This window comes from Lolium perenne, chromosome 6, assembly GCF_019359855.2.
Source record: "Lolium perenne isolate Kyuss_39 chromosome 6, Kyuss_2.0, whole genome shotgun sequence".
NCBI classification, from domain to species: Eukaryota; Viridiplantae; Streptophyta; class Magnoliopsida; order Poales; family Poaceae; genus Lolium; species Lolium perenne.
Window position 1 is genome coordinate 214,436,687 of NC_067249.2, and position 72,089 is coordinate 214,508,775.

A 72,089-nucleotide genomic window follows, 5' to 3' on the forward strand; every position below is an offset into this window, starting at 1 on the left:
GGTTTCGCGACGGAGGCTTTAAGTAGGCGGAAGGGCAAGTCAGGAGGGGGCACGAGGGCCCCACACCACAGGTCGGCGCGGCCAAGGCCTGGGCCGCGCCGCCCTATGGTTTGGCTGCCCCGTGGCCCCACTTCGTTGACTCTTCGGTCTTCTGGAAGCTTCGTGGCAAAATAGGACCCTGGGCGTTGATTTCGTCCAATTCCGAGAATATTTCGTTACTAGGATTTCTGAAACCAAAAACAGCAGAAAACAAGAATCGGCACTTCGGCATCTTGTTAATAGGTTAGTTCCAGAAAATGCACGAATATGACATAAAGTGTGCATAAAACATGTAGATATCATCAATAATGTGGCATGGAACATAAGAAATTATCGATATGTCGGAGACGTATCACGGCCCTATGGTGTGGGGCCCCTGGCTCTCCTCCGACTCTCCTTCGGTGTTCTGGAGCCTTCCGGGAAAAATAGGAGGTTTGGCGTTGATTTTGTCCAATTCCGAGAATATTGCCCGAACAGCTTTTCTGGAACCAAAAACAGCAGAAAACAGTAACTGGCCTTTCGGCATCTCGTCAATAGGTTAGTTCCGGAAAACGCATAAGAATGACATAAAGTGTGAACAAAACATGTCGGTATTTCATACGTCTCCGACGTATCGATAATTTCTTATGTTCCATGCCACATTATTGATGTTATCTACATGTTTTATGCACACTTTATGTCATATTCGTGCATTTTCTGGAACTAACCTATTAACAAGATGCCGAAGTGCCGATTGCTGTTTCTATGCTGTTTTTGGTTTCGTAAATCCTAGTAACGAAATATTCTCGGAATTGGACGAAATCAACGCCCAGGGTCCTATTTTGCCACGAAGCTTCCAGAAGTCCGAAGAGGAGACGAAGAGGGGCCACGAGGGGGCCACACCCTAGGGCGGCGCGGCCCCCCCTTGGCCGCGCGGCCCTGTGGTGTGGGGCCCTCGTGCCGCCTCCTGACCTGCCCTTCCGCCTACTTAAAGCCTCCGTCGCGAAACCCCAGCATCGAGAGCCACGATACGGAAAACCTTGCGAGACGCCGCCGCCGCCGATCCCATCTCGGGGGATCCAGGAGATCGCCTCCGGCACCCTGCCGGAGAGGGGAATCATCTCCCGGAGGACTCTACGCCGCCATGGTCGCCTCCGGAGTGATGTGTGAGTAGTCTACCCCTAGACTATGGGTCCATAGCAGTAGCTAGATGGTTGTCTTCTCCCCATTGTGCTATCATTGTCGGATCTTGTGAGCTGCCTAACATGATCAAGATCATCTATCTGTAATTATATATGTTGCGTTTGTTGGGATCCGATGAATAGAGAATACTTGTTATGTTGATTATCAAAGTTATGTCTATGTGTTGTTTATGATCTTGCATGCTCTCCGTTACTAGTAGATGCTCTGGCCAAGTAGATGCTTGTAACTCCAAGAGGGAGTATTTATGCTCGATAGTGGGTTCATGCCTCGCATTGACACCGGGACAAAGGATGAAAAGTTCTAAGGTTGTGTTGTGCTGTTGCCACTAGGGATAAAACATTGATGCTATGTCTAAGGATGTAGTTGTTGATTACATTACGCACCATACTTAATGCAATTGTCTATTGCTTTGCAACTTAATACTGGAGGGGTTCGGATGATAACACGAAGGTGGACTTTTTAGGCATAGATGCGCTTGGATGGCGGTCTATGTACTTTGTCGTAATGCCCAATTAAATCTCACTATACTCATCATAATATGTATGTGCATGGTCATGCCCTCTTTATTTGTCAATTGCCCAACTGTAATTTGTTCACCCAACATGCTTTTATCTTATGGGAGAGACACCTCTAGTGAACTGTGGACCCCGGTCCAATTCTCTTTACTGAAATACAATCTACTGCAATACCTGTTCTGCTGTTTTCTGCAAACAATCATCTTCCACACAATACGGTTAATCCTTTGTTACAGCAAGCCGGTGAGATTGACAACCTCACTGTTTCGTTGGGGCAAAGTACTTTGGTTGTGTTGTGCAGGTTCCACGTTGGCGCCGGAATCTCTGGTGTTGCGCCGCACTACATCCCGCCGCCATCAACCTTCAACGTGCTTCTTGGCTCCTCCTGGTTCGATAAACCTTGGTTTCTTTCTGAGGGAAAACTTGCTGCTGTGCGCATCATACCTTCCTCTTGGGGTTCCCAACGAACGTGTGAGTTACACGCCATCAAGCTCTTTTTCTGGCGCCGTTGCCGGGGAGATCAAGACACGCTGCAAGGGGAGTCTCCACTTCTCAATCTCTTTACTTTGTTTTTGTCTTGCTTAGTTTTATTTACTACTTTGTTTGCTGCACTAAATCAAAATACAAAAAAAATTAGTTGCTAGTTTTACTTTATTTGCTATCTTGTTTGCTATATCAAAAACACAAAAAAAAATAGTTACTTGTTTTACTTTACTTAATATCATGCATGTTTTTATTTCACTAGTTAAGCATAATGGAAAACAACAAAAATATGAGAGATCTTTATGAACTTTATCTTGAATTAGGACATGATGTGTTTGAAGAGAGAATTAAAAAACCCATGGAACTTTATATGCATGCTAATGGGAATGTTATTATTATGAATGCCACCATTGTTGCTAATGCTATGGAAAATTCTAAGCTTGGGGAAGCTGGCTTTGATGAGCATGATCTTTTTAGTCCCCCAATCATTGAGGAGAAAATTTTCTATTATGATTACAATATGCCTCCTATATATGATGATAGCCACTTTGTTGAATTTGCTCCCACTACAACTAATAAAATTGATTATGCTTATGTGGAGAGTAATAATTTTATGCATGAGACTCATGATAAGAATGCTTTATGTGATAGTTATATTGTTGAGTTTGCTCATAATGCTACTGAAAGTTATTATGAGAGAGGAAAATATGGTTGTAGAAATTTTCATGTTACTAAAACACCTCTCTATGTGCTGAAATTTTTGAAGCTACACTTGTTTTATCTTTCTACGCTTGTTGCATTATGCTTCTTGAACTTGTTTATTTACAAGATTCCTCTTCATAGGAAGCATGTTAGACTTAAATGTGTTTTGAATTTGCCTCTTGAAGCTCTCTTTTGCTTCAAATACTATTTCTTGCGAGTGCATCATCAAAACTGCTGAGCCCATCTTAATGGCTACAAAGAAAGAACTTCTTTGGAGATAACCCATGTGTTATTTTACTACAGTACTTTGTTTTTATTTTGTGTCTTGGAAGTTGTTTACTACTGTATCAACCTCTCCTTATCTTAGTTTAGTGTTTTATTGTGCCAAGTAAAGTCTTTGATAGAAAAGTAAGTACTAGATTTGGATTACTGCGCAGAAACAGATTTCTTTGCTGTCACGAATCTGGGTCTACCTCCCTGTAGGTAGCTCAGAAAATTAAGCCAATTTACGTGCATGATCCTCAGATATGTACGCAACTTTCATTCAATTTGAGCATTTTCATTTGAGCAAGTCTGGTGCCTCGATAAAATTCGTCAATACGAACTGTTCTGTTTTTGACAGATTCTGCCTTTTATTTCGCATTGCCTCTTTTGCTATGTTGGATGAATTTCTTTGATCCACTAATGTCCAGTAGCTTTATGCAATGTCCAGAAGTGTTAAGAATGATTGTGTCACCTCTGAATATGTTAATTTTTAATGTCGCTAACCCTCTAATGAGTTGTTCTAAGTTTGGTGTGGAGGAAGTTTTCAAGGATCAAGAGAGGAGTATGATGCAACATGATCAAGGAGAGTGAAAGCTCTAAGCTTGGGGATGCCCCGGTGGTTCACCCCTGCATATATCAAGAAGACTCAAGCGTCTAAGCTTGGGGATGCCCAAGGCATCCCCTTCTACATCGACAACATTATCAGGTTCCTCCCCTGAAACTATATTTTTATTCCATCACATCTTATGTGCTTTGCTTGGAGCGTCGGTTTGTTTTTGTTTTTGTTTTGTTTGAATAAAATGGATCCTAGCATTCACTTTATGGGAGAGAGACACGCTCCGCTGTAGCATATGGACAAGTATGTCCTTAGTTTTTACTCATAATATTCATGGCGAAGTTTCTCCTTCGTTAAATTGTTATATGGTTGGAATTGGAAAATGATACATGTAGTAATTGCTATTAATGTCTTGGGTAATGTGATACTTGGCAATTGTTGTGCTCATGTTTAAGCTCTTGCATCATATGCTTTGCACCCATTAATGAAGAAATACATAGAGCATGCTAAAATTTGGTTTGCATATTTGGTCTCTCTAAGGTCTAGATAATTTCTAGTATTGAGTTTGAACAACAAGGAAGACGGTGTAGAGTCTTATAATGTTTACAATATGTCTTTTATGTGAGTTTTGCTGCACCGGTTCATCCTTGTGTTTGTTTCAAATAAACCTTGCTAGCCTAAACCTTGTATCGAGAGGGAATACTTCTCATGCATCCAAAATACTTGAGCCAACCACTATGCCATTTGTGTCCACCATATCTACCTACTACATGGTATTTCTCCGCCATTCCAAAGTAAATTGCTTGAGTGCTACCTTTAAAATTCCATTCTTCACCTTTGCAATATATAGCTCATGTGACAGATAGCTTAAAAACTATTGTGGTATTGAATATGTACTTATGCACTTTATCTCTTATTAAGTTGCTTGTTGTGCGATAACCATGTTCACTGGGGACGCCACCAACTACTCTTTGTTGAATTTCATGTGAGTTGCTATGCATGTTCGTCTTGTCTGAAGTAAGAGCGATCTACCACCTTATGGTTAAGCATGCATATTGTTAGAGAAGAACATTGGGCCGCTAACTAAAGCCATGATCCATGGTGGAAGTTTCAGTTTTGGACAAATATCCTCAATCTCATATGAGAAAATTATTAATTGTTGTTACATGCTTATGCATAAAAGAGGAGTCCATTATCTGTTGTCTATGTTGTCCCGGTATGGATGTCTAAGTTGAGAATAATCAATAGCGAGAAATCCAATGCGAGCTTTCTCCTTAGACCTTTGTACAGGCGGCATAGAGGTACCCCTTTGTGACACTTGGTTAAAACATGTGCATTGTGATGATCCGGTAGTCCAAGCTAATTAGGACAAGGTGCGGGCACTATTAGTACACTATGCATGAGGCTTGCAACTTGTAAGATATAATTTACATGATACATATGCTTTATTACTACCGTTGACAAAATTGTTTCATGTTTTCAAAATCAAAGCTCTAGCACAAATATAGCAATCGATGCTTTTCCTCTATGAGGACCATTCTTTTACTTTCAATGTTGAGTCAGTTCACCTATTTCTCTCTACCTCAAGAAGCAAACACTTGTGTGAACTGTGCATTGATTCCTACATATTTGCTTATTGCACTTATTATATTACTCTATGTTGACAATATCCATGAGATATACATGTTATAAGTTGAAAGCAACCGCTGAAACTTAATCTTCCTTTGTGTTGCTTCAATGCTTTTACTATAATTTATTGCTTTATGAGTTAACTCTTATGCAAGACTTATTGATGCTTGTCTTGAAGTGCTATTCATGAAAAGTCTTTGCTTTATGATTCACTTGTTTACTCATGTCATATACATTGTTTTGATCGCTGCATTCACTACATATGCTTTACAAATAGTATGATCAAAGTTATGATGGCATGTCACTCCAGAAATTATCTGTGTTATCGTTTTACCTGCTCGGGACGAGCAGAACTAAGCTTGGGGATGCTGATAAGTCTCCGACGTATCGATAATTTCTTATGTTCCATGCCACATTATTGATGTTATCTACATGTTTTATGCACACTTTATGTCATATTCGTGCATTTTCTGGAACTAACCTATTAACAAGATGCCGAAGTGCCGATTCTTTGTTTTCATTGTTTTTGGTTTCAGAAATCCTAGTAACGAAATATTCTCGGAATTGGACGAAATCAACGCCCAGGGTCCTATTTTGCCACGAAGCTTCCAGAAGTCCGAAGAGGAGACGAAGAGGGGCCACGAGGGGGCCACACCCTAGGGCGGCGCGGCCCCCCCTTGGCCGCGCGGCCCTGTGGTGTGGGGCCCTCGTGCCGCCTCCTGACCTGCCCTTCCGCCTACTTAAAGCCTCCGTCGCGAAACCCCCGCACCGAGAGCCACGATACGGAAAACCTTACCGAGACGCCGCCGCCGCCGATCCCATCTCGGGGATCCAGAGATCGCCTCCGGCACCCTGCCGGAGAGGGGAATCATCTCCCGGAGGACTCTACGCCGCCATGGTCGCCTCCGGAGTGATGTGTGAGTAGTCTACCCCTGGACTATGGGTCCATAGCAGTAGCTAGATGGTTGTCTTCTCCCCATTGTGCTATCATTGTCGGATCTTATGAGTTGCCTAACATGATCAAGATCATCTATCTGTAATTCTATATGTTGCGTTTGTTGGGATCCGATGAATAGAGAATACTTGTTATGTTGATTATCAAAGTTATGTCTATGTGTTGTTTATGATCTTGCATGCTCTCCGTTACTAGTAGATGCTCTGGCCAAGTAGATGCTTGTAACTCCAAGAGGGAGTATTTATGCTCGATAGTGGGTTCATGCTCGCATTGACACCGGGACAAAGGACAGAAAGTTCTAAGGTTGTGTTGTGATGTTGCCACTAGGGATAAAACATTGGTGCTATGTCTAAGGATGTAGTTGTTGATTACATTACGCACCATACTTAATGCAATTGTCTGTTGCTTTGCAACTTAATACTGGAGGGGGTTCGGATGATAACCTGAAGGTGGACTTTTTAGGCATAGATGCAGTTGGATGGCGGTCTATGTACTTTGTCGTAATGCCCAATTAAATCTCACTATACTCATCATAATATGTATGTGCATGGTCATGCCCTCTTTATTTGTCAATTGCCCAACTGTAATTTGTTCACCCAACATGCTTTTATCTTATGGGAGAGACACCTCTAGTGAACTGTGGACCCCGGTCCAATTCTCTTTACTGAAATACAATCTACTGCAATACCTGTTCTACTGTTTTCTGCAAACAATCATCTTCCACACAATACGGTTAATCCTTTGTTATAGCAAGCCGGTGAGATTGACAACCTCACTGTTTCGTTGGGGCAAAGTACTTTGGTTGTGTTGTGCAGGTTCCACGTTGGCGCCGGAATCTCTGGTGTTGCGCCGCACTACATCCCGCTGCCATCAACCTTCAACGTGCTTCTTGGCTCCTCCTGGTTCGATAAACCTTGGTTTCTTTCTGAGGGAAAACTTGCTGCTGTGCGCATCATACCTTCCTCTTGGGGTTCCCAACGAACGTGTGAGTTACACGCCATCAGTATTGTCATAAAACAAGCATGGAACATCAGAAATTATAGATACGTTGGAGACGTATCAGAGGACGAGGAGGAGGACGAGGAGAAGGACGAAGGGGCCAAGGAGCAGGCCGAGGAAGAGGCCGAGGAAAAGGAGGAGGAGGAGGACGAGGAGGATGACGAAGAGGCTCAGGACACTGACGAGGAGGAGGACCCAACTTCCTCCGACGAGGAGGTGACGAACCGGAAGCGTCGCCGCCCCGACGATGAGGCGGGGCCATCTAGGAAGAAGAAGAAGTAGTTTAAGTTTGTTTTCAAGTTTTTATATGTAATTTTTATGTTCATTCGAATTATATTCGAAATATATATAATCTATCTATGTTGCACCACTTGAGAGTTCAAAGCTTTCGTTCGACGAGGGTATTGCCGTAGATCGGGAAGACGAGGGTATTGCCGTAGATCGGGAAGACGAGGGTATTGCCGTACAAACCCAGGCCATTGTCGCCGACAAGTTGGGGCCACGCGCGCTTTCGTTTCGTCCGGACTCCCCGAGCGCTCCCCGGGGGGCCGGGGATGGCGTGGGATCGCCGGATGGATTTAGGCCCAAATCCGGACGAAAACGAGGAACCGGGGGCGCGACTGGGCCGAATTACGTCGTCCGGATGGAAAAAACGCTCGCCGGGGGCCTGTTCGGGGGGACGAGTGGAGATGCTCTTATGAATCTTAATGGTGAAAACACACATACATAACACTGACGCTAAAATGCCATAAGGCAAATGATTCGAATTACACTTATTTGTGGAACCGCCATTTAGGTCATGTTAGAAAGGAGCGCATGAAGGAACTCCATGCAAATGGATTTTTGGAGTCATTTGATTTTTGAATCATTTGGCACTTGCAAATCTTTTCTAAAGAGAATGACTAAAATACCGTTCATAGGCCAAGAGTTGAACGGACAACTAACTTAGTGGAAACATACATGATGATGTATGAGGTTCACTGGACATAGTTGTGTGCGGGAGATTCTTCTACTTCATGAAAACTTCCAACAATGAATTGAGTATATATGTGGATATATTCGATAAGGAAGAAGTTTGAAACATTTGAATGGATTCAAATAAATTTCAGCATGAAGTGGAAATCATCGTAATAGAAAAGTCAAATTTCTATAATTGGATCATGGGGGAAATATTTGAATTACGAGTTTTAGCGAACATCTAAGAGAGTTATGAAATTATTCTACAACTCACGTTTCTTGGAGTATCATAATGATGATGGAGTATCCGAGAGATGTATCCAAACCTTGTTGGATCAATGATGAGATAAAATATTGATGCCATTATATTTTTGTGGATTATGCTTTAGAGACTACCGCTTTTACACTGAATAGAGCATCATCATGATCCGTTGAAATGACACCATACGAGTTATGGCATGGGTATAAACCCTAATAGTCCTTTCTTTAAAATTTTGGTCTAAGAGTTTACAACCAAAAGATGATTGTCTTTGTTGGTTATCCCAAAGAATTGATAGGGAATTCGTTCCACTATGAAGTAAAAGACAAAAGTGTTTGTTAATGTTACTTAGAAATTGCTTTCTAGCAAAGTATTTGAGTGGGAAGACAATAGAACTTGATAAGGTTTATGAACCTGAGCATAATGATCAGAGTAGCGTAGCATCGGAAATTGGTTCCGGAAGCGGCCACGACGATCATGGCTTCCATGACTACAAAGTGTTTTAGCCATGGAGATTGAAGTACTTATTGAACCTTGTAGGTATGGTTTACTTTGTGATCAAATAAATGATTTGTGGACAAAGGATTGATTTTGAACAATGATAAACCAACTACAAACAAAGAAGTTATGATGGGCCCTGACTCCGTTAAAATGGCTATGCGCCATGAAATCCAAGATAGATGAATACTTTTTGAAAGTAAATGGATCTATGAAATTGATGGACTTGGATGTAATATTCTTGAATAAGCTCGACTTGTCGAAAAGTTGTTTACGACAAAGTTCAAAGAGTTGATTACGATAAGATTAGATCTTCCGTAGCAATGCTTATAGTCTATATGGATTATTCTAGTAATCACTACATATTTCTTTTATGAGATATGCTAGTAGGATGGCAAAATACATTACTTAACTGAAGTGTATATTAAAGGTGTATACAAGATACAACCAAGAGTTTTGCTAGTCCGTGGAATACTAAATAGGTATACAAACTTCAATTAGATGAAGTGAGTATCACGGAGTTGGAATCTTCACCGGATGAAATAGTCAAAGAGTTTTTGATTTCATCAGAAACGATGAAGATGCTTGCATTTGCAAGAAATTAAGTGGGAGCACTGAGACATATTTATAACACTTCATGTTGATTACATATAGTTGGTTATAAATAATGTAATTATATACTTGATTAAAAGGTTTCATTGAGAATTAATTTCAATGAAAGAATATGGACTGAAACATATTTAGTGTCAATATCTATGAAGATAGATTGAAACACATAATAAGTTTAAGTCAAAGTACATAGAAAGGATATTGAAGTAGTTCAATATAGAAATATTAAGAAAATGTTCTTGTCATATGAAGTTTTTAACAAGACTTGAGTGTATCTGACACTCAATGAGTAAAAACACATGAGTGATTTTAGATCACAAATTAATATGTACACAATCAGATGTCCTGTGCTCTAAAATGTTAGGAGCATATACCAGAATGATTCATGTGATGATCATTGGACAAACAGTAAGAATATCCCTGTGTGCTTTAGAAGAACCAAGGATACATATATAGTTTTATATGAGGCAATGACAAACAAATCGCTGTAAGGTGTTGCACCGATATTGGTTTGGTCACATATAAAAAATAAATTTCAATCTCAATTAGGCTAAGTGTTATTTAAAAGGTAGCACAATGCTAGATTTAGAAGAGTTCTAAAATATTGTGACGGATTCTACAAAAGTAGGCAGAGTATGTCATTGTTTTGACAATGATTGAGGATGTTAAGTCAAGAAGTTCTTTGTGAACTTGGTGTAGTTCCGATAGTGTCAGAACTTTGAAGCTATATTGTGTATGACAATATTAGTGACATATTTCAGACCGCGGAATTAAGGTTCCACCAGAAGACCAAACATATTTGATGCCGACTCATTTGGAAAATGAGTGATGCGTTGAGACGCAAATGAATTGCAAAATACATACGTTTCTGAGCATGTCAGATCTGTTGACTAAAACTTCTCCCGTGAGCAAAACATGATAAAGCACAGGAAGGCCAAGGTGTTATATCTTTACATATGTAAACTAGATTATTGACTCTAGTGCAAGTGGGAGACTGTTGGAGATATGCCCAAGAGGCAATAATAAAATGGTTATTATAATATATCTTTGTGTTTATGATAATGTTTATATACCATGCTATAATTGTATTAACTGAAACATTGATGCATGTGTGTTATGTAAACAACAAGGAGTCCCTGGTAAGCCTCTTGTATAACTAGCTTGTTGATTAATAGATGATCATGGTTTCGTGATCATGAACATTGGATGTTATTAATAACAAGGTTATGTCATTATGTGAATGATGTAATGGACACACCCAATTAAGCGTAGCATAAGATCACATCATTAAGTTATTTGCTATAAGCTTTTCGATACATAGTTACATAGTCCTTTCGACCATGAGATCATGTAAATCACTTATACCGGAAAGGTACTTTGATTACATCAAACGCCACTGCGTAAATGGGTGGTTATAAAGGTGGGATTAAGTATCCGGAAAGTATGAGTTGAGGCATATGGATCAACAATGGGATTTGTCCATCCCGATGACGGATAGATATACTGTGGGCCCTCTCGGTGGAATGTCGTCTAATTAGCTTGCAAGCATATGAATGGTTCATAATGAGACCACATACCACGGTACGAGAAAAGAGTACTTGTCAGGAGACGAGGTTGAACAAGGTATAGAGATACCGATGATCAAACCTCGGACAAGTAAAATATCGCGTGACAAAGGGAATTGGTATCGTATGTGAATGGTTCATTCGATCACTAAGTCATCGTTGAATATGTGGGAGCCATTATGGATCTCCAGATCCCGCTATTGGTTATTGGTTGGAGAGAGGTCTCAACCATGTCTACATAGTTCGCGAACCGTAGGGTGACACACTTAAGGTTTGATGTCGTTTAAGTAGATATAGAATAAGGAATGAAGTTCGAAGTTTTGTTCGGAGTCTCGGATGGGATCCAGGACATCACGAGGAGGTCCGGAATGGTCCGGAGAATAAGATTCATATATAGGAAGTCATATTCCAAGTTTGGAAATGATCCGGTGCATTTATGGCAGGTTCTAGAAGGTTCTAGAAAAGTCTGGAAGAAATCACCATGGAAAGTGGAGTCCCGGAGGGACTCCACCTTGCATGGCCAGCCAACCCTAAAGGGGAGGAGTCCAAGGTGGACTCCCCAAGGGTGGCCGGCCAACCCCCCAAGGAAGGGGTGGGAGTCCCACCTTGAGTGGGATTCCCCCCTTGGGTAGGTTTTGTCCCTATGGAAGGTTTTGGTTTCGGGTCTTATTCGAAGATTTGGATACCAACACTTGGGGATTTCCACCTATATAATGAGGAGGAGAGGGAGGGGGCTGCCCACTCTTGGCCGCACCACCTAGGGCTGCCCATGGCCGGCGCCCTAGCCACCCCCTCTCCCCAAACCCTAGCCTCTCCTCCTCCACATAATACTCACGCAGCGCATAGGCGAAGCCCTGCCGGAGTTCTCCACCACCACCGCCACCACGCTGTCGTGCTGTCGGGATATCGAGGAGGATCTACTACTTCCGATGCCCGCTGGAACGGGGAGAAGTACGTCGTCTTCATCAACACCGAACGTGTGACCGAGTACGGAGGTGCTGCCCGATTGTGGCACTGTCAAGATCTTCTACGCGCTTTTGAAAGCGGCAAGTGATCATCTATCGCAGCAACGAGAGCCTCCTCTTGTAGGCTTTGGAAATCTTCAAGGGTTAGTCTCGTTCATCCCCTCGTTGCTCCCATCTTCTAGATTGCATCTTGGCTTGAATTGTGTTCTCGCGGTAGGAAATTTTTTGTTTTCTATGCTACGAGTCCCATCAGTGGGCCCCTCGGGCGTCCCCCGACTCTGCCCCTTCTCCTATATATTCCTTCCATCGCGAAAACCCTATTACCGAGAGCCACGATACGAGAAAAGTTCCAGAGACGCCGCCGCCATCAAACCCCATCTCGGGGGGTTCAGAAGATCGCCTCCGGCACCTTGCCGAAGAGGGGAATCATCACCGGAGGGCTCTACATCACCATGCCCGCCTCTGGACTGATGCGTGAGTAGTTCATCCTTGGACTATGGGTCCATAGCAGTAGCTAGATGGTTGTCTTCTCCTCTTGTGTTATCATGTTTAGATCTTGTGAGCTGCCTATCATGATCAGGATCATCTATTTGTAATGCTACATGTTGTGTTTGTTGGGATCCGATGAATATGGAATACTATGTCAAGTTGATTATTGATCTATCATATATGTGTTATTTATGTTCTTGCATGCTCTCCGTTGCTAGTAGAGGCTCTGGCCAAGTTGATACTTGTGACTCCAAGAGGGAGTATTTATGCTCGATAGTGGGTTCATGTCTCCATTGAATCTGGGGGAGTGACAGCAACCCCTAAGGTTGTGGATGTGCTGTTGCCACTAGGGATAAAACATCAATGCTTTGTCTAAGGATATTTGTATTGTTTACATTACGCACAGTATTTTAATGCAACTGTCTGTTGTTTGCAACTTAATACTAGAAGGGGTGCTGTCGTTGCCTAATCGACGGTACCTCGGAGGAGGGATCCTCACGAGGGGGAGAAGAAGTAGGGGCCATAGGGCGGAGTGCACACGGGACGGTGGTACGCGAGTTACCCAGCTTCGGAACACCTGCACGATGACAGGGCCTACTGCTGCTTGTCTGGAATTATCTGGGCGCTTTCGCGTTGTTACAATGAGTTGTGGTTGTGCCTCTAGGGCTCCCAGGATCCGGCTTATAAAGGCGCACGGATCTAGGATTTACATGGAGAGTCCTAGCCGGATCACAGATTGCCTAGCTACGGTACAATATCTTGCCGTGCACGTCACGGATCCGCCTTCCATACACGTCGTCCTGGATCCGGGTCCCTCATGGGCCTCCATGGATCCGGGTTACTCCTACGTCGGTACGGATCCGGCTTACTGATCCTGGGCCGGACTTCTTCCTTCATGATCAACAAGAATCGGGCCGCCCGATGGGCCACATGCCTCATCACCGTCTCAGGCCACCCGGGCTTGCCGGATCTAGGCACTGTCGATGGTACACCCATGAAGTATACCCACAACAGTAGCCCCCAGAGTTCTCCGAGTTTCACCTGCAGTTTCCGCCATGCTTGTACCTTTAGTTTCCGGCATCGCTGGCAACGCGGAGAAACTTGAAGAACTCCAACTTCGCATTTTCTTCTTTTTCCAACTTACAGCCGGAAAATGCTCTCATCCTGCGGGACTTCATCCATCGACGTTCCAAAGAACATTTCCGGGTTATTCCCTGCTCGCGAACGAGAGCCAACTTATCTTCACGCAATTACCCGGAATCTTAAAAGACTCAAACGGTTCCGCCAATTCTGGCGCCATTTTCGCGCGATTTGCGCGGTAACTTATCTCTAGCCATTTTTACTGTTAGGGTTTGGGACACGTGTCACGCATCCAACGGCGCGACGCTTGCGTTCCGACCACAGGATGCGGAACACGAATCTTATCCCTTCAGCCTATAAATATCCGCCGTCGAGTCCCCTTACCCCCATTCACCCCCCTATTCACCTCTCTGCCGAGCGCCGCCCGTGAGTTCTTCCTCCACCGCGCCGGAACCTGCCGGAAAAGTCGCCGGAGCATCACCGGAGCGAGCCCACCTCCGCTGTGTTCTTCGTGTTCTTAACTCCGGCGAGCCACCGCGCGGAGAACTCGTCGCCGGCAGCTCCGACCACCGCACGCGCCATTACGGTAAGTCCTCGAGCTTCACCTTCGCGCCGCAGTTGGTAGGGATGAACCTGGGGAAGATGACGTTGGATCCGGCTAAATTACATTTTCCGCCAAACTCTTTTTCTTCAGATGTCTTCAACGACTCCGCCTCCGAGCTCGGAACCAATCATGGCGACGCCAATCTCCTCCGCCCCTCCTCCCTTCGCTCCAGTCAGGCTGGATCCTTCAAAGGATTCCGGCAAGGAAGCTGAGGGGACCTCTGCTCACCCGGAGAAAACCTCCGGGGCGGGTCAGACGGAGCAGCAGGCGGAAGAGGCTGCCAAGAAATCAAAAGCTCGGAAGCGCGACTCCGAAGCTAAGGGAAAGTGGTGGCCCTGCACCACCACCGAGATGGAATTGAAGAACCTCGAGGCGGAGGGCTTCCTGCAACCCGGAAGCTGGAGGTCAGTTCCAAATGAACCAGCTCCGGCTCCAAGGGACGACGAGATGGTGCTGACGAAGGCACTGGTGGAGCGCGGATTTTCATTTCCGCCTTTGGACTTCTTTCGGGAGATTCTGAAGACGTATGGACTCCAACCCCACAACATATCTCCGAATAGCGTGCTCGCCATCAGCAACCACGTCGCTCTCTGCGAAGGCCACCTCCGGGTTACTCCAGAGCTCCCCCTCTTCCAATACTATTTTTCTGTCAAGAAGGAGAAGATCCACCAGACTTCCGAATTGGCGACTTGCGGTTCCGTCACCTTCATAATCCGCCCGGGCCGCGTCTACCCCCCCACCGACCGCCACGAATCCGCGAGGTACTGGTCCGAGGGTTTCTTCTATTTGAAGGACGTCTCCGACCCCGCGAGCGACAGGAAGCTGCCGCCTTTCAAGAACTGCCCTGCCACGGAGCTTCCATCATGGACGCACTGCCCCCACTTCTCCGACTCACCACAGCTGACCCGCGCTGTCAGGCGGATCTGCAAGCTCACGGAGGAGGGGCTGACGGGGAAGGACTTAACCCTTTCCTGGTTCACGAAGCGGATCCAGCCGCTGCAACACGGGGATCGCCGATGTTTGAATACACAGGGCGCGACGATCCAATGCGCGCCACCAAGGACAATCTCTCCGCCGACGCCATCGACAAAAGGATCCGGGTCCTCATCAAAATCCCACGTGAACTCCACGTTCACGTATGCAACAAAGACATCCACACGGAGGGATCCGGAACCGCGGTACGTCGTCTTGACTTTGGTTTATTGTTTTTCTTCAAACTTTTCTGTCTAAGTGTTAACTTTGCATTTAGCTCGAGGCGCTTGAGGAAAGCGAACTCGGAACTCTCCTCCGAGTCCCATCCACTGGCAACGCGGATCCGAAAGCCGCATCAGAGGCGGAAGCTCCTGAAGCTCCACGTCCTGCGAAGAGGAAGAAGCCAGCCCCTTCCAGCCCTTATGCGAAACGCCCTCGCGAGACGCTCAGCATTGCGGCTACCCGGAAAGCTGAGGCGGAAAAGAAATGCCTCTCGCTGATTAATACCAGCAACAAAGGGCAGCCTGCCATCCAGCACTTCTTCAAGCCTTCCGGGTAAGCGTCTACTTCCGAGACCCAAGTTCTGGTTTAACGCTAAAACTCGTACTTATGCTTTTATGTCATTTCTGAAGCTCCGGAAACCAGCCCCCCAAGGCCCCAAGGGTCCCGAAGAAGAAGGCCAAGCCATCTCCGGCTTCCATTCCAATTACTCCTGAGGTGGAAGTTCCGCCCAAGGCTTCATCTGCCAGCAAGCCGGATCCAAAAGACATCATCGACCTTGATGACCTTCCTGAAGATCCTGCCCACCATGGTGACTCCGCCCAGGGGACCTCCTCACCCATTCCTCCGCCAGATCAGCCAAGCTCCGCTTTCGCGGGGCCTACTGGAGAAGAACAAGAGCAAAAAGTTAAGCTCCTCCAAGTTACCAACGCGACTCGAGTCAACCTCGAACCAACTCCGTCCCTCCAAAAGCTTACCCTTGCACAACGTCACGCGGAAGTTTCCGCGATGCTGAACAAGGTGTGGGGAAAACCGGACGAGGAGGTGCGTGAACTCGCCGAACTGGAGGAGAACCTGAAGGATTTTTTCGCCAAGCACAAGGAAGTGCGCCAGGTAATACTAGCCCCCAAGCATTGGGTGATATAGTTCCGTGCAACGTGTATTATCCGATGCTTTCCCAGAATGTACTTTAGACGGAATTTTAAAATTTTTTATACCTACTGAATTCCTCGCTAGCCCCCAGGATTTTTAAATATCCGGCTAACTCCCTGCTGCTTCACAGACCACACGGAAATTGCACGAAGATCTGCGCATTCACGTGCTAGAGCAGATCACGGAGATCGAGGGGCTGCGCCAGAACGCGGAAAACAGCCAAAAGGCTATCCAGCTGCTTGAGACCCGCCTTAAAGGTACGAGATCCGGGTCTTCACTTTTTGTACTGTCATAGTTCAGGATGCATAATGTGTGCAACTTTCTGCCTTCAGAAGAATCTGCCAAGCACTCCTCGTTTGATGAGCTTTCCGCCAAAGTCAAGGTGCTTGAGGCGGAGAACGAGTCCCTCAAAGCCTTCATCCAAGAATCCTCAAGCAAGGAGACTGAGGCGAGGAAAGAGCTCTCCGGGAAGCATGCCCGCGACCTGGCGGAGCTGAATGAAAAACTGGAGAGAAGCCAGGGCCGCGTGATTTCCACAATTGCCAAGAACAAAGTTCTGGAAGCGGAGGCGGAAGCCATTGACAAACTTATCTTCCGTAAGCATTTTTCCGTATCGTTGCTCCGACTAACTTGTATGAGTCCTCTCTAGCGGAACTGAATCTCTTTCTTCCACAGCAAGCCTTGGCTTTGAATGGTCAAAAGAGTCAAACCTTACGAGGACGGAGGCATACGATGAAGCGCGGATATCAATTGACGCATTATTTGAAGCCTGTCGCGGAATCGCCACAGCCTCGTCTCGAAGAAGGCCAAAACCACGCTCATCGATACGATGACCAAACTTATGAAGTCGGTGCCGGATTTCATCAAGGACTCGGCAGGAGTCTTCAGCACGCGGAGTCGCCTCCCTAATCCTGGCCACCTGCAAGGCTCACTTCCCCTCGCTCAACCTGGCGAATGTTGCACGCGGAGCCCCCAAGGGTTCCGATATGGATGCCCTCCTCGCGGAAACCGAAGGCTATGAACAGCTGTTTGTCAGGCGAGTGGATCACTCGTTCTGGTATAACAAGCACGATCTGCCCGAAGGATTTTCCGATGCAGAGGAAGAAGCGGGTGAGCCGGAGTATTACGGGGAAGGATCCGGGTCAAGCGGCGAGCATTCCGGAGGAAACTCTGGCGACGACTCCGAAGCCGGATCTGGTGACAGCGACGACGGCTCCTCCTACCAGCAATCAGAAGAGGAGGACTCCGAGTAGAGTTCCTGTTTTAAACAATGAAACAAGTTGCATCATTTTGGCCCCAGAGTGGGTTTGTAATAAGACTTAAATTATTAAGTAGCTAGGAACGAAACGATTATGCATGGGGCGGAAACACTTATCCTGCTATCCGTTAATGTTATGTGCATGTTTCGTTTTATGTCGGAAAGCAAGTGCTGATTTCATTGTTTTCCGGCTTGCCCGCTTGACCTTCCGCGAGCCGGAAGACCTTAGCCGGAAACGCTCGCCAGCGGCGACGAAGCCCAATGGCAATCCGTCAATAACCGCGGAAACAAGCCCCCAGGCGTAGGTGCCGGAAATCGCTACTAGGAATCCACGAGTTCGCAATGCACAACAACTTAATCGAGAAAACTTAAGCTTACGTCCTGAAGGACGATTTTTGAAAATCACAACTTTTGTACACGCCTAGGCGGAAAAATCCAGCTCTGCGGTTTTAGTCAGAAAACATACACGATCTAAAATGAACAAGTAAAGGAGGTAAAAGACTCAAAGGGTGAACCATAAGCTTTATTTCATTGATCATGTATAAGTATTACAGAGTTTATAACTCGGAAAATATATGCTAAGTGTAGAAAGGACGTAGCTGTGCGATGTTCCAAGGGCGATCTGTTTCATCGTAAATGTCATCCGGATCCTCACGCTTGCGTTTCCGGTGCCGATTAGCAGTCTATCCCTCAGCTCGCGGAAATCAACAAGGTAGTACGACCCGTTATGGAGCACTTTGCTAACGACGAAGGGTCCTTCCCATGGAGTTTGCAGCTTATGGTCTTTCACCTGTCGAAGGCGGAGGACCAGGTCTCCTGCCATGAAGGAGCGATTCCGAACTCGACGACTGTGATAGCGTTGGAGCTTCTGCTGGTAGATGGCGGAGCGCTGATCAGCTAGGTTCCGAGCTTCCTCAATCAGGTCCACAGATAGCTGTCTGGCCTCATCAGCTGTTTCTTCATTGTAGGCGGAAACTCGCGGTGAATCGTGGATGATGTCGGAGGGTAGCACGGCTTCGGATCCGTATACCAGGAAAAAAGGGGTAAACCCTGTTGATCTGTTAGGGGTAGTTCGTAAACTCCACAAAACAGCTTCCAGCTCGTCAGCCCAAGCTCCATTTGCTCGTCGCAGTTGGTTCTTCAAGGCACGGCTTAATTCCTGATAATATTAGACCGTTAGCCCTTTCAACCTGACCGTTAGATTGTGGATGAGCCACAGATGCAAGGTCCAGTCGAATCCCCATTGTGTCACAATAATCCCTCAACTCTCCTTGGGCGAAGTTTGTGCCATTATCTGTGATTATGCTGTGCGGGATGCCGAATCTCATCACGAGGCTGCAGACGAATTTTAGTGCCGTAGCACCATCGGCTTTTCTCACTGGCTTAGCCTCGATCCATTTGCTGAACTTGTCAACAGCGACCAGGAGGTATTCAAAACCGCCAGGAGATGATCTCTTTAACTTACCAACCATATCGAGCCCCTGCACCGCAAATGGCCAGGTGATAGGTATGGTCTTTAGCTCTTGGGCTGGAGCGTTTGGTTGAGTAGCGTAATACCGACAACCTCGGCAGTCTTGACTATTTTATCGGCGTCTTCTTTAGTCAGAAGCCAATAGAAACCTAACCGAAAAGCTTTTGCAACGAGTGATCTGGGGCGGCATGATGCCCGCAATCCCCTGCGTGGATCTCTCGAGGATTTCAATGCCATCTTGATTAGAGACGCATTTAAGAAATACCCCCGTCGCACTTCGTTTATAGAGCTGTCCATCAACTATTGTGTAGGTTCTCGCTCGTCGACGATCTGTCGTGCGAGGACCTCGTCCTCCGGCAACTTCGATCGATGAGGTAGTCCAGAAAGGCTGTGTCCAAGCCGGAATGATAGCCATCACTTCCCTAGCCGGAGACACCGCCACCTCTCGGGTTTTCCGGTTAGCGCCCTTTACCGAGGGTATCCGGAGATGCTCCAGGAAAATGCCAGGCGGAATTTGCCTCCTGCCGGATCCGAGCTTGGATAGCATGTCCGCCGCTGTGTTATCGTCTCTCCTGACGTACTTGACTTCGTATCCGAGGAAGCACTTGGCGATCTCATCAACTTCGTCTCTGTAGGCCACCATGACGGAGTTTCTGGCGTTCCAGGTTCCGGCTACTTGTTGTGCCACCAGGTCGGAATCTCCACAGCATATGATGTGCTTGATCCCAATTTCCTTAGCGATGCGCAGGCCGTGTAGTAGAGCCTCATATTCCGCCATGTTGTTAGTAGCTTCGAAGTGAATCTGCAGAACATACTGCAATTCTTCTCCGGTAGGGGACTTCAGGGTGACTCCGGCTCCTGAGCCTTGATGCTGCTTGGATCCATCGAAGTGCATGACCCATGTCTCTGGTTCCGGCTCCAGACTTGCATCCGGAGCTTCGTCCAATCTGCGACGAAATCTGCCAAGACTTGGGATTTTACCGCGATCCGGGCTTGTAAGCGATGTCGAAGGCGGATAATTCGATGCCCCATTTAGCCGTACGTCCTGTTGCGTCAGCGTTGTTGAGAATTGTTGACAGCGGAGCCTTGCTCACGATCACATCGGATGCTCTTGGAAGTAGTGTCTCAGCTTCCGGCTGCCTAGGAATACTCCATAGGCTAGCTTCTGAAAGTGAGGGTATCTTTGCTTTGACTCCGTCAGCACCTCGCTAATATAGTAGACAGGTCTTTGGACGTCATATTCATGACCTTCTTCCTTTCGCTCCACCACGATGACGAGGCTGATGACTTTGTTGGTAGCTGCCAGATAAAGGAGCATTGGCTCTGACTCTGCTGGAGCTGCCAAGATAGGTGGGGAGGTAAGTATTTCCTTCAACCCTCGAAGAGCTGCGTCACCGCATCGTCCTGCATAAATTTGTCTGCTTTCTTCAGCAGCTTGTACAGAGGTAGTGCCTTCTCGCCAAGACGGCTAACAAACCTATCGATTGCTGCAACACAACCAGCTAGTCGTTGCACATCTTTGAGACAAGTTGGCCTTTTGATGCACAAGATTGCCTTGATCTTTTCCGGGTTAACTTCAATGCCTCTGTGAGAGACTATGAAGCCAAGGAGTTTTCCTGGCACGCCAAAGACGCACTTCAGCGGATTCAACATCATCTTGTACCTGCGGAGGTTGTCGAAGGTTTCGTGAGGTCGCTGATCAAGTCGGATCCTTTCCGGTCATGACCGCGATGTCGTCGACGTAAGCGTGCACGTTCCGGCCAATTTGGTCCTTCAGCACCGCCGCATCGTACGTTGGTAAGTAGCACCTGCATTTTCAAACCAAAGGGCATAGTAACATAGCGGTAAGTACCGAACGGGGTAATGAATGAAGTCGCCTTTTGGTCGGATTCCTTCATCCGGATCTCGATGATACCCGGAATACGCATCAAGAAAACACGAAGTTCCGCCCCGCCGTCGAATCAATGACTTGGTCAATGCGCGGCAAGGGGAACGGATCCTTCGGGCAATGTTTGTTCAAGCCAGAGTAATCGATGCACATTCTTAGTATTTCAGTGTTCTTTTTGGGTACAAGGACGGGATTCGCGACCCAATCGGTGTGGATAACTTCTATTACAAAACCTGCTTCTAGTAACTTTGCTAGTTCCATTCCTATGGCGCGGCGCTTCTTATCTCCAAAGCGTCGCATAGCTTGCGTCACGGGTTTGGCCCCGGATTTATGTTGAGGTAGTGCTCGGCGAGTTCCCTAGGTACTCCGGACATGTCGAAGGTTGCCATGCGAAGATATCCATGTTAGCGCGGAGGAACTCGACGAGCGCGCTTTCCTATTTGGGGTCCATGTTGGCTCCGATCGAAACCTGCTTGGAAGAGTCACCTGGGATGAGGTCATGCTTCTTGGTTTCTATCGCGGGCTTGAAGGAGGTTTTACGCTCGGAGATCTGCTTCTTGGTGGTCTCGCATCTCAGTCGGATCCACCGCGGCTCTGTAGCCTTTCAGCTCTTCTCCGGATATCACAGACTCTGCGAAGGCGGCTTCGCCTAACTCGCACTCATGAGCCTTTTTGTAGTCTCCGGATACGGTAATCATACCTTTAGGACCCGGAATCTTGAGCTTGTTGTAGATGTAGCACGCTCTTGCGTGGAACTTGTGGTAGGTGGGCTGCCGAAGATGACGTGGTAGGAGCTCTTGAAAGGCACAACTTCAAACGTGATCTTCTCTTCGCGGAAATTATGAACATCGCCAAAGGCCACGGGAAGTGTGATGCCGCCGAGGGAGTTCGCCTTCTTACCCGGAACCACACCATGAAACTCAGTGGTGCTGTGTTTGAGCTGTTCCTTGGTGAGGTTCATCCGCTCTAGAGTCTCCAGGTACATGATGTTCAAGCTGGCTCCGCCATCCATGAGGCACTTGGAGAAGTCATACCCGTCTATGCGGGGACTTACAACCAAGGCGTAGCATTCCTTTGGCACGATTGCGGGGTGATCCTTCCGATCAAATGTGCACGGGATTTCGACCACACGACGTCTTTGCGGCACCAGAACTATGGCGTTCGGGATCCGGGTAGCTGACTTGGAGGCGCGTCTTGTTGGGGTTCCGAGGAAAGTGTGGTAAGCCCCCACGCTCTTTTTGTCGAATGGATTGGATTTACCTGCGGCTCCTGCCTTAGGATCCGGCGAGTTATCATCCTCATCCATCGCCTCGGAACTATCGTCCTCTTTGTCCTTGTTCTTGCCCTTGCCACCTTTGCCGCGTGGGCGGTGCTTCCGGGCGCGCTTGTACCCTGCCTCCGGGTCGTTCTTTAGATCATTGACCCATTTGCGATTGCGGTTGGTGTGAGTGGACTTCCCCGTAGCCGGATCCGGATGGGCCGGGCGGGGCATGTCTCTGTATTCCTCATAGGTTTGCGGGGCGCGGGATCCGCCGGTGTGACCTCGGAGGTATGTCGCCGACCCTGCCGGCTCCGCCTCCGCGTCCGCGTCCTCTGCCGCCTCCCTGAACCTCCGCGTTGAAACGCCATGGCGATCATCTCGGATCCGCCACTCTTCTGGTCATCGTGGTTCTTGCGCTTATGGCTGCTGTTGCTACCGTTGTCACGGTTCTTCTTTCTTGATGCAAGGGGATTGCTGTGGCTGCGAGATCACCGCCTGCGTCGTCATCGGCGGCAGTGTGATCGCTGGCGATGGTGATCATGTCGTCCAACGTCAGTTGATTTGCATTGACCATGCAAGTTAGCTTGTGCCGTAGCAATCCTCCTCGCTGCAAGCCCCCAATGAAGGCGTGCATTGCTGTGCGGTTGTCGACGTTCTCGCACTCGTTTCGCATGCCAACCATCGGGTGAGGAAATTCCTCGATGTTTCGCCCTTCTTACGGATGCATGCACAGTAGGTCGCTTGTTGTGGCAGGCCTCTTGTAGGTGCCCCTGAAGTGTTTCTCGAAAGCGTTCTTCAGGTCGAACCAGCAAAAGATGGAATTCTTCTCGAGGTCGCTTAGCCGGATCCGGGCTGGACCTACAAGGTACAATCAAGCATGCGGCAGGCGATGTTAGGGGTTCCTCCGTGAAGGTTACAAAGATTGTAGTAATCCTCAATCCAGGTATCCGGCCTTTCGGTGCCATCATAATGCTTCAGATTTCCGGGTAGCTTGAGGTTCATCCTTGGCTTTGGTTCCTCTCGAATCATCCCGCCAAAGCACTTCGGACCAATGTAGTCGGTTACGTACTCGTTAAGGCGATCCCGCGCGTCGCGCGAGCCATGGCGAGGAGACTTTGAGCGAGAGCGAGATCTCCGGCCATTGCCTCCGCCTCCACCTCCGCCGCCACCGCTAGGTGGTGGTGAGGAGACCTGCGAGGTGGGCGGTCGACTTCTTGCTTCCGCCATCCGAATCTCCTCGGCCTTCCTAGTGCTGGCTCCGGCTCCTGTGGCTGCCTTCGCCCTGGCGTTGGCTGCCCTGGTGGTTCCGGTGCGGTTCCGGGTCATGGCTCCGGCGAGGCTCTGGGTCATGGCTCCGACGAGGTTCTGGATCGCGGTTCCGGCGAGGTTCTGGACCACGGTCCTCATTCCGACTCCTTCGGGCTCGGGCTCATGAACATTGTTCTGGTTCCGGCGAGCGCTCCTCGTTTGTTTCTTGGCGGACGTTGTCGCGGATAACAATCCCACCATGCCCTCGGGGGCCTGGTGTTTCCGGCTGGACTACGGCGGCGAGGGGGTCGCGGGTAACCGTTGGGCGGAGGAGAGGGGTTGCGGTATTTGTCTCGTCCGTAGTACATTGCATCCTTTCCCTTTCTTGGATCGACGGTGGCGTCTTTGATGGTACGGGGATCGGATTTGGGTGTTCCCTGGCTTTCCTTCTTCTCGCGCTCCGAGGATCCGGTGTGTGATTCATCGTCGGGATGCCGATCAGCGCGGGCGTCCTTACGTGCGGTAGATACACGCTATCCAGTTGGATTCCAACCTGCGCGAAGTATCCGCCTTGCTTTGCTGCCGCATTCTTTGAAGCGACAAGTGTGCGGAGATAGTTGATATCAACCTCTTCGTCCTTCTTCTTCAGCAATTCCGCAGCTTTTTGCATGTTGTCCTTTGGGGTTTCCAGTGGTGGTGCTCATGCGGGCGTGTTGAAGGGTATCCTGCGAGGCGGAATTGCTTCTCTAACAATTCGATCGGCCTCCGCCTCGCGCATAGATCATCTTTACCTCCCACTCAGCCCTCATGCTCTTGACCTGCTCGAGTGTGGCAGCAATCTCGCGGTCCCGTCTGTCGGTTTTCCGCCCAGCCGCATGATCTGCCCTCCCTACCTTTAACGCAGCTTCGGTATCGGCGAGCTTCTTGGCTGTGGCCGCATTTCCTTTCTGGTGATCTCTAGAGCCTCCAGATCTGCGGCGTCGCCCGGGGTTATAGGTGTGTTAAGAACTGCTCGCGCGGCCACCTCTTCTGCTGACAGGATTTCCTCCGAGGAAGAATCCCTTTGGGGTCGCACCCGAGACATTGGAGATCTTTGTTGGGATGGTTGGGGGTCAGATTGGCTGGCTTGGTCTCCAGATCCGGTTGTCCCAGTGGCCGCTACCGTTGCGAGAACCTGCTTGGGCTGGGCGGAGTCGACTTCGGGCTGATCATCGTATCCGTATTCCCTTATCTTGCGAACGAAGTCATCGGACTCCATGGAGGGGTATCTCCGGAAATTGGGCTCAGAATTTCCCAAACTCGACTCTTCAACCGGAGCTTCGCTTTCTCCGACAAGCTCAACCTGATCCGGATCCGCGTTGTGTTCCGGTGCTTCTACCTGCTCAGGACCAGCTCCGTCTTCTTGAGGGGCGGTTCCGGCGGTATGGGCCAAGAAGTGTACGAAGTGGCACCTCTGCTTTTCTAACACCTGGGAGACCCTGGCGGATCTGCATTGGTCTTCCTCCTTTGTTTCCTGCTCAGGGGCGGATTGGGTGGGCTTTGAAATTTCCAGATCCAAGGCGGAATCTTCCTTGGGAAGCTCTTGCGTCTCAGATCGGATCTTTGCGACAGCGTCCAGCTCTGCGGCGGTCGCGTCTGCGTTACTTACCAGTGGGTTTCCGTCGGAATCGACGGTTTCCCCGATGAAGATGTGTATGCCGCCAATTGGGACGATGGAGAGCTTGACGGGGTTTGTCCTAGCCGGAATCCAGCACTCATCCGGAGGGACGATCGGCAGATTCCCGGCGTAAAGGACGCGCCCCACAGCGATGGTGTCGTCGTAGCTTCCCATGGCGGAACCCTCCCGGTTCCGGCCTCCAGACGCCACAGGCCCCACGGTGGGCGCCAACTGTCGTTGCCTAATCGACGGTACCTCGGAGGAGGGATCCTCACGAGGGGGAGAAGAAGTAGGGGCCATAGGGCGGAGTGCACACGGGACGGTGGTACGCGAGTTACCCAGCTTCGGAACACCTGCACGATGACAGGGCCTACTGCTGCTTGTCTGGAATTATCTGGGCGCTTTCGCGTTGTTACAATGAGTTGTGGTTGTGCCTCTAGGGCTCCCAGGATCCGGCTTATAAAGGCGCACGGATCTAGGATTTACATGGAGAGTCCTAGCCGGATCACAGATTGCCTAGCTACGGTACAATATCTTGCCGTGCACGTCACGGATCCGCCTTCCATACACGTCGTCCTAGATCCGGGTCCCTCATGGGCCTCCATGGATCCGGGTTACTCCTACGTCGGTAAGGATCCGGCTTACTGATCCTGGGCCGGACTTCTTCCTTCATGATCAACGACAATCGCCGCCCGATGGGCCACATGCCTCATCACCGTCTGTGGGCCACCCGGGCTTGCCGGATCTAGGCACTGTCGATGGTACACCCATGAAGTATACCCACAACAGGTGCGGATGCTAACCCGAAGGTGGACTTTTTAGGCATAGATGCATGCTGGATGGCGGTCTATGTTCTTTGTCGTAATGCCCTAAGTAAATCTCATAGTAGTCATCATGATATGTATATGCATCTCCATTTGTCAATTGCCCAACTGTAATTTGTTCACCCAACATGATATTTATCTTATTGGAGAGACACCACTAGTGAACTATGGACCCCGGTCCATTCTTTACATCTGAAATACAACCTACTGCAATCACTGTTCTCTGTTGTTCTTTGCAAGCAAACATCATTCTCCACACCATACGTTTAATCCTTTGTTTTCAGCAAGACGGTGAGATTGACAACCTCACTGTTAAGTTGGGGCAAAGTAGTTTGATTGTGTTGTGCAGGTTCCATGTTGGCGCCGGAATCACTGGTGTTGCGCCGCACTACACTCCTTCACCAACAACCTTCACGTGGCCTTCATCTCCTACTGGTTTGATAAACCTTGGTTTTTTACTGAGGGAAAACTTGTTGATGTACTCATCATACCTTCCTCTTGGGGTTCCCAACGGACGTGTGCTTTACCGTCACAAGGAGCTGCCTCACACGCCTGCATCAACTATCTTCGACAGGCCCATTGGGGATGCCTATATCACTCGCGGAGCTGGTTGTGCCCGTCTCATTGGAAAAAATGGAGAGATCGTTGGCGCTAGGTAGGACGTCGTCGTGTTGTGGCCTAGTATAACGCAACACCAGGGGAGTGGCCTAGTTAAACATAACCCTCTTTGTTCTGTTGGTCTACACACATCCACCCAACAAACCAAATGATATTTATTTCACATTTTGTTTTTCTGCCAAAGTAATCTAGCTCGAAAGAAAAAAAATATTTTTACAAACACTTTAGGCACTCTAAAAAATATGATAAAGCTTGTAACATTACTTAAATATGTCTCATCCAGAAATGCCCGAAATACACACAAGTGAACAAAAAAATGGAGGGTCAGAGGTGTAGCGTCGTCCTCGTGGAGCTGCTTGTGGCTGTCTCATTGGAAAAATGGAGAGACGCGGTCGCTAGGTAGGACGATGGCGTGTTGTCGCCTAGTATAGCGAGATGAGGGGGGGGGGGGGGGGGGGGGTGATGGCGAGCGTCGACGGGTAGCTGATGATGCGGCGGCTTAGAGGTGGTGTGGTAGTGGCGTAGCAGCTAGGAGCTGCGCGACGGACGACACAACGCTCGGGCATGGCGGTTGTTCTGCTGTGCTACGGTGGCGTGTGTGGGCCGCTAGCCACTGTGGCGGTTGGGAGGCGCTGAGACAGATGGGGATTTGGGGCTAGGTCGAGCCGGTGGACGAAACATGAGTTGGGGCAGAGGTTTTTATTGGGCTGCCATGTTACCATCTAAGAATAATGGGTTTTGGAATACGTTGGGTTTATTGGGCAGATCGGGTATCCTAGGCTGTTTCCCGAATTTCCTGAAAAATAATTTGGGTTTTGGCAATTGACACCCGATATTACACCCGAATATTTGGGTTTCAGGTAATTCAGGTTCGGGTTTCGGGTTTTATGCCCACCATGACTTTCCACGACCCAAATATGTTCTACCTTATCCTCATAATCCTTCCGATCACTATTAGCAAGTTTCTTATAATGCATAGAAACCCCAAGATATTAAAAAGGAATTTTTTTACACGTAAAGGTTCTAGTATAATCTTCTTGTTTTTCTATTGCGTCACCAAAATAGTTAATCTCACTTTTATAAAAATTAACCGCTCAAAGATGTACGTAATAAACTTAAGGTTCCTAGCTCCATCTAGATCATCTTATAAGTTCCAACAAAATGGTAGTATCATACCAGAAAATAGGTACCACTATCTAGCAGATCACTAGCCAAATCTTGCAAAAGCCCATTATCTTGCTCTGTCTGAACCAGAACAGATAAGACATCAAGATAAGACATCAGCTGCAATATTAAACTAAGAGTGAATCCCACATTTTACCCTATAATTGTACATTTGTGACACATGTTATCCCATTTAGCGAAACTTTTAAAAAATATCACATTTAGGACACCATAAATACAATTTTTTTTTTCTAAGTTTAGCATTTTCCTTGTTTTTGTTAGACAGGACAGGCATGTTTCGTTGATGTGGCGTGGCAAATTTTGTAAAAATCGGAGAGCTTCGTCGACGTTTATGTCTAGACTCCTCTTGTCCATTTTTTCCATTCCTCGTCCTAGTACATATACTTTTGAATGCCGGTTATCGTCTCACACCTTGCCAAATGCATACGCACCAGAAAACAAGGATCCAAATATTGTAGAATGTGTAATCTTGACAATTTTGTAGTCAATGGGGCAATTAGTGTCAGAAATGCATAAATAGGAGGTAAAAAGCAGAATTCACTCTTAAACTAAAGAGGAGAAAAGGGGTTTACCTTGTTGCAACCCCTTTTTTTGTTTGAAAGTAGGGGCCTAGCATATCATTCACCGTAATACAGAAATTACCCCCCCTACTACAACTTTAGTTCAATCAATAAACTCCTCTCGGAAACCATTCATTCCCAGAATCGAAAACATAACATTTCAATTTATTTTTGTCATAGGATTTGTCAAAATCTATTTTTGAAAAGAATAAGTACTATATTAAAAGGCAACTGACTTCATTTTTCTCATAATTTTGAGGCTTGGTCGGAATTAACGTGGAGCTTACACGTCATCTTTAAATTTCTGCTAGACTTTTTGTGTGTGCACTTACGGTGCTCTCTAGAAATTTTTAGAGGTACTTTGGGTCTATGCGGTGCCGTTTCGTGTGCGTTTGATCCTTTTCTTTATGTGTGTGTAGCAGCTTTAGGGTCTGGCACCGCTTTGACTGGGTGTAGAAAATTCTGTTGCTCTCTCCCATCCTCCATGGACATCTCATTCTCCACCTGCGTGAGCCCTCTCAATCTCCGCCACCGCGTAATCCCGGATAATTAGAGAGGGCGCCGCCTTGCGCACGTCCAATACATGGCCTGGGCGGTTGCTAGATGTGGACGCGAAGGCGTCGGAGTGGCGCTGGTGCTTGCGGAGGAGGCGCGCGGACGAGGTTACCTTCCGGCGGCAACGTCATGGCGGACGGAATCGTTACCAGAGGCGGCGGTGGTATTCTTCTAAGCCGCTTGTGCTCTCGCTCCCCCCTCCCCCGCGCTCCTTGGGCGCAAGCCCTAGCCTCCTCTACGTCAGTTCTTGCGGCCATTGCCCCGGGCATCGCGGTTCGACCTGAGGAGCAGTGAATCCAGGCTGCGATTGGCAAAGAGTACCGGGACGGAGGTGCTCGAGGAGTAGGACGGCGAGCGATGCCCCGCGCGCGCTAGAGTCCAGCCGCATCGTCCGAGCCCAGCCACGCTCGCGGGGACAATCACGCGATGGAGGTGTGTTTGTATTTCTGTTTGGTTGATTAGATTTTTGTTTGTTTTGTTCTTACATAAAAATGAGAACTTCAGTTTTGTTAATGTGAAATCGCTTACTGCAGAATTTTTCCGAATGGGCGATAAGATGATTTCAGTTGCATCTTGCTGTACCAAATCTGTGTGGTCTGGTCTTCAAGTAGAGGTCTCCTGGAGAGTGGCAATAGAGTACGTTCTTATGATCTTATCTTATGTTTTCTATGTTTCTTTTCAAGCGATCTGTATCAGAGTAGCTATAGTATTGATATGTTGTTTCTTCTGTGAAATTTTGTAGGACCGTGGCCTCTCATGGTTTCGTTTCTCTTCACCATGCCCGCCATATTCTTCCGCACTTGGTTGATTCCACCTCCTGTGTCTAACTCGAGGTGACCAGCTCTGTCCTATCACACTGATGCTCCGCCGGCGTGTAGAGCTGGCCGGCTCGGCCGCGCTCTGCATTTGTGCCTCATCTGGTCGATTTCGCCTCTCGCGCAGCTGTTAGATTAATTGGTTTGGTTCAGTGGTTGCCTCTGCCCTGCGGCTGTTGCCGCACTTCATCTGGACGGTCCAATGTCTGTTCGTCGTTCTTGCCGCCTTGACAATCATTTTCTTTGCATCGGGTTGCTTCCTTGCCCGTCCTTTTCTTTGCATCAGGTTGCTTCCTTGCCTGTCGTTTGCATCAGGTTGAACCATTGAGGTGTTTTTTGGCAGCCCACTCTGTTTTGATTGTCGACATCACTGTCTGTTAATGCTCCGCATCAGCCAGCAGGTACTGCTTTCAGTTTATAAACAATTACTTATCATGTTTTTGTAACATAATGATGGTAAACACTAAACAATACGTTGGAAATTCTTGATCGACACTTTGCCTGCTGATTATAAAAATAACATTCCTAATATTAATGGAAAAGGCCGATTAGAAAATTACAATAAGATAATACAGGCTTTAACAAAATCAGGACAGTTGTTTCTATGCAAAATTCAATCCCTTTCCCAATTAATTATTTACTTTTATTTTCCCCGTAGCAGTTTTAATATGTGCATGCAATTTCAGTGTGCAGATAGTTTGTATGTTTTTTATCCACCAATGTGTCAAGTTGTTAAGGAAACCTTCCTCTGGTTTTCTGTAGATTCTTTTAAATGAAAATGCTGACTCTATTGACATACAAACATGTACATTAGATCAAACATGAACACATTTAATTCCTTTCCTAATATACAAATATGCAAAAAAGATCAACAGGAGGTGCAGTAGATGTTCTTTTATTCAGTTAGTTTTTTTTTAAAATAAGGAATTGAGAGAAATGGGTTTTTGCAGATGGTCCATTTGTTTCAGTTTGTGAGTTGTTCCTACATTGTGTAACCGAGATTCATGGCTCACAATTTATATATGAAAGAAGCATCCATGTGATATGAATGCCATACAAGGTCATGTGTGTCATGACTCAAATGACAAAATAACAGGTGTACTGAACAACTTTAGGCCGCAACTGTGGTTTTTTCCCAGTACATCATAGAGGTGCCCTTGCAAGAGTAAAAGAAAATTCTACTGGCTTTTCCCATGTCCCTTGGTTAGCTATAAGAAACAAATTTTGATTTATACTTCCTAAATTGAACATATGTACTATTTTCTCCAATTACTTTTGGCCCAATTCTACCATACCCAAGGAAAGCATGTTGTCATTTTCAGTGAGAAGCTAATTTAACTACTGTTAAGTGTCTTATAATGCTAAAGGAACACATAATGCCTCAGAATCTGATCTCCTAGCATTTGTTCAACTTGTGTTGTTATTTTTATTGTTTACCTGAGCTAACCATGTTCCACAAAAATGCATTAGTAAAGTTAAAAAAGTGCACCTGCCTACACTAAATTTCTTAGAGAACTGTGTTCTCTCAAGTGTTCTAAGGCGAGCAACACATGCATTAAAGATGAACCATTTGGACTGCAACTAAACATGTTTCTATGGTTCAGCCCATTCATTTTTCTTCTTGATTGATTTTCTTAGTTAACTAATTTGTACAGTTTCGAGGTGTTACAACACGTCAGGAAATGCTGATGTCGGTGCCTAATGCCTCGGCATAGAATTTGGCATTTCCTAGCTTATTTTAGCCGTTTCATTTTTTTGGATTTTTTGTAAGATGTTTACTACTCTTGCTTTAACAGTATGCAATCAGTATCAATCCAATGGCATGTGAGCTATCATTTTGTTCTTTATGGTTCTTTGTGCTTGACAATATGTACTTTCTGATAAAGTAATAATAATGCAAGTGAATTGATGCATTAATAATAATGCAAGTGAATTGATGCATTTTTGAGCATTTGCAGTTTGGCCATTTATATTTTCATGAAGAAACATTCATTATTTTTAGTGCATATTTTGTTGCCGTTTTTCCCCACCAAGGGATGTGTGGAAATAATATTGTTTCCACATGGAGGAATCATTTCGTAATCTTGAGGTATTGTTCTTAACTGGACTTTATATTTGCTAAGCCTTCTGCTCAGATTATTTGCATTTCCACTATGTTGGATTTAATCTGTGTCTTCCAATACGCGCCTTTCTATACTAAAAAATCATACTTGCGAACAAGTGAAAAGTGCAAACATGGGGATTTCATCGATCAAGGATGTGTCGGGCCCAAGCTACCAGTGCAAAGCCCTTTTGCTCATTGCATGCATCTAGGAATAAAAGGATCAAGAAACACATCAAAATTTATATGAGTTGGACTTCACTTTGCTGGCCGTGAGGTATTCCTACACAAATCCAAACATTTGATTTACTTGATCTCATTTACCAATGAGTTCATAACGCTGCCTCAACTTATTTACTCCTCTCTCTACATAAATTGCTTGAATTATCAGAAACAATGGGTGGCCCATCCTTTGCCTGCAAATACACTGTAATCCAGATTTGATGGACCACAACTTCGTCCATGTTATCCTCTGATTTATATCACTATAATTTCAGGTTTGACAACATTATCATAGAAAAATTAAAGCAAATAATTTCTGCACCACAAAGATAATGCAAGATATTGATTTACCGAAGCTTATGTTTCCCCCAGTCCACACGATTCAGATCTAGCATTAACCAATATAGTCAAGGTATTTTCATTTTCATATGTTTATGCTTAATGATCAGCACCCATTAAAAAATAAAATTCGTTTTCATATGTTTATGCTTAATGATCAGCACCCATTAAAAAATAAAATTCTACTGCTATTCTACAACTCTTTGCTAGCAAGCTCAATTGTGAAAGTCAGGCTGCTAAATTTCATCCGAGACATGGAATACCTCCCAAGGATATTCGCCGGAATAGAGGAGGTGAAGCAGAGAAAAGGTAGGCAAGAAAGAAGGATAATTTAGTAGATAATTATCCCCAACTAAATTTGGTCATCCTCAAGCAAGCTAGGTAAATCTATGTCCAAGGGCACAAATAATTGATTCTCTGAACTAAAATCGACACTTATTTTTTTCTGGTGTCATGATTTTATTTCAAAAAGGGGAAACATAAAATTAGAAGGGGAAAGAAAAGAACCTCAAATTTATGCTATATGGATGAAGCTAAGAACTCATGTAGCTACCGTTGTTCTCTATAGTAACATTTTCCTTACATATGTGTTGAAGAATGAATAGTTCAGAAATGAAGTAGAACATACTATTTTGAGATCAACCAAGAGGAAGTTGTAGCTTTAGTTTCAGCTATAGTAGTGGGGGTGTATGATCTGAGCTTATTACATGCTAATTAACAATTTTTCTTCCATACTAATATCTGAAAATATAATAAGCGTGCTCTGAATTTAGAACTGATGTGGTGCTCCTGTATAGTGAAATGCTTGCATATATGGTGTTGGTTTTGGTGTTTTGAATCTGGGCTTTGTAGGTTCAGTCGTCCCCGTGGCAGTTGTGGTCGACGGACCACGATGAAGGCGACAACGTCTTCCCGGCCGCGGTGAATGGGCATGGTTTTGTCCTCCTTGGTGCCTGTCATAAGTCGAGTTCTCTATCCTGGCGACGAGGAGGGGCGCCCGAGCTGCGGATGGCCAGGAGCAGTGTGTTGCTAGATAGTTCCGTTATGTATAGCCAGAGGACCACGAAAGATACATAAGATTGCACACTAGAAGGTATAATCACCCCTTCTATATTTATTACTTATGCTAATTTATTCAGTAGAGATTTTGACCAGATATAAAGTACCTGCCAGCAACATACTATGCTAATGTGTAATTAAATTTGCAGAGCTTGCATTGGCATTGTAGAAAACGATTCTTTGGTCTTTGACTATATAGTAGATTCAACGCTGAAACAGAGCTTGCATTGACATTGTAGAAGACGATTCTTTGGTCTTTGACTATATAGTAGATTCAACGCTGAAAGTGACCATCTTCAGGTACAATGGATGCGAGTAGATCCAGGACCATCGTGCTTAGAGATCAACGTGAAATAATCTTTTGTTCATCGGTATAGCAATATCATGCTAGGACTTACGTTCCATATATATGGTAGTTCTTTTGTGATTACCAATTGATCATCCATTGCAGTACGATGATCAATATGCAGTACCAATTATTTTTATGAGACTAATTTTCTGTGTCTCTCTTATGCTCGCTCATTTACTTGATCCTCAAGATCAACCTTTTATGTACATAATTTGAGTGTACGTTGTATCAGATTTCATTACCAACCATCTTAAAACCCAATGTTTAAACCAGAGAATCTTCGTTACTTCTATGGATTCAAGTGTGGTTTTAAAATTATTACAACCATCGTATTAAACAGTTGGCGCGGCGTGCCGCCGCGCCCATCTATGCTAGTGTAAATTAGGACTAAACGTGTAGTCATAAGCTCTACAATGTGTAACCCAATCGTATTGGATACATGATCAAATGCATTTTCATGTTAAATCTATATAGTGTTAAAGTACCGATAGTTTTTCTGTAAAGATGTTAAACTTTAGATTTGTTTGATTTTACAAAAAATGTGCAGCATCATCCTGTTTTGAGGAACCCATACAACTTCCATACATCCGTCATCTACCATTTTTCTGATCCAAACCGTAGTATCATTACCCACCTCGTATCCCATCAACAGAGATTATATAGGACAGTGAGCCAAGAACGGCGAGTAAAATACGAGTGAATTCGTGCTGGTTTTTTTGTTGTTGAGAAAGTGCATTCATGTTGGAGGAAGAACGCAAAATATTTGTTTTTCTTCCAATGAGGTGGCTGAGTAGACAGAGACAGCCCTGACTCGAACGCGAGCAAACATGGCAGCAGGAGCCCGTCGGAGCCGCTGACACCCATCCGGCAAGCACGGAGGGCCCGAGAAGCGCGGCCCATTTTCCAGTCCTGGCGAGACAACCAGACCTCCACGTGAGTAACCCTTTCACTTCCCGAAACGCACGTGTGGGACCCAGCGCGAAGCAAACCCCACCCGGCAGCGAGTCGCGGTCGTGGCGCCTCGGTGGCCGTTGCCATCGCCCGCCCCGCCTTGCACGGCCCGTCGACACCCGAACTCCCACCCACCCGCCCGATCGCCACGCGGGGCCCACCGGCGCCGGATCGGCACGTCAGTGGCACATCAGCCGATCGCGCGCGTACGGCCCGGAGTGGCCGCTCGTTCCACCCACCGCGTCCACGCCAGCCTCCCGAGGAAACCGCTACGGCCACCCGGGACGAGCCAAGAGAGGGCCCACCGCGCAGCGAGTGGGTTTCTCCCTGGTGCACGCCCAACAGGTGGCGCCGGGGTCGGGGCTCGCTCGCGCGGCCGCCCGCCCGCTGGCTGCTGCACAGAGGATCGGGGGAATGTCGGAAATGCCCTTTGCCTCTTTCCTCTCGCGACGACCCCCAGCCCGCATCCATCTCTTCTTCATCTCGCCGCCTGTGACGTGCTCCATATAACCATCTCTCTCCTCCAAATCTCTCCCCCAAATCCGCCATTTCTTTTCCTCCACCACCACCACCCCCCACCGCAGATCGACCCCGCCCGCCCGTGCGGCACCCCGTTCCCGGCCCGACCCCCCCAAATTCCCGATCAAATCTACGCGGCCGGCGACCGGAAGCCCGATTCGATCGAATTCGCGCCCCGATCTGCGGCCCCCTCGGAATCGGAATCGGCCGCGCGCGGGGTCGAATTCGGGCGATCCCGCGAGGGCGCGCGCGCGCGCATGGGGGCGGATCCGCGGCACCGGACCTAGGGTTACCCGACGGCGATCTGGTGATGGTGCAGCGCGGCGCGCGGACTCGGATCGGCGGCGCCTGGGAGGATGCGCGGCTATGCATGACGGCTGCGGCGACCGCCGGCCTTGCGTCCCGCACATGTGGCCAGCCACTCGCGTAGAGGCAGCAGCTCCACCACCGCCGCCCAAGGGACCAGCAGCCTCTCCCCGCGCCTCCCTTCCCCCGCTGCGGACGGCTTCTTATCCGCCCGCGCCCACGACTCCCCCGCCTGCACCGGCCGCACAGAAGCAGGAGGAGGGACTACTCTCTCCCCGCCCCGCCTCGGCCGACTTCTTCCTAAAGGTGCCTACTGGTGGAAAACCACTCTGGGATTTGCTAAGCTCCATGTGTTATTATACAACAAAATGGAATACGATGGATTCATAAATGGCTATCAATTTTTTTTTTGCTTCCAAAACTTTATCCATCTATATAGAGTAACTAGGCTTCCCTGCCTGATTTGAGAGGTTGGAGATTAGAGTGGTAGTCTGCCATCCTTGAAATGTTTCTGCCCGAGTAAGCACATATATGTACGGGGTTGGTTATGCGCTGTCGCTTTATTGCTTAATACTGCAACGTGGTTCCCTTGTCATTGGATGGAAATCCTACATCATTGCGGACGGAAATTCTGGAACGCCACACGGAAGCCGTGTGCGAGGATGCGGCCTTGTCGCGTGCGTGTTTAGAATTATTCGGATCATCATATCGTTTGTCTATTGGATAGACTGATGCTATGCTATGCTATTCAAACTGAAGGCGGTGTTTCTGCAAGCGTCGGTATCCGTTGGTAGTTCTAGACCACCTACACGTGGCGCACCTCATGTTTTCTTGTTTTGCACTTCATTGAGATAACGAATTTTGCCAGCTGTTCTATATCCTTGCAGCGCGACAACCGTAACCGGTTCTGCTGCAACCTGATTTTCAATGTGTACATGTTTTGACACAAATGGGATGTTAACATAAGGAACATGCCTCATTTGGAATTTGCTTGCACGGATACGTTGTTGCACGAACATTTGCTTGCACGGCACATTTGGATAATCCACTACTTCCTTTTAGCTGTTTATCACAAACAGAATTTTCTCCATTTCTGATTGCAGTTATACTGAACTGTGTCTCTAGATTTAGTTTTTTGTTCTCCTAGGGTGAAGCTTTTTTTTCCCTTCTTCACCGTTGTTTGTGTGGCAATATGATTATGTTTTGCTTCTTAAACACTTACTAAAATTACGTATCTATTTCCAGGACGGACGCGAATTCAGAGTCGGAGATTGTGCGCTTTTTCAGGCTGTTGATGTTCCTCCTTTCATTGGGTTGATACGTTGGATTGAGAAAAAGGAAGAAGGCTTTCCCAAGTTACGTGTAAGTTGGCTCTATAGATCTGCTGACGTCAAGCTTAACAAGGCAATCCAGCTCAACGCCGCACCGAACGAGATCTTCTATTCTTTCCACCAGGACGAGACGTCTGCCGTGTCTCTGCTACATCCTTGCAAAGTTGCCTTTTTGCGGAAAGGCGTCGAGCTGCCAGCTGGAATATCCTCATTTGTGTGTCGGCGTGTGTATGATATCGACAACAAGTGTTTGTGGTGGCTTACTGACAAGGATTATATTAATGTAAGTTTTACATTTTCTTTCCGTATTTTTCCGTGTCATATTCTTTTCTTATGTCTCGACTTACAATCAGGAACGGCAGGAAGAAGTAAATCGACTTCTGCATAGAACAAGGTTAGAAATGCACGCTGCAGTCCAGTCAGGTGGACGTTCACCGAAGCGGCTAAACAGTCCATCGTCTGCCCAGCAGAAATCTGGTTCAGATGATGCACAGAATTGTGGTTTATCTAAAGGAAAGAAGAGGGAGAGAGTCGAGCAAGGAATTGATCCAGCTGTGCGAGACCGTGATCGTCCCCTTAAGGTTGAAGACGGTGAACTGGGAAACCTCAAAGTAGACAATATGAAGCATACAGTCGCGAAGTTTATGACAAAGTTTACGAATAAAGGTGGACTTTGTCATGATGAAGCAGTTGAGAAGCTTATTCAGTTAATGCAACTTGATCGAACTGAACGGAAGATAGACCTTGGTGGTCGAGTACTGCTTGCACATATTATCACAGCTACAGAAAGTCCTGATTGCCTCAGGAGATTTGTGCAACTAAGGGGCCTTCCTGTTTTGAATGAGTGGCTTCAAGAGACTCACAAAGGCAAGTCTGGTGAAGGCGGTAGTCCTAAAGAAACTGATAAGCGTGTTGAAGAATTTCTGATGGCACTGCTCCGTGCTCTCGCAAAATTGCCTATCAATCTGAACGCCTTGCAGAGTTGCAGTATTGGGAAATCTGTCAATCATCTGCGTAGCCATAGAAATGTGGAGATACAGAAGAAGGCGAAGTGTCTTGTTGAAAACTGGAAAAAGCGTGTTGATGCTGAAATGAAGTCAAATGAGGCGAAACCTGTAGTATCTGGTCAAGCTGTTTCCTGGTCAGGGAAAGGTGGTGCTGCAGAAATTACTAATGGTGGAAACAGACGAAGCGGCCTGAGCGAGACCAGTCCTAAAAACTCAGCATCTCATCATTCTTCAAAGGTTTTGACTGCTAAACATGGTACCTCCGATGCTGTTACAAAATCGAGTCCTCTCACATCTGGCTCTTTAAAGTCGCAACACCCACAACCCTGCAAATCAAATGGCGGTTCTGAGTTGCCAACAGTGAAAGAGGAGAAAAGCAGCAGTTCAAGCCAATCGCTGAATAACAGTCACTCATGTTCCAGTGATCTTGCAAAAACATTTGGTTCTCCATGGAAGGAGGACGCAAGAAGTTCTACTGCTGCATCTGGCAATGCTAGTAAAACTTCTGGGAGCTCTTCACGTGTCCATCGAAGGGCAAACAGTGCCCGTCTTGGTTCTGGGGTAAAGAAAGAAGCTACCGTGGGAAGATCTACTTCGCTTGATCGGTCCTCGTTCCAGGAAAAATCATCACAACCTGGAATGGCGTCTGAGAAAGTAGGTGATACACCTCCTGATAATGGTAATAGCCATAGATTGGTAGTTCGCTTTCCGAATCCAAGTCGTAGTCCTGCTAGAAGTGTGAGTGGTGGCTCATTTGAGGACCCATCTGTCACTGGTAGTAGATCCTCATCTCCTGTGCTTGCTGATAAGCATGAACAGAATGGTCGGCGGGTGAAAATGAAGACTGAAAATTGTCAGCCTCAGTTAGCTTGTGATGCTAATGCCGATTCTTGGCATAACAATGAGATTAAAGGGGTCGCAGGTTCGGAGGAAGATGATAAATCAGCAGTCCTTACATTGGAGAGCAACAGGACAACTGAGGAAGCTGGTAAGGATGCGTCTGCATTACGAGCTGCAAGTTCATTGCAAGTGAATGAGAAAGGTGTCTGCTCAAGTGAAACCAGGGGAAACTCATTCAACCCTATGAATGCTTTAATTGAAATAAAATACTCTGAAGCTCCTCCTTTGCAAACTGGAGATGATACTGCGATGAATCTTCTTGCCAGTGTGGCTGGAGAAATATCTAAATCTGAATTAGTTTCTCCATCGGCTTCACTGAGAAATACATCTACAAAAGAAGTAGGATGTGAAGGAGATAGCATTGAGAAGTTAAAAGTAGAATGTGACACAGTCCTGTCTCAGCGTGAAGGAACATCACTTGTTCAGAAAGTCATTGTGGAGAAGCAAGTGACATCTGATGCTTGTTTGGGTGGAAAGGATAAACTGAACCGGAGGGCCCACTTATCATTGCAAGACGACAATAAATGTACGACATCTTCTGGTCCGCCACCTAAAAATGGTGCAAACTGTAATGTTGCTGAATCGTCAGCAAAGACTGAAAACCAAGAAGAGGAGTGCACAAACAAGTGTTCTTCTGTACCCGGGGTTGATTCACAAGGTGATGGTGATCAAAACTTAAATATATCCAAGTCTTCTTTTATTGAGATATGTACAGAATCTAATATTCATTCGTCTGCAGGTGAAGATCACACTGCATGTGCCAGCCGTGGGACAGTTGAAAACAGCCCTGATTTTGTCGGTGCTACTTCAGGTGGCCAATCTAATTCAGTTGTTTCTAACCGGAAGTCAGAATTGCTCCCTCCTGAGGAGTTGCAATTATGTGCCCTTGATAAACAGGTTCATGCCTTGTCGAAGTCAACTGATCAAAAGCCACTTGCCGGTGGACTAGATCAGCCGGAAGCCACCGATACATGTGGTAAATTGGGTTTGAAATCTGCAGTATGTCCAGTGGCTGTTTCTCCGAAACAAGGTGAAGGGAGTATTAGCACAGTGGTCAAAGGGGACAAAAAGGAGCAGCCTTCTTCCACTTCAGCTGATGTTAACAAGTTAGCTGGATTCCGAGTTGATGTGGCTAATGGGATCAAAGACTCGAAGGATAGTTCCAGTGAATCGAGTAGCCATGTAGAACTCCAAGCTGTCACATCTCAGGATATTGGGCACATTCCAAAGAAGCTGAGTGATGATGTGGGTCGAAAAGAGGACCTTGTCTCATCAGATGAGGGTTCTTCTATAGCTGCCAAGGCTAAGTCAAATGGTACCGCTAAGCTTGATTTTGATTTGAATGAACTGGGGGATGAAGGGAATCACTCTGAGCCAGCTACCTCTCCTGCTACATGTTCTTCTGCGATTCATTTGCCTGGTCTTTCTCCATTTGTACCACCTGTTTTAAGTGGTCTGCCTGCCCCAATAACAGTAGCTGCTCCAGCCAAAGGACCTTTTGTCCCTCCTGAGAACCTATTAAGAGTGAAGCCTGAGGCTGGGTGGAAAGGTTCAGCAGCTACAAGTGCATTTCGTCCTGCGGAACCACGGAAGGCGTTGGGGACGTTTCTCACTGCACCTGGTATTGTCCCATCTGGTGCTGCGGGTAAGCAGCCTCGCCCAGCATTTGACATTGATCTAAATGTAGCAGATGACCAGATTCTCGAGGAAGACATCTCACAGAGTTCTGCTCAGACAACTGGCTCTGAATCTGGCAACACTAGAAGTCGTGATGGTCCTGTACGAAGTGCTGGCATTGAGCTTGACTTGAATAGGGCTGATGAAGTTGGAGAGAATAGTCAATTTATGCCGAACTCTTCACACAGAGTCGAGGTCACATTGTTGCCAGCAAGACCGTTTGCAGGAGTTATACCGAGGAATGATATAAATAGCTCAAGGAACTTCTTTGATCTCAATAACGGGCCTAGCCTTGATGAAGCTAGTACAGAGCCTGCACAGAGGAGCCAATCATCTAAAGGTGCTAGCAGCATACCATTCCTACCTCAAGCTGCTGGCCTCAGAATGAATGGTACTGAAATCAATAACATGTCACCATGGTTTCCTTCTGCCAATCCATATGCTCCTGTAGCTATGCAATCGTTTTTGCCAGCTAGGGGAGAACTGCCTTACCCAATAGAAACAGCACCTGGAACCCAGAGAATCATTGCTTCTGCGGTAGACAGTAGCCAGTTAGGAAGTGATTCCTCCAGGGCTCCAGTTATTTCCACACCACCGACCATGGTGCTACACCCTCCTGCATATCAATATGCAGGATTTCCATTCCCTTCCAGCGTTCACCTTCCGACAACGGGATTTCCAATTGGGTCAACACCGTATCCCAGTTCCGTGCCTGCTGGAGTGCCATACTTCCCAACCATGGCCCCCTCACTCGTTGGGTCAACAGGTGCATTACCTGCCCAAAGCGTGAGGCAGTATGCGATGAGCCGTCATGAAGGCAGCAGCAGCGATGGACATGACAATAATTGGAAATGGAGAAGACAAGGGTTTGATCTCAATTCTGGCCCTGGGGCTATAGATTTAGAAGGGAAAGATGAGCGAGTACCTTTATCGGTTAGACAAAATTTGATCACACCGCCACAAGCTTTTGTGGATGATCAATCTAGAATGTACCAAATGCCTGGTGTAGGAATAAAGAGGAAAGAACCCGAAGGCAGCTGGGATGCTGAAAGGTCATCATCATACAAGCAATTGTCATGGCAGTAAAGAAACTTAAGTATAATATCCCGCAGCGACTTCAGTGTCTGGTAAGCTTTGCTTGTACTGCAATTCTGTCTTAAGACCCTACTGGGCTTGTTTTCCTGGTGAACTAACTGAAGTCTTTGTTGCTTTTATTTGCAGAGGCAACTGCATGTGGATAAGGGCTCCCACATGGATTCATGTCCGTGATGACATGAGAACGGTGGGAGGATTGAAAACTTCGCTGTAATTGCTGTAAATGTTAACCAACCATATTGATACTTTCCTGGGAACAGTTTTTCCTCAGCTTCAGCAGTTGCTTTGCTAGAGTTTTGTACCTGCCAGGCTTGCTTCTATTTTGCCCAGGAGGGAGGTGTAGGTAATGGTCCTTGGCATCTTCAAACGCCTGAAGCCGCTGTAATTAGTTTCGGTTGCTTTTTCTTTTCTTCTTTTCTTTTGAAGTCCCTTATGATAAACTGTGTTGACATTGCCGAGCACATCTGCAGCTTAACATATGACTTAGTTATGACTTTGTACTCTGCGGGAAGTGTGACATGAGTAGATCAGGGATTAATAATTTGCTGTTGACTAACCTTTTATCTTCATTTCGGCCTCCATGTCCATGTGCTTTCGGTTGATCAAATCTGTGGTAATTTGATCCATTCTGGAGGTTATCTGCACTGCGCTGTTTACAGGGTTGGGCATCTGTTGTAAATTTGCAGCAACTATTGTCTTGCATCAGGACTACTGAGTTGTTGATCTGTGTTGGTTGTAAATGTTGTTGATGCTGATGAAACGATGGTGACAGCTGCTAGTTGATCCTGGTGAGTTCCATTTTGAGCCCATGCTGGTGAGTTGCATTTCCATTTTGGCATTTGCGCAGTGTCTGACACGAGGCCAGCAAAGTTACCCGGTGATGAAAGCAAGGCATGGAGAGGCTGGGAGCCTCGGTCAATTCTTTCGAAGGGATCCTTTTCCTCGTTCGAGAGTCTCCGCCCTTCTTCCACTCCGTCCCGAAGACTAACTAAGACCAATTGAGTCACGTTTTCATGTTCTAATTGAATACTTTCCATTTATGATATGATTAAAGGAGAAGATTGTTCTTTTACCAAACATATGCGGATCAAATAACGTCTTATAATAAGAAGAAATATTTCTCGGTATCAATCCCCTTGCCCCTCATTCTTTTTTAATCGTCGAGATTGGGAAAGTCCATAAAATTTAGGAACATTAGAGTCTTCATTAAAATATACTTCGTTTATGTAGTATCGTTGCGATTTTTTTTACAATAAACTCTTGCTTTGCCTAATGGAAACACCGCTTGAAAGACTTGGAACTCCTCTTTTATAAGTTGCAATATAGAACTAATTTTTTTTTCTAATTAGTTTCTCCCTAAAATTACATTTTTTCAATCAAAATAAAATGGAAAAAATTTATAGAATGAAAGTCTTTATGCTCTTATTAATAGGATTTACTAACCTTAAACCAATTATTTTAATATGAACTAAATCCTTTTGATTTTCTTCCATTCCATAAAATAAAATGTAAGATCTCTGATCTATAGAAATAAAAGATAAAGAAAAAGGGAGAAATTGGATTTCTAACCCATATCTCTCTCATTCCTTTCTTACAAACAAAATAGTTTTTCTTATTGAAGGGTGAATTATTATCCATTTTTAGTGAGAAAAAATCACGACATACTAGATTATGTCACTCTCACTATAACCACCTGATAATATGTGGGTGTGTAGTATATGATTCGTCTATTTCTTAGAGTAGGACAGACGAATCGAATCTTCTTATGGTTCTATTTAAGAATAGGTATGCCATACACCCCGCGGGGATTGTAGTTCAATTGGTCAGAGCACCGCCCTGTCAAGGCGGAAGCTGCGGGTTCGAGCCCCGTCAGTCCCGAAGAGGTAGAGGACTTGGCTGTCTCCCCTGCCCGCACGGACTGACGAGGTGTGATTGATCTCCCGACGCGTGACGCGACATGGGCTCCACTTGACCGGATGAAGCAGGACAGGATGCCCCTTTAAGAGCATCCCCACTCGTTGGCGCTCCCCACGCCCAAATCCGGACGAAACAACCGCCGGATTGGACGAAATTAAGTCGTGGGGAGTACCGTATTTCCAGTCGTCCACCCGGAGTTCGGCGGATAGAGTTTAAATTTAAACAAATCGCCGTCCCGCGCTAGGGCAAAAGGAGCAAAAGGATCAGCCACAGATCGCGATCGGAGGGAAATTACACGGAGACATGCTCGTCGGCAGTCCCGGCCGGCACGGCGGTGTCCGACGGACCAGTTTCCTCACACGCCGTGGCCGAAGCGGCTGCGGCGGCCGACGAGGAAGCAGCGGCAGTGGACGTCGAAGCAGCCGCAGTCGACGAGGTAGATGGTGAGGTAGACGAGGTAGGAGCCGGTGGAGACGACGAAGGACTGGCCGGAGGGGCTCGGAGGATGTCGCTGCGGTGGCCCTGGTACCAATTCCTCGTCCATCAGTTCCATGTCGCCGCCGCCCATCAGGAACGCCAAGTCTGTGTTCCTCTTCTTCGCCGCCGCCGTCGTCTTCAGCAGGGCGATCCGGACGCCTTGGTTGGCGAGCATCTCCCGCCACCTGCCGTCGAACTTGTCGTTCCTCCCGTCGGCGTGCGACCTCAAGTCGGCACAGCACTTGTCGATCGACGCCTGCATCCTGTCGGCGGGATTGTCCGTCCGTTTGAGCTCTTTCAGCTTCTTCTGGCCGAGTTCAGGGCGCCCTTCCGCCGCGCAAGCCGCCGGAGCGTCGGGGTTGTACTGCTCGGTCTTGCTCTTCGAGAGGGTCGTGCGAGTTTCCTTCCACTTCTCGCAGTTCTCGAGGCGGGCGTAGACGTTGAGGAACTTGAACTGCAGGCCGGTGTCATCCGTGTACATGTCCAAAGCTCGGCGCAGCTGGGGAAAAAAGAGCACGGCGAAACGGGTCAGCTAACGACGATGTACCTCGGTGATGCAGGGTCGACGGAGCATACCTTTTGCTCCAAGTCATGGCCGCTGATCGGCCGTTTCTCGACCTCCTCCTGTATGCCGTGCCATTTGTTGCACGCCGTCTGCATGAGCCCCCAATTGGTGGCCATTGCCTTGTCTCCCCGGTACACGTTCATGTTCGTCTTCTTGAAGTAGGGATCGACGAGTTTGCGCTCCTCGTACGCCTGCCTCACTCGAAGCCAGTATGTGTCGAACGACTGATTTGATACGCGGTTCGGCAGGCGGCGAGCTCTTCTTCCTCTTCTTCTTCCCCTTCGACATGTTGGCGTCGGCTTGGGTTGGCTCTTCTTCTTCCTCGTCTTCTTCTTCGACGGCTTGGCTTCCGTCGGCAACATCCTCCCGATGCTCGTTGCGCGCCGCCACAGCTGCCGTCGCCCTCGCCTCCTCTTGCGTGAAGAACCCCGGGCACGCAGCGGCGGCGGCCATGAAGAACCCCGGGCTCGCAGCGGCGGCCATGGAGCCGGAGGTGATCATCTCGTGGATCTCGTCTTCGTTGTAGGCTCCCGAGGCTACAATCGAGTATTTATACTTGGTTGTAGGCTCAACTTTTTGTTACTCTTGAACAGTTCCATGTTTTGTCGTCCGCATTATTCTCTTATCATAATTATAGACGATACTTCTGATAAGAGTACCCCCGAGCATATGAAAAAAATACTTGTATTTGAACATAGGCTCCGGAAGTTTCTTTGTTGGGATACACGACACTTTTCTGTCTATCTTTGATAAAGCCACTCGAAATTTCTTGTCTGACGACGTCATTGCTGATGATGGCCATGCCCTTGCATTGGAAAGCCGCGACTCCTATCACTTCACTGTTCCGTGGGTCCAAGATCCTGCACTGTCGCGCAAGTGGGGGACACACATCCTCCGTAATTTCTAGCACACGCGCAGTAACTTCCGTCTGGTAACTTCAGGCTGAAAATACCATTTTACCCCTTTGGACACGCGTAAGGCTAAAAATGCCTCTCCTTTTCATTCAACGGCGCGGCGGATCAGCTCCTTGGTATAAATTGACTTCATCGTCTTCAGTTATCCCCTTCGACGCGCCGCACATCTTCTCCCTCTCTCTTTCCGCCATTGCCGCTGCTTGGAGCTCCTCGCGCAGTTGCTACTTTTGCTGCTTCCTCTTCCTCATGCTGCCCACTACATGGCTCGCACTCCTGACGCCGACGCATCCATGGAGCAAGCCAAGATCTCCGGGTGGGAGCGTTCAAAAACCACTCCCCAACACCAGACGATGCTGAAGAAGCTCGGCCTCTTCAACAAGGACTCCATAATCTTCCCTGGTGATGAGGGCACTTCGCGCCCTCCCATCAACTTCCGGGTAACATTTGTTGACTTTCTCTTCCGCGGCCTTTCTGTTCCTCTCCATTAATTTCTCCGCGGTTTGCTCTTCATCTACGGGATTTAGCTTCACCAGCTGACCCCCAATTCCATTTTGCATATTTCCATCTTTATCACTCTCTGTGAATGTTTCCTTGGCATCCACCCTCATTGGGGCCTTTGGAAACGTATCGTTTACCTCCGGCGCAACAACTCAAAAAATGTCGCCTACAACATAGGTGGCGTTGTCATATGTGTTCGCCCAGACGTCGACTATTTTGACGTCAAATTAGCCGACTCTGTCCAAGGCTAGCGCAGGAAGTGGCTCTACATTGAGGACAAGTCTTTTGTCGGCCAAGAATACGGCATTGCTCCCTTTGACGCTGACGAAGAAATTCAGAGGCGTCGATCTTGGGGTGCTGAAGCAACTGCCGAAGAAAGGGCGGCCACAAAAGCCTTGATCACTCGCATCCATGAGCTCCAGAACACTAATGGAGCCGAATTATCGGGTGTCCAGATCATTGCTCATTTTCTTCGCATTCGCATTCAGCCTCTTCAGGCCCGAAAAATTCCCTGTGGATGTATTCGGGTCCCGAAGATCCTGACAGAGTCTCCGCCGATCTTCCTCAGAAGGTCTTGGAAAAACTTGTCCGCCGCTTTACTTCGATGAGAAAAAACAACTAAGTTCCTTCCTCTTGTCGCGTGGTTCCTTGCAGTGGAAGCCACGCTCTTCCCGAAGTAAGTAACCTTCCTCCAAGTTGTTCTGCTATTGTCATTTTCTTCGACTGCTACTTTGTTTTCCTTGTGTATTCATCTTGGTCTTGCTTTTGCATTTTACTGATTTTGTCTTCTCTCCCCCTTTCTGAAGGTAGAGAGGTAGAAGAGCGAGCCGTTGTCACCGACGACTCGCAAGAAACCTCTCGTCCTGAGAGTGAAGCCGCAGGATCTCGAAAATCCACGGCATCCTCCGAAAAAGAGACTGAGTCAGAACGTTCTGACTCTGGTCGCTCTGTCTCTTCTCCTCTCGCTGTTTCTCCTAGGCACAAGAGGAAGAGAGATGATGTCGAAGATTCCAGCACCTCCAAGCCTACTGGATCGGCTGCTTAAGAACCTTCTCCTGAAGAAGAGGGTGACTTCGACCCTTACAATGATGCCGGCTCCGTTAGCTCGTGAGTTACTTTATTGTTATGTTTTTTCCAACTCCTTTTTCTTCGGAATGCTTATTTTTCTGTGGTAGCATCCCTGAAGAGGAAGGAGAAAAGGAAGAACCCGCAGTTCATGGCACGACTCCTACAAGCACATCCAATACTATGGTTCTTTCTGAAGAGCACCGTGCTGCAGCGGAATCTTCGCCTCCCCCTCAACAGAACACGGAGACATCGACTCCGTTGGCCAGCCCCCGAGCAACTGCACCGAAGAAAGCAAAGACTAGGGTTGGCGACACTCATGCAATTGTCGCGGGGAGTTCCTCGACTCCTTTGTTAGACGACGTAAGTCCCTTTTCCTTAGTTTGCTATTGAGTGTTGCTTGTCTCTTTTTCTTTTTGTGCCGGTCTCTGTTGACTTTACCCAAATTTGTCTCTTCCTTAATTGCTTTCCAACTCTGTTTTTTAACAGCCTCTGATGAAGCATTTCATTAATCTTGGCTCCCAATCTATTGGGTTCCGCGATGTGGCCGACCCTTTGAAAGGTAAAGCCACTTTGTTTTTGAATGCTCGCTTTTTTGCCACATATTTTTTTCTTCTGATAGTGAGTATTCACCCTGGACTATTTTGTCAGTTGTGCTTCGTCGAGCCGAAGAACGCGCTGATGCTCTTGCAGCTAAGCTGGAGCTCAGCGAAAAAGCTCGCGAAAAAGCTAAAGCAGATGCCGCTGTTGTTGAGGATCTCCGCCAGCGTCTCCAAACTGCTGAAAATTCTTTGAGCGACAAAATTTCCCAACAAATCGAGCGCGAGAACGCCATCGCAGATCGGTTCGACACCCAAAACAGGAGATTCGTCAGTAAGTTTTTTCCTTTACCCGTCTCTATATTTATCTTTATTTTCTTCTCCAAATATTGATGGACCCGTATTTTTTTCCAACAGGAAGGATGGGTGAAGAATTCACCTTGCACGAAGGGGTTGAGGATTGACTTCTCGACAACCTCTCAATCCTCGAGTTGCAAGGAGATCTGGCGCACACCAATATTTCCAATGCCCGAGCCGCATTCAAGCGCCTCTTCCCCCATTTCTTTCCCAAGCAAACGCAGTCGAAGATTTTTTCTGAGCTTGTTCAGCGTTTTCTTGGTGAGGAAGATCCTGTGTTGGCCTATCGGCGGGATAATTTGAAGATCAGAGTCGAGGGGACCATCGCTTTGGTTGCCGACAGGTAGCAGGACGTCGACTGGGCGAAGGCTGGTAATCCCACAAGGATGAACAAGGAGAAGTGGAAAGCTTTGGTGAAGGACGCCAAGCCCCACTCGAAGAAGATCCTCGCCTTCCAGAGCCCAAAGCCTGCTGCATCTGCCAGCACTGCCGAGACGGAGGTCAAGTAGACCATCTTGTCTTTTTTTTCTTTCCTTTTGTAATTGTTGCTCTTGTGACTTGCGACAACTCTTATCGGCCCAGTAGGAGTCGACTTTTGTAATGACCTTCATTTAAATATCTTAATTATTAATGAAAGTGTCCCTTGCCGAATGATTGATGTCGATATTTCTCTTTTCCAATTGGTTTTTGATAATTATACCGAGACTGCTGGGCCTTCCAACACTTCACCTGCCGCATCTCATTCGAGAAGAACTCTTGTCGACGTTTCCTTAGACGATTCACCGTGTGCCGATTATCTCCATGAATTAGCTGAACTTCGACAGCAACTTCACGCGATGAAAAGGCAAGCCGTGATTGTTATGGATCAGTCTCGCAAATCTTTAGATTGCGAGCAAGCTGCGCTTCAACAGGCATAGGAAGTTCTGCAACTAAAGGAATCTGCTACTTCTGAAGCTTTGCGTGCCACCAAACACGAAGAATACATGCTTGACCTCATAACTGATGCAAGTCTGGATATGGAGGGTATGATGTATTTGTTCTCCATTCTTTCCTTTTGTTTTAGAACTAATGATTGAGAGAATCAAGTGATGTTTCATTGATGATTGTTGGGGGTATATATACCCACCGAACAGACGCCTATAAGGCGGTTACGAAGACATCCTTTCGGGATTACATCGTTTGGACAAAAGTAATTACCTACTTAGCTTATGATCTAAGCTAATCTTAATAACTGCCTAGTTAGCTTAGTATCAAAGCTATCCTATTTCTAACACTCCCCCTTGGACAATGCTGTCTCTTGAAAATCTCTTGTATAATCTTCAAGATCTTCTCGCATAGTCTTGAAAGTCTTCTTGCTTTTATATGAGGATGTCCTTGTAAACAATTGTGCTCTTTGTATCATCTTGAAATTCATCATTTTTAAAATCTCTCCCCAAAAAACCCTGTGGGAAAAATATGAGGAGAGTTGTATTTTATATGTTGTTAAAACTCCTTTAAACCATTTGGGAAAAATAAGGAGAAAATAATACAACATATAAAGATTATTGTCTCTTGAGAACTCATATGAGCAAAACCTTCATAAGCAAAAATCTCATTAGTGAGTTTAGAGATCAATAAATATGCCTTGTATACTTCCTTTAAAAACCCCAGTGGGGAAAATAGGAGGTACGACATATAAATATTGCAAAGAGTGCAATATGATGTGCCACCGAAAACTCCTTTAAAACCCAATAGGAAAAAAAATAAGGAGAAAGCATTATGACATATCTAGACACTTTTATTTATATAGTCTCATTAAAAACCTTTTATGAGAAACCATTAGGGAAAACTCATTAAGGGAAAAAGAGTACAATATATATGATCTAATGATCATCATCGCCCATCGGGTTATAATTTGGGAGTTTTACTCCCCCTGAACTTTGAAAATCTAAAAGTTGTCTCACACCAATCCATGATCTTAAATTCATGAGTATGGAAATCTGTAAGACATTGTGAATAAATCTGTTAGATTTTCACATGATATGTTTGCAAAGTGTTTATCTCCCTAGTTTGAAAAATATTTATATTAGCCCTTATGCATTTGAGCAATACAAGTGGTGTTATCTGATATATAATGGTGGTTGATTATGTTGAATCTTAACCACATGATCTTGAATGTGCTCAATCATTATATGAAGTCGTTAGAGTCTATTTTGTATTCTTATTATAGTAGACTCTTTCATTGAATTCAGTCTATGATATGGCATTTTCGGGATCAGGTAATTATAGCCAACTTAGATTACATGATGGTCATGATATTCCTAAGAGAATTAATCAAGATTATTTGTGTCTTAAATATATCGGAGGATATTTACTTACACCAACTTAGTTGAGGTTTGCACTTAAAAGAAGTTGACAACAAAATATTCGCATTCGTGATGTAGTTTATACTGAGATATGGAACAAGAGGTCCAATATCACTTCATCACTACTACAATGTATGTATGAATTTGTATCCCTGTTAGGGATATTGTGACCATATGTATCTTTGATTTTATTTATCCATATTTAATTTCTCCAAAATTTTATGGACATGTAAAGACTGATAGATATGTATTCCGAAGGAATATACTCAAGTTATAAACTTGTTTAATACTTGGTTCAATCCAAATCTCCGTCTCGATAAGATTGCAAGGACCTTTCATGTATATTATAGACTTTGATGATAAAAGCATCGATATATACAAAGGTCATGTAGAATCTAATTAGGGATTTTTTTATGAATGCATATAAGCAATCATTATTGTACGAGTAATCCTTTATAAGAAGGAGCTCTTATAGTCAATCGTACCACACAGTTTGTGTTTGACTATTTTAAGTCATAGAGTGACTTTTGTATTATTACGCATATGATGCGACTTAATTTTGGATTTGGATTTATAAGTCTTAAGGACTTTAATATATATATATATATATATATATATATATATATATATATAGAGCTGAACTATTCTCGAACCCCCCTTAAGAGTGGTTCTAGAATAGCTATTCTAGAACCCCCCCTAATCCCACTCGGTTTCTTCCCCCCGTCCCGACCGATACCCAACCGAACTTCCCACGTCCCGACTCCCGACCGATACCGATTCGTGAACGAAGCGAACTTCCCACGTCCTCCTCGTAAAAACACCGCGCCCCGCCTCGAGCGGAGATCAACCAGCTCCGCACCTCCACCTCCTACCTCGTCGGCGCGGGCGAGCGAGCGGCGGCGGGAGCCGACGCGAGGGAGCTCGCGACGGACACGAAGACGTTGAAGCCTTCTACCTCGTCGGCGCGGGCGAGCGAGCGGCGGCGGCAGCCGACGCGAGGGAGCACGCGACGGAAGCGAAGACGTTGAAGCCTCCTACCTCGTCGGCGCGGGCGAGCGAGCGGCGGCGGCAGCCGACGCGAGGGAGCACGCGACGGAGGCGAACGGCGGCGGTAGCTGACGCAAAGGAGCCAGCGGCGGAGAACAGCGAGATCCCGCCTCGTTACTCGCCGCAATTCGTCTATAGCCCGACGAGATCCAGATTCCCTACAAGCAGTTAATGGCTCCAATTAGAGGCGAGATCATCGGAACATGCTTCAACATCAATCCGACCAAGCTCCTTCAAGACGCTAGCACTGGAGGAAGATAAGGTACAAAACCAGAAGTTCACATAACTCATATACTGCTTTGTGCTCACTGCAAAACCAAAAAAAAAGGAGCACTTTAGATTCTAGTGAAAAGAAAGTTCATAATGATTCATAATGGAAGTTCACATAACTCATTTACAAAAAACGACCAATTTAGATTCTCCTTAAAAGGTTCATATGAATTTATATTGGAAGTTCACATAACTATTTAACTGCTTTTCCTGTACATCAGTATAAACAAAAACCAAAAATAGACTGGAAGTTCACATATTCTCCTGCAGAGTCTATTGTAGGAAAAAGAAAACTTATGTCTTTTACTGGGAAGTTCTTAAAAACAGTTTCCTGGAGTTCACTTCAGTTATAAAAAATAAAAACAGCAAAATGAAAAAATAAGTATGCAGGTGCATGTATCTTTGGAAGTTCATATTACATTGTTTAGCGGTTAACTTTACTTGTTTTAGTTTTTTGAAGACATCAGACAAAGTTTTATGTATAAAAGTTCTAGTCCAAATGTTCAAGAAGTTCACATGTTAAAAAACTTACCTTGTTCTGCTACTGCAGGGCAAAGAATCAGGAACAGGCAGTGACGACGAGATAATCAGCTGGTCAGGCCCTAAAAAGCCTCCAATGACTCCCATATGCTGTGATGAGCCAGTTTCATTTATCCAGCCAGTGTTCCGCAATCCCAAGAGAAAGACAAATGCTGCTGCCGTTGAAAGGAATTTCAATCAGAAAATCCAAGAACAAGATGACATGGATAACAGCAAAAGGAAGCGGGATACCACAACATCAACAGATGATGATGAGGATATTATGTGTTGGTCAGGTCCACCAAAAAAACCCCGTTCACCAATAAAGTGCACTGAGGAGATATTTGCTAGTAATGCAACGTTCCGTCAGCCACGAAAACGGCAATCTACAAGTACATCTACAACAAACACAGCTGGAAGCAACAATGTGAACAGGGACAGTGGCCAAAAGTCGTCTTCTAGCAGTGATGCTTCTGAACAGCAACGCAGTTATGGGGATGGTCAAAGTGACAGCATACACCAAGATCGTCGAGGCACTCAATCAAGTCATATGCCGCCTCGAGATCCACTCTGCCATGTACCAAAAGTCACACCGCCATGCCCCATAGTACCAGATGATAGAGCCACCCCTGCAGAGCTGCGAACATACACACACGTAAGTTCAATTTATATATTGCTGATAAAAATTTCACTCTTACACACACATTTATTTAGACAAATTTGCATGGAAGTTCACATGCTATATCTTTAGAAAAAACAGTTGATATGATTTGGAAAGATCGTGAACCCTATATCCATGATAAAAGTTCAGCTGATTTTTAGGAAGTTCACATGCTCAGTTTATTATATGAAATGTGTAGTTGATATGTTCTCGATATTCATGTGCAACAGTTTTCCTGTGAAAAAAAGTTCAGATGACTTTAAGAAGTCCATGTTCTTATTTTTTATTAAATTTTAGGAAGTTCACTTGACCTATTCCCTGAAGTTAACATACAAATAAAATATGTAAAAATAAATAAAAAATAATGCAATAACAAAACCGTGGCAATTTGCAGGCTGCAGATCTTGATCCGGACCTGATACCATCCATTGGTCAAGAATTTAGTACATTCAAAGACGCATATGTATTTTACAATACATATGCAAAGCACACAGGGTTTGGGATAAGGAAAGGACAGCACAACAAGAGCAGGCGTTACTTGAGATGTGTACGAGAAGGTACACACCGCCAAAGTGTCAACGAGGAAGACCGACAGCGTGACAAGATGACCAAAAGAACTGGGTGCAAGGCCTTTATGAGATTGAAAGAGAGGAGTGATGGTACCTGCATTGTCAAGGACATTACACTTCAGCACAACCATACCCTGCTGTTAAGCCCATCAATGCTAGTTTTCATGCGTTCTCACAAAAAGGTGGATCCAACATTGAAGGGGTTGGTAAAAGACCTTCAGTTCAGCAATATAAAACATGTAAACATAATGGGCACTGCTTACAAGGCTGCATGGTGGCCGTGATAAGATTGGCTGCCACAACGAGACATACTAAACATGTAAGTACTCCCCCCCCCCCTCCCTCCCACCCCCTTTATAGATAAAAAGAAACCTAACATGAAAAACAGGGGAAAAGAAAAAAGCAAAACAAAAAAAGAAAAATAACAACAAATTTCTTTTTGCAGGAAAGCAGAAAACACGAGGAAGGAGTCCATGAATGAGGTGCAGAATATGTTCAAATTCTTTGAAGACATGAAGAAGGAGAATGAAAATTTCTTCTATGACTACAAGGTTGATGACGAAAACAGACTGGAAAATGTTTTCTGGTCTAATGCTAGCTCGAGGGCAGCATATGCAGATTTTGGAGATTGCATAACTTTCGATACTACTTACAAGTCGAACAAGCACCACTTGCCCCTTGCAGTATTTGTCGGCGTAAACAACCACTTGCAGTCAACAATCTTTGGTGTTGCGTTGATGGGAAACGAGTCAGAGGAGTCCTTCAAATGGGTATTCAGCAGATTCCTTGAATGCATGGGCGGTAAACAACCAATCTGCATACTTACAGGTTTGCAGAAAAATCAGAATCTATACTCCTGTTTGTACCTTCAGTTGTAGTTCATAACAAAAACACACAGAAGTTCACATGTTTACACCCCTGCAACACGAAAAAATAAAAGATATTTAATTTGCTGAAGTTCACCTTTGTTTTGTTTTTTGTGAAGTTTGCTTGCATTATACCTGATGTGTTTTTTCCTAATAATTGTTCAGATCAATGCCCGCAATGGCAAAAGCAATACCTAAAATTTTCAAACGGACTCTACATAAGTTCTGTAGATGGCACATAATGAACAAGCATAAGGACCCATTGAAGAAGCTTTATAAACTATTCCACGACTTGAAGGATAAGCTGATCGCAATTTTGAACCATCCCCTAATGCCATCTCGAGTTTGAAGATGCGTGGAAGGCTTTGATTGAAGAGTACAATCTGCATGATATAAATGTCATGATTAACTTATGGGCTGAAAGGAAATTGTGGATATCAGCTTCTTTGGAAGGAAGTTTTCTCAGGTACGCATGACTTCAACACAGAAGCGAGAGCATGAACTTTGTGCTGAAAAGGGGTTTTGTCATCGAACGAGACAACCTACACATTTTTGCTAAGCAAGTTAACAACTGCATACAGGCAAGGCATGAAGCAGAGAATGCAGAGGCAAATGCATCAACGGTGAGTGATCGATTTCCTTTTTTATGTTAATGAAAAAAAATATGCTTCAATAATTTGGAAACACATAGGATGAGAACATAAAAAAAAGGAAAAAGACTATGCGAGATGTTATGGAAGTTCACAACTGTTTGGTCGGGGTTCTTACGTACACAAAAAGTGTCATCTGTTTTCGAGAAAAAAAGTATGCACATGTTATGGAAGTTCACAGCTGTTTAGTTCGGGGTTCATATATATATATAAAAGTTATCTTATGTTTCATGTTCAAAAAGCAAATGACTTTTCCACCGACAAAAATCAAAATGCAGGGCTCAAGGAAAACAGTCACCGGGTATGGCTTCGAGGCACGGGTGATGGATAAGTACACACGGGCGGTGTACTCGGTTTTTCCGGGAGAGGCAATATCACAAAGACAGCTTTCCGCATTAAGACTTCCCAGATAATCCCAACATTTACCTTGTGCATCACTACAATCGAGTAAAGAATTCGCTTGGTCAAGACATGAGTTCAGAGTGCTAGCGAGATGAAGTTGAAGGCCGCTATGAATGCGAATGTAAACTGTGGGAACATACAGGTAAAAAAAAAAAGCCTCTTTCATCAGTTGCTTTTGGTTGTATTACACTACAGATGCATATAAAAAAAGTAATCGTTGACACGAAAAAATAAAAAAATTAACCGAGCTAATGTTAACTTTATGCACACACGGGGTTGTTACTGCCACCATGTCATAGCTGTCTTTGAGCACCTACGCCTGGATGAGATACCAAGCAAGTATATACTCCGAGAGATACACCAAAGATGCGGTGACAAACCCTGATTACAACCGCAGAGACTACGGGACAACAACGAGACGATGGGACTTCAATTGAATACGGACGAACAATCCTTTACGGTGAAGCGATTAAAATTATAAACAAAGGATGCACTTCGGAAGCAAAATTCCAAATAGCATTATCTGCCTTCAGAGATGCCAATACAAACCTGGACAATGAGGATGCAGAGCCGGAGAATAATGAGGATGCGAGAGATGGAGAATAATGAGGATGCAGAGATGGAGAACAATAAGCAGTCATCGAACCAAGAAAACACAACACGAGAAATCGGCGAGCACAACGACATTCCTCGATCGAGGACAATGATCCATATGCGGATATACAGCCTCCACTACTTGCAATAACAAAAGGAAGCAAGACTACAGATGCTGCAAGGAGGAATGGAAAATGCAAACCCCACACCTGCCCGTCGGAACTTAACTAGATGAATACGGGAGACCGAAAGGTACAAGATTATGCGGAACATGCAATAAAATTAATGGCCACAATTCCAGAACCTGCAAGGCAAGGCAGCTGGCTAAAACACTCTTGGAAACACATAAGAAGGTGTATGGGCCTACAAGATCTTGACAAATATCAAGGTCCGCATAAGAAACTTGCTTGCTCGCCAAAGACATTCCGAGAGAATGATGAAGAGGAAAAACTGGACACGAGATGAGGGTGAATGCTTCAAGATGAGACGGATGATGAAGAATATGAGCAAGAAGATGAGGATGAAGATATCAACGAGCAAGAAGATACACGTAAAACACCGGATGTGGAGAGCAAAGCTGCAAAACTTAAATAAAACGGGAGGACAAAGGAAATGCAGCGTGTGCAACCTAAGGCTAGGACACTACGCGTCAACATGCCCCAACAGGGAAAAGATACTACAACAACAGATTGTTGAACGACAAAGAAGTGATGGTGCAACAATGAAACCAAAAGGGGTGAAAGCTTGTGGTACATGCAATAAGATAAGGGGACACAACTCTAGAACTTGCGCAAGAAGGCAGCTTGAGGAACAGCTATTACACCTGCAGTCAACAGAAAATGATAGCAACACAATGGAAGATAGAAGCAATGAGAAGAACAAGGAGAAAACACAAACTACACCAGCACCTATAAGAAGGAGTACCAGGAAGAGGTAGACACAAAAAAGGAAAAAAAAATAGAATAGTTCATACTGAAAACAAATATGTAGTTGGTTACATTGTGTAGAATAAATATCTTGCTGAAGTTCACTATTTGTTCATGCTACTCGCTGATCCAAAATGTAAAGAACAGGAATTTTCATAAAAATCATTTATTTTAAACCTCTACACAGGATGTTGTGAGAATAAATATATCGTAATTCAACTGCTAGACAGTTGTTCACGTAAAATGTTGATTAAAAAAAAACAGCAGGAAGTTCACAGCCGATTATCCGCGAAGTTCACTATGTATGACGGTGTGAAAAAAAAGTTCGTATAAAAATTAAACAGGAACACACATGCAAGAAAAAAAGGGAGATCAGATATCAACAGCTGCGAAGTTCTCACATACTATTCATACGTGAATGGTACTGAATTGTTAAAAAAAAGAACAGACAACATATAGGATTGCAAAAAACAGTAAAAATAGGGACATCTTCATTGTATTATAAAATGAATAAAAGGGAAGGGAAACACAAAGTAAAAAGAGAAAATTATGACTGCGAAGTTCAGATCTAGCCAACTAAGGAATTCTCTTAAACATAAAACCTAAAAGAAAGTGTAGGTAAATTAAACGATTACAATCTGATCATAGAAAAAATAAAAATAAAAATGTCCCTACAAAACTAAAATCTTCACCAATCCCTGCCACGCTTCTTCTCGGGATGTTTGAATAAGGAGAAGAAGCCCCTCTCAAACAAATCCAGCCTTCGATAAACCTCGTAGGTTGCATATGCATCCCGTGCAGCATATTCCAAATGCTTAGGCGGTAGAGGCGGCGGATTAGCCCACATCCTGTGCTCTGCCCTTCCAAAACCATCCTTCATCTCAAAATAGATTGGATCTATAATAGCTCCAGCAACATCCTTCAGGCCTTGAAGTTTCTTCTTTTTGTCCGGATCTCTCCATATTTCCTGGATATCCTTCAGATTATGAACATAGAGATTTGAACGTGAGAGAACTTTGCAGTCTTCTGTGGTGCAAAAACCAGCAAAAATGTACCTAAAGCCATGAAGAAACTCAACCAAACTTTCACTCCTCTCATCAGCATGGCATATGTGGTACACAAGAACATCGGTGCCAACACATAGCTGGATCACAGCAGCTTTCTTCGGATTGAAATAGGTACCACTGAGTTTGTCATACTCAACATCAAGACCAACAATCTTCCTAGCAGAAGAATCGAGGGAACCTTCAGCATTGGTGATCCACTCCTCAACACTAGCTGCTGAATTCGTGTACGTAACCTTCATAGTGGTTGTGCCATGGCAGGGAATGTGTACTCGTGGGAAAAAGGAGCGTTTGCCATGCAAAATCGGTGGACGAGAAGAAAAGAAAGAAGAAGCAATTGGTAATTCACGTGCACCGAGCCGAGAAAAAGAAAAGACCTGTATTTATAGATTGAGATGTAACAAACACGTCGTGATCCACGAATTCAGGAAACAAACAGTATATATCCAAAACAAATAAATAGAACAGCCGATGGAGATAACAAGAAAACAAAAATTCTGCGGGATAACAGAAACAAAAATGACCTTATCCGCGTAATTCAACTGCTAGGCAGTTTTTCACGTAAAAATGTTGATTAAAAAAAACAGCAGGAAGTTCACGACCGATTATCCGCGAAGTTCACTATGTATGACGGTGTGAAAAAAAAGTTCGTATAAAAATTAAACAGGAACACACATGCAAGAAAAAAGGAGTTCAGATATCAACAGCTGCGAAGTTCTCACATACTATTCATACGTGAATGGTACTGAATTGTTAAAAAAATGAACAGACAACATATAGGATTGCAAAAAACAGTAAAAATAGGGACATCTTCATTGTATTATAAAATGAATAAAAGGGAAGGGAAACACAAAGTAAAAAGAGAAAATTATGACTGCGAAGTTCAGATCTAACCAACTAAGGAATTCTCTTAAACATAAAACCTAAAAGAAAGTGTAGGTAAATTAAACGATTACAATCTGATCATAGAAAAAATAAAAATAAAAATGTCCCTACAAAACTAAAATCTTCACCAATCCCTGCCACGCTTCTTCTCGGGATGTTTGAATAAGGAGAAGAAGCCCCTCTCAAACACATCCAGCCTCCGAAAAACCTCATACGTGGCATATGCATCCCGTGCAGCATATTCCAAATGCTTAGGCGGTAGAGGCGGCGGATCAGCCCACATCCTGTGCTCTGCCCTTCCAAAACCATCCTTCATCTCAAAATAGATTGGATCTATAATAGCTCCAGCAACATCCTTCAAACCTTGAGTTCTCTTCCTGTTGTCCGGATCTCTCCATATTGCCTGGATATCCTTCACATTATGAACATAGTACTTTGAACGTGACAGAATGGTGCGGTCTTCTGCGACACAAAACCCAGCAAAAGTGTACCTATAGCCATAAAAGAAATCATACAACTTTTCACTCCTCTCATCAGCATGGCATATGTGGTACACAAGAACATCAGTGCCAACACATAGCTGGATCACAGCAGCTTTCTTCGGATTGAAATAGGTTCCACTGAGTTTGTCATACTCAACATCAAGACCAACAATCTTCCTAGCAGAAGAATCTAGGGAAGCTTCAGCATTGGTGAGCCACTCCTCAACACTAGCTGCTGCGTTTGTGTACAGGACCTTCATAGTGGTTGTGCCATGGCAGGGGAATGTGAACTCGTGGGAAAAAGGAGGGTTTGCCATGCAATCGGTGAAACAGAGAAAACGCACAGAAAAAAGAAAAAGGAAAGGGAGAAGAATCGGTGATTGATATGCACCGAAACACAGAGGGAAAAAGACATGTATTTATAGTTCCAGAAATGTAACAGGAGACGTCGTGATCCACAAATTCAGGGAACAAACCAATACATATCCAATAAAACAAAACAGAAACAGCCGAGAGATAACCACAAAAAAACAAAAAAATCCTGCGGGATAACAAACAAAAAAGGATCTTATCCGGGGCCAGTTGTGAGCTCACGTGCAAGCACAAAACAAAAAAGCATAAAAAGACTACAAAGAAGTTCACGTGATAACAGTGCAGACGTTCGCACAGAGTAAAAACACTGAAAAAATAAAAAGCTGTTCCACACCAACCAACCACCCCCCACCCACCAAACCACGCCCAACCCACTAAAAACCACCACTCGGCGCAAAAAAAAAGTCAACCACTGCCTGGTGTTCCGCCGGAAGAAACATCCCACGGAGAAGGAGTCGAAGGAAGAGCAAAGGGAGAACAAAAGAACAGAGAAAAAGAAGAAGAAGAAGAGAATTCTAGCAAGATCTACAGAAAAGTAATCCAAAGATCGTAAAAGCGAAGGGATTACCTAACAAAAAGAAGGTGCGTCTAACCCATCCCCATCCCATCTACTCATTGAATCGCCGTGGATCTTCCTCTCTTTCATCCTTCATGGCCGTGGTTTTGAATCTAGACTAGTATAAAAAACAAAGATCTAACAACTTAACAAAATAAATACCTTAGAGATTACTTAAAAAATGTTTTGCATACGATAGATCTATCAAAAAAATCAAATAAAAACATGTTAGGCAGAGGGTTGGGGGGGGGTGGAATAGACACTAATGAACAAGAACAGGAGTTCAGATAAGAACTCCCGAGAAGCTCACTTGTGAAAATAAATGGAAAACAATATACAAAAAATAAAATAAGTTGGAGGGTTTTAAAATCTACAAACATGTATCCAGCCGGCATTAGTATACTGTGATTGGGAAACTTAAAAAATATATAATAAAAGAAGTTGGAGTTTAAAATGTAGACAACACAAAATGCAGACTAGAAGTGGAAGTTCAGTTCAAAAAAGTGATGAGGTCCTGTTAGTACAAAAAATGTTTTATGCTGGAATATTGTGACAGAATGGCTGCCGGTCCATCGTACGTCATCCTCAGCGACAATGAAAGCGATGAAGAGACCAGTAAAAGAGGTAAAAAAAGATAGAAATGCTTTCAAAAATACTTTATGGAACTAAAAATGTGCTTATTTTTTATGCAGGTCCAACTATTCATGGATTTGAAATCTTTGACAAGCACTGTCACTTGAAATGAAGTTGAAATGACCAAGGAAAATCTGGATCATCTCAAAAGGCAAGTACTTGACTACAAGCCAACAATCCCATATTATGTATGCAAGATGGGGAAGACAACGAACAACATCACGAGAGGCAAAATGGTAATACCAAAGACGCCAACTTACAAAACTTTATTTTCGTACACTAATCAGATTACATATGATGTTTTGGCTGAACCAACATGTATTACTAACTTTATTACGCTCTTCCGATATTTAAATGTTTACCGAAGTCCAGATAAAAGAAAGCTGTGAAGTTCACTTACGTAATACACCGAACATGGATATGATATTCACTTTCATGTGTTTTCATGCAGACTTTCGATAAGGAATACACTCAAGAACACCTAAAGAATTATCTAACGGAGCCAACAACAATTCCAATAACCTCCAACACAAATGCAGGTTGGTACACGGGTAAGGATAAACAAAGTTGCAACTGGAAATGCAAAGATGACAACAAATTGGCCAGATGTAGTCATGGGTGCAGAAATAAAAGATGGAGATATCTGCATGTTCGCTTCTACGACGGAACAAGAGAACTCATTTGCTTCGTGACACGTCTTAGCAATCGAGTCTGAAAAACTAACTATGAAAATAAAATTATGTACCGGTTTACTTTATTGAACCTTATGTTTTGTATCGGCACCGAGAACAAATTATGGTTGTGTTTCAAGATTGTTGATGTAATAAGAATGCTTATGAAGAAGTTCACATAGAGTGAGTACGAAGTTCGCTTATAAATGAAAAAAAGATTAGCAAGTTTATGTTCACAGAAGTTCCTACATGAAAAATCATTTCTGAATATACGGGAATAAAAAATAGTACAGTTTGCATTGGGAAAAACGAATGGATATGGGAATACTTTTACACTGTGATGACAGAGAAGTTCACTAATAACAAAAAAAAAACAGCACATATTTTGTACAGCTTGCTGTTTTGAAAAAGAAAGACCATATCCTCACTAATTACATCTCGTATCCTGAATTCAATCACATAATGAGAAGTTCAGTTCAATAAAACAACAAAAATAAAAATGTTGAATATCCTATCAACTACTAATTGCGAAGAAATTGAATCGGATCATCATCATGCAGATCCCAATGATCGCCGGGTTGTCTGCGAACATAGACCAATAAGCAAAGATGAGATCTTTCAACATACTAGGCCATCGCTCGCTTAATTTCATTCTTGGGATGAAATAGGAGCTGATACATGTACTCAGCTTTCCAATCCTCAACACGCCGCTGTAGACAATCAGGAATGCAAAAAAAAAAACATATGAAAAACAGTAAAAAATAAGACAAAAAAGCTATACAAATGAAAAAAACACAGCACTACACTTACATCCTGGTTTTTTATATTATCAGCAATCTTATCACCACCGTATGTAGCACAAATTCTTAGAGCATAGAAGCCACACTCATTAGCCCCTTGTGCCGGAGTCTTTGGATAAGAACACCTGTCAGCAACAACATCCCATCAGTATATTACCATTATATTTGTTAAATTCTGCAACACCATACACCTGTTTTAACAAGGCCACCATCCTATTAATCTGCAAAAACAAAAAAAAACAAAAAGTGAATGGTTTCAGCAGTTTAAAAACAAAAAAGGAAAGAAAAAGCTGGGAAGTTCACATAGTACTGATATATCAGTTCACACACACTACATATAGTTTTAGCAGTTTAAAAAACATATAAAAAGCTGGGAAGTTCACAGTGTACTAACATATCAAATTAACACCCACAATATGGTTTCAGCAGTTTAAATAAATATAAAAAATAGCTAGGAAGTTCATATTGTAAAAACATATCAGTACAGACAAAAAAGTTTGAATGGTTGCAGTAGTACACATAAAAAGAAAAAAGCTGGGAAGTTCACATTATATTAACAAATGAGTTCACATAAAAAAAGTAAAAATGATAGCAGTGAAAAAGTAAATAAATAAAATGATGAAAAGAAAATCACGTACAATCTCAACACGATCCTCATGGTGCCGACTCCTTGAAGTATGTGCCAGACCAGTATACCTCCTAGTGTCAAGGATGTCCAACGTACCAGTGTACTTGTTCATAACATAAACAGAGTGATGATCATGCATGAAATGAGGGATGATGATCTGTTCAGCAACAACCGAAATTAACAAAAAGGAAGTACGCACGTGAAAAAAAAAACAAAGGGAGTTCACTACAGCAAAATATGAAGAGGTTCAGATTAAAAAGCATACCAACTTTGCTTTCAAATTTTCATTAGGCCGAACATAACGCTTGAACATTTTAGCAGCAGACCTCACATCAAAAGGTTGTCTCGGTAATGGATTACCATTGCTGTCCCTTAGCTTGAATGGCGCAAAATCAAGCAAGTACTGCACAAAACACAAACAAAAAAAAGGAAAACTACACAAAGTAAGTATATGCATACAAAGGTATATCTGAAAAAATTAATTTTCAATGTTTGAAAAAACCTACAGGGATAGTATGAGGTGACATCAAAACACGAGAGCCAGATTCAAAAATATATTTCATCCCTGGATCATCCTTCCAAAGAATCGATGATATGATCCATCATGTCGGATTCCAACATTTCACGGCCAAACAGTTTATACATGTACTTGGCATCAACTAAAACAGGATCATCAAAATCATTGCAGAACTTCACCGGGGGGACACGCACACACATTAAAAAAGAGAAAATAAATATATATAAGACTAGGGAAGTTCACTTAGCATATAAAAAATAAAAAGACCTAGAGAAGTTCACTCAAAGACACGGATATGAAGTTCATATGCCACAAAAAAAAACTAACTAAGTAGTAAACGAAAAACATACCTTCCATGAGCTTTGATGTACTCCTTGCTTAGAATTAACTCCATCATCTGCTTGGCCTTGGATAAATGAGGAAACACATATGGTACAAAGTTTGGGACTTCTTCCCTGAACTTATTGGACAATTTAGTAGGCCTTTTATTCGAAAGAACCAGATTTTTAGCACTAGACTGCCTGGGCTTCTGAGTTTCAAAATCATCACTGCTAGTCGGAGAACAGCGCCGAACATCCTTTGTAATGGGCTTCGCGATGGCTTCTTACCAAGCTGAGTGACAAAGTCATCGAATCATCATCGTCGTCGAGCAAAACTACATCAGCCTTCCCCTTCTCTGCAGTGTCAGGAACCTTATTCCTAGAAGATTTTCTGGTATTGGAATGCAGCCTCTGGATAATCTTCTTTGACTTGCTTACAAGACTATCAAAATTCTCTTCAGGGATAATCTGTACTTCTGGTGTGAATGACTGAGTCTCGAAAAGTGAGAAATTATCTTCCTCGATACCAAGAGATGGACCTGCATGAAAAGAATACAAAACCAGGAAGTTCACTTCTGAATCAAAAAACAAAAAAGAAACAAAAACAGTGCAGTCCAAAAAAAACATGTGTTATAGAGCATAACCAGCGATATATTTTGCGAAAAAGTAAAAATCATACCAGGATCAACACCTAAAACATCTTTCAGGTCGATATTGAAATCTCCACCTGTCAGCCAGCTATATAACATGGTCATCCTGATGTTTAGAATATCTTTTTGACTGAACAAGCACATGCTTTCCCCATCATAAGACTGGAGGATCTGTAGCATGAAGAACCCGCAATCATGGCTGCAAAAAAAAAAACACACAAACAAAGAATAAGAATAAAAAGAAAACAATTGTATTAGTTAAAAAAAAAACCCTGTAGTCAATGTATACAGAATAAAGAGCAAAACAAAAGAAAGGGGAAAAAACGCTTACGCAGTTGCCTGTCTTGGAGAATTAACATAGTGAAGCTTGAAGTGGTCAATGGATTTTGGATGAAAATGATCACCCTTTGAATTCCCTGCTAACGACCATAACTTCTTGATACCAGATGCCATTGTATGTAACAGCTTCTTACCATCTGGATCATTTATATCGCGTAACGAATCAAGCAATTCAAAACGCTCTTTCTCAAGGTTCAAAGCAACAACACAGAAGTGACCAGGAACGTGTGGTGCACATGGATCAGGAGGATCAAAACAACCAAAAAGAATCTGCCATTAAAATGATAAAAATAAAAAAGGACAGGTTAGAAGTATGAAAGGTAGACTATTTCCCCAAATAAGAAATCACATTTAACTTTACTACTGAGTTATTTTAGTAACATGTACAACAGGGGAGGGAAAAAAGGTAGGAAGTCCACATGCCATAATTAGTGAAGTTCAGATGTATAGAAAAGAAGAAAAAAGACAACAGCCAGTACCACTTTCTTGTGGTCCAAACGTTCCGGAGCATCGACGCTGAAAATATTGCGAACAAGCCGAGAACTCAGATTTCTTTCAAATATCTGCCTCTGCAAACATGACAATGAAACACAAAGAAGGTTAAAAACATAAAGGAGGAAAAAAACAAGCACCTACATTAACAAAAAAAAACTAAAAAATGATAAAAAGAACGGAGAAATAACTTACAGAACAATTGTATGGCACCACCATTTTATCAGAATTCTTGTACTTGACCAAGCAAGTATGTTCCAACAGAAGCTTGCTAGAGAACAAAGAAACCCGTTGGGTTTAAAAGCTTCAACAATTTGTCCGATCGTGCAATCACATTGATCATTCATGAAAAGGGTCTTCTTCTTTATGAGAAAAAAACACAAAAATTAGAGGACAAAACAAAAATTTAATAAAAAAATAAAAAACAAAACAACAAAAAAAGAAAAAAGCCTAAAAAACAACCTTCTTATGGGATCTTTCCTCAACTTGCAAACGCTTTCATATACTTCTTTGATTTTAATCATCATAGGTTGAAGAGACAGTGGAGGCGTCGAACATAAACTCGAGTCTGCAAAAAATAAGGAAACACAGACAAAAATGTAAGAACAAAAAAGGAAGTTCAGATGATGATATTCCAGAAGTTCACATATTCAAGAACGTGGTGCAGGAACTGGAATGTCCAGAAGACCCACAGTTCATCAATGAAGGCTACCATCAAAAAAAATACACACACACGATATCACTCACCCCCCCCAGTCAGTCATATACATGCAGAAAATGAAAACTACGACATGAACTCATGCCGCATTACATAGCATTAGGAAGTGTCTTACATGGAACATGATGCCAAACAGCGAAAAACAAAATACATATACAAAAGCACCCCACCACACCCCTCCCCCCATAAAAAACCAAAAAAAAAAGGGAAAAAGGTTTTAGATAGAGATATATGAGGAGTAAACATAAAGAATAAAAAGGCGGGCTAGCATTAGGGGAGGGTGTGTGGGGTAGGAGAACTGTATGTTCCCCATTCAGATATCCTTGCCTAAGTCTTGCGGGGATTCTTCAATAGAAGCGCTCAAGTCATCTGTTGATTCTTCAAAGAATGAGCTCGACTGCTCAATCGAATCAGATGCATCGCGTCCATGGTTATCTCCAGCCTGAAACTCATTATTGTCATCATCATCAGCACCGGTCTTTGCGCTCTATATTGGCTTCAGATGCCGGCAGTTCTCCCCGTGCAGCAACAACACCTACTTCCTCACGACCATGCGCAACAACAGACTTACAATCCATAGCAGCTGGTAATACACCAACATCATCAGCAGCCTCAGCACATGTTTCGGAAACAACTGCACCAATGCCAGGTAGTTGGGCAGCATCCTTCGCATCATTTCCATCCTGACATGTTACAAGATCTTCAGGAATTGAGAAACCTTTTCCAGTAACTGCACAATCTTCAACATGGTGTTCAGCATCTTTGTCTCCATCAGAATGTGCAACTATCTCGGGAAATAAATTCCCCTTTCCAACAGAGTCTAACTCAGAATAATGATCAGCAACTTTGTCACCGGCACCACCAGAATTACCATCACTGTCATCTAAAGGAGGAGTTACAGGGGTTGCCGGATGTACAAAATTATGCTTGACATAATAACGATCAACAGATGAATTGTCATCACTGTCATCTGGAAGACCATCCTTCTCAACACACTTTCCATTTACCTACCAAACAAAATAAAAAAACAGAAGTTCAGATGTAGAAGATGGAGTAGTCCATATACACACAAACAAAAAACAAAACAAAAGCCCAACTATAAAAAAAAAATAAAAAAATACCTCAGCTAAAGGAGGTGATTTATCAAAAACTGCATCTTCAACATGATCACCAGCAAAAGCTGGAGGACATTGAGGGGTTGGCGGACGAACAAACCCATCATTCACAGGTGCATGATCACCATCTCCTGAATTCTGAGGTGCATTTTCCTCAGCAATCCTAGCATCTTCCTGCAAAAAATAAGAGGATAACAAAAAAGAAAAAGGTAAGGAAGTTCAGATGAAAAAAACAAAAGAAGTTCACATATGTGTAGTAACACAAAACAAGAGATAAAAAGGAAGTTCACATAAAAAGGGATGGACATAAGTTCAAGAATGACTAATTATACCTCAGCTTCAGCAGCTGACTGACCAAGTCCTGCATCAACATCTTCAACAGAAGAAGAAATATTCTTCTGAACATTACTTTCAACACTATTATTGCCTGATACATTTGCACGGCTCTCAAACTGCTTGCACAAAGAGTCCTGATTCATACCAAAATCAAGAAAACATGTGCGCATTAGAGACAAAGCCCCCTCAAGCTATCAAGGAGCGATGTTTCACGCTTTGATCGCTCATCCAAAGTGCTTCAACACTGGGAAATTACCATCAACAAGCCGACCTTGAAATTGTTTCGAGACGATCGGTGTAGTCGGAATCGTACGAGAGAGATGCTCAACTTTCTGCAATGTTGATCCAATCTGATCAATAACACCAGCAGAAGGCATCCCAAAGCACTAGTTGAAGCAGATCGGTGATTGTCTTTCGTCTTGACATTAGCAATTTGCGAAATTGGAATCTCGCAATGACCTCCAGCGAGGATGTTCATTGGCATTACCAGCATCAGGCTCACTACGATGGGTGCCCTCATTAAGATTGACAATTAAATCTTCAACACGATACCGATATGAATAAGCAATTTGGTTGCGGCCTTTCCACTGCATTGTAATACAGGAGTTCACTTAGCAGATATTATGAAGTTCAGATGATACATAAAAAGTAAAAAAAAATATACAAAACTATGTAAGTTCACTTGGATATAAAAAGTAAACCTCATATGCCACATAAAAACATTAAAAAAAAGACATAAGGAAGTTCACATGCGACGTAGTATGAAGATCAGATGCCACATAAAAAAGGGTTACAGTTTGAAAAAACTAACCACAATTCTGCCAAACTTGTACTTCATCAACTCTGGTCCACCATTCTTTTGAATGTCCATTTTGTAAATAGCCTTCAGAGGTTTCTCATGAAGAAAGTTTGCGCGAGGAGTTTGAGTATGCATGATGAATGTGGTGGTAGAAAGATCTTGTCAAGATACATAACAGTGGGGATAACAAGACACCCTTCTAACCCAGCCTGAGGGATATCGTGGTCTTGATATTTAGTAGCAGCTCGTTTCAACTCATCAACAACAAGTGGCAATAATCCATCTTTGCCATCTTATCATAATCCATGTTCACAAGCATTGCAGCTTCCCTACCGACACGGGTAGCTGAACCAGACATATGAGCTTGCTAAAAAGAATGGCAAAGAAGACCTTAACAGCCAAATCTTCCTTCTCGGGGTCTTCAACAAAATCAGATAACAATTGACGCAGATCTTTAGGCTCAATACTAGCATTGCTTTCGAACCCAAGCTCTTGTTTCAAAAGAGCCAATGACTCGTCATGTCCAGATTCTGCAGGCAGTATAGGAGTATCGCCTCCTATAGGAAAACCAAACACCTGATGAACAGTGTCTCTATTAACCTCTAGAACTCTGCCAGATCCACAAGCCAACTTCATGGTAGAAGTGTCAATAGTCTTCATCAAATAACACATGAGAACACGTGATACGTTACCCTCCAGGACCCACTGAAAAACACAGCCAAAACCAGCTTGCTCAACCTTCAATCTGTGTTGCTGTTTTAACATTGCTGCAGCCGAACGAACTTCACCGAGAGAACAGCGAACAGTTCTTTGAAAACGTGTCTTCTCACCATCAAGATCTTCATCTGCCTTCCTCTTCCTAGCCATGGTTTTCTTTGTCGGCCTTTTCAGAACTTTCTTCGAATCACCTTCCAAAACAACAGGTTTAGAAGGACCTGGCTTCCTACCAACTTTCTTCCCCTGGTATAGAAAAAAAACATTTAAAAACCACAAAAAAATTAATGAGAAGAGGAAGTTCACACCAACATGAACACAGAAGTTCACACTACACTAACCTTGGCAGGAGCTTCAAAGTCTGATTCATCGCTAACCAATTCTGTACGACTCTTCTTAGCATTGCACTACATAAAATGAGATGCATAAAAAGGGAAGAGTTCAGATTCAATAAACAAAGAAGTTCACGGTGGAAGAATTATGTAAAAATGAAGAAACAAAAATAACCTTGCCAAGCGACAACACCATCTTCGATGGAATCGGGACATATGTCTCATCGACATCAATCTTACGTTTACGGCGACCCAGACGTGATTTCCCAGAGATGAAACTCGTTCCGAAGCAACAGTGGGCTGGACGGTAGCAGAACACGAGGCTGCGCCGCACAGGATTTCTAGCACGGACGTAAGCAGCAGATTTATTTAAAAAAAATAGAGAAGTTCACAATGGTACACATATGTAAAAGTGAACAAAAAAGGAATTTAACAGAATAAACAAAATAAGAACATAAAAAGAAATAAACCTTGTCAGCAGCAACATCTTCTTGAGTGGCACCTGGGGCGTATGTCTGCTGCAAAGGATCTCTGGGCTGGGCAGCAGCAGCAGCAGCAGCTTTCCCCATAGGTGAATTCTCTTTTATCTTCCTGCAAACAACCCTTTCTTTCCTCACTTTAGGAGGAACATCATTGACAACAGCTTTACCCTTAACAGACTTTGCTTTCGCAGGGTATTTCCGGTAATATGTAGTCAATTTCTCCTGGTGCTGAGCTAATTTAGCAGCTTGTCTCTCCTTTTCCTTCGCAAGCTGTTCTTCAACCATATAATCCTGAGTAACTATTTGAGTACCAGCCACAGACTGAGATTGAGTTTCTTCCATCACAGGTGTAGCTTCAACTGTTTCAGACTCAAGAACTTGCCGCAGAGGAGTATAATCAAAAACAGGGCTGCCCATGTTACCCTTCTCAACAGCAGGAGTCCTATCAAATGTCGGGATCTAAGAAACGCGGTAAACTGTCAGCAGAATATGCAGCAAAATCCTGGTTCAGCAAATCCAGAGATTCTCTTATAGTCTTGTCAGCTGCATAACACAAACAAAATAACACAGAAAAAGAGTAAAAATGTAATCAAGAAAGCTTGTATGGATTGCAGGAAAAGGAAGTTCACTAGAAAATGTTAGTGAGGTTCACATATGTATGTTCCTAACCTGATTCATCGGCATCATCTGTCATATTAGAAGATAAATTCCCCAAACCAGAAAACACAGCATCACCAGAATCATCAACATGATCAAATACCTTCCCTAAAAAATACAAAAAAACAAACAAATTCAATGTCGTAAACATAGGAAAAAATTCATGTTCGGACTTATACTTCCTATGTGCAGCAAAATGTTAATTTCATGATTCACTTTTTTTAAAAAACAGCCTGTACATGAAAAATAAACATTATACATAGGAAGAATGAACATAATTAATACAGTGAGTTCAATTAAATGACAAGTAGTTCATAACATGTGCTATACGAAACACGTATAAAAAGATAGAAATCCTAAAATGGTGACCACGGGGAATTATAACACAGAAAAAAAGCCTACAGAAAAGCAAACCCTAGAACAAAAAAAAAAATGGACCAGTCATAGGACAGAACAAAAACATGGATATTTCATTTTTGACAACGCAAGAATAAAGCATGAATTTATGGGTAGTAAAAATACAAATCCGAAAAACAAACCTCCACCACCATTCGAAGCATCCTTATCCATCACTCACAGAGAAATAAACAGAGGAACGGACTCCCAAACCAAAAATTGAAGCCGACCAGCCCGTCTGGGACGAACTAGAACCACCGCGAAGGAGAATCAGAGTAGCGCCGGAGTTCCAACCGCCGGCCGAACGGGGAAATATCGCCGGCAAACACCGAAGACGGCGAGGAAGAGCAAACTGCAGCGAACCTAGGGTTTAGACCAAAGGGGAAATGGTGGATTTCGAGTAGAACGAAGGAATATCAACAGGGGACGGGGGATAGCAAACGAATCGGGAGCAGCAGTTACCTAGAGCGCCGCCGCCATTGCAGAGAGGATGTAGCAGTTTCGGGATGTCCGCCTGCGAGTGGGGGAAGTGGGGAGTGCGAAGGAGAAGCCGCAGACAAGAGGAGTAAAAAGAGGAGTTGAGAAATAACTGCACCAGATTTATATTAAAAAAAAAGGAGGCAACAATAAAAAAAAACACTGAAACGTTACCTTTGTCAGTAAGATATAAACAAACAGGAAGTTCACATTTAACTGCGACTGCGATTCACTTTGTCTAAAAAAAGAAAGAAAAAATATAGGATGGGAGGGTCACACCCGCACTGTCCCCACAACCATTACGAAGTTCACTTGAAAAAAACGTCAGGAGTTCACTCATCTTGAAAAAGGGTATTTGGGTATATTTTAAAAACATTAATTGATTCCCTAATATAGCGGGTAGGAGTTCCCCACCACAATTACGGAGTGCACTTCTGTAAACGCAAGGAGTTCACCAATCTTAAAAAAATGTATTACACTATATTTTAAACATTTATTAAAAAACCTTTTATTCATTTCCTAGTATGGGGGGGGGGTCCCCCCCCAACCCCCCCCCCCCCTTTAATGGTACAAGAACAAAATAAATTAACACTGGTTAATTTATGCACGGAGTTAAAGAAAAAGAATACCAAAAGTAAACTGACCGCAGTTCACGTAATAAAGTAACAGCAGTTCATTTTCAGATTTCAGATAAAAAAAGATAAAAACATGCGTATGAATGGAAAAACAATAATAGAAAAAATTGGATACTACATTAAAGGGAAGTTCACAACTTACAAACAGATATATACATACATGCTCGA

General features: G+C 44.4%; 3 protein-coding genes and 1 non-coding gene across 6 annotated transcripts; 2 read left to right on the forward strand and 2 right to left on the reverse strand.

Moving 5' to 3' along the window:
• The first annotated feature begins 35,313 nt into the window (after nt 1–35,313).
• On the forward strand, nt 35,314–42,160 carry LOC127306066 (uncharacterized). Of its 3 annotated transcripts, none has more exons than XM_051336674.2 (5): nt 35,315–35,966; nt 36,906–37,274; nt 37,354–39,556; nt 39,638–41,702; nt 41,797–42,160. In XM_051336674.2, exons 1-4 carry the CDS (start codon nt 35,721–35,723, stop codon nt 41,659–41,661), a joined length of 4,842 nt encoding a protein of 1,613 aa, XP_051192634.1. In that variant the 5' UTR covers nt 35,315–35,720; the 3' UTR covers nt 41,662–41,702; nt 41,797–42,160. The 3 variants fall into 3 exon arrangements, with proteins under 3 accessions (XP_071678959.1, XP_051192634.1, XP_051192633.1); XM_051336673.2 differs by having other exon boundaries at nt 35,316–35,966; nt 37,345–39,556; XM_071822858.1 differs by having other exon boundaries at nt 35,314–35,966; nt 37,345–41,702.
• Nucleotides 42,161–43,474: 1,314 nt separating this feature from the next.
• TRNAD-GUC (transfer RNA aspartic acid (anticodon GUC)) lies at nt 43,475–43,548 on the forward strand. The gene has a single exon. It is a non-coding gene; the product is annotated as a tRNA-Asp (tRNA).
• Nucleotides 43,549–57,539: 13,991 nt separating this feature from the next.
• Nucleotides 57,540–58,157, reverse strand: LOC127310021 (uncharacterized). The gene has a single exon (XM_071822422.1). The coding sequence runs from the start codon at nt 58,155–58,157 to the stop codon at nt 57,540–57,542; it is 618 nt and encodes a 205-aa protein (XP_071678523.1).
• Nucleotides 58,158–58,924: 767 nt separating this feature from the next.
• On the reverse strand, nt 58,925–59,542 carry LOC127310022 (uncharacterized). The gene has a single exon (XM_051340724.2). It carries the CDS (start codon nt 59,540–59,542, stop codon nt 58,925–58,927), a length of 618 nt encoding a protein of 205 aa, XP_051196684.1.
• Between the last annotated feature and the right edge of the window lie 12,547 nt (nt 59,543–72,089).

Excerpts from the sequence above, each read along its gene's own strand:
- LOC127306066 (XM_071822858.1), top strand. The coding sequence starts at position 35,721 with ATGCATGACGGCTGCGGCGACCGCCGGCCTTGCGTCCCGCACATGTGG. Across the intron at positions 35,967-36,905 it reads CGGCCGACTTCTTCCTAAAG|GACGGACGCGAATTCAGAGT; the intron begins GTGCCTACTGGT and ends ATCTATTTCCAG. Across the intron at positions 37,275-37,344 it reads CTGACAAGGATTATATTAAT|GAACGGCAGGAAGAAGTAAA; the intron begins GTAAGTTTTACA and ends ACTTACAATCAG.
- LOC127310021 (XM_071822422.1), bottom strand. The coding sequence starts at position 58,157 with ATGAAGGTTACGTACACGAATTCAGCAGCTAGTGTTGAGGAGTGGATC.
- LOC127310022 (XM_051340724.2), bottom strand. The coding sequence starts at position 59,542 with ATGAAGGTCCTGTACACAAACGCAGCAGCTAGTGTTGAGGAGTGGCTC.